The sequence below is a fragment of the Helianthus annuus genome, chromosome 17 (genome assembly GCF_002127325.2).
Source record: "Helianthus annuus cultivar XRQ/B chromosome 17, HanXRQr2.0-SUNRISE, whole genome shotgun sequence".
Taxonomy (NCBI): domain Eukaryota; kingdom Viridiplantae; phylum Streptophyta; class Magnoliopsida; order Asterales; family Asteraceae; genus Helianthus; species Helianthus annuus.
In genome coordinates, this window is record NC_035449.2 from 166,130,182 (window position 1) to 166,202,270 (window position 72,089).

Consider the following 72,089-nt stretch of genomic DNA (forward strand, 5'->3'; position numbering starts at 1 on the left):
TGCCACCCCACCTTTTTTCTTATCCGGCCAAAGCCCCCCTCATCTCCGGCATGCTCCAATCCGAAAAACTCAACGTCACCCATCCTTCACGCCCAAAGAAGCAGAGGCGTTACCCTTTGAGTCTTCTTCTCCGACCAAGCAACAACCTTTCTTCACAATTGATCACCACTGGAGCGAAACCTACATTTCCGATACCCATGTCTTGTTGTTTCTCTAAAGCGTGTCCTTTTCATTGAGAACAGTTGTCGCAGATCAAATCACCATCACAAACACCACATTATTTGAAATTACATGCAAGGCCGTCTAGAGCGTACATATTATTTGAAAATTAAACTAACCTGTGTACGAAAAATGTTGTATTATGCAAAGAATTGAGAAGACATTGATGACCTCACATTGGACCAAATCTTCATAAGTCTCCCCCTGCCCCCACATTGGACCAAAATCTTCAGGATCTAAGTAAGAAAGTACTAACTGTACTTATGCTAACTACAAAAGTTTTAAAATATCAAATGATTCATGATACTATTAACAAAGTGCATAATTAGGTAGTGTGAACAAAAGATGAACAAAGTGCAGAATTAGGTAGTGTGAACAAAAGATGAACAAAGTGCAGAATTAGGTAGTGTGAACAAAATATTGACCCATTCATTTTTGGAGCAAATCGGTGTTTTCAGTTGCTAATTCGAGTCTTGAAACATAATTAATCGTCAAATTACTGTCTTTGGATTGCCCATATAACCTTGTATAATTATAATTGCTCTGTAAGAAAGTCAAGATCAATTCTTGGTCAACGTTTCATTCGGTTAAAGCATCTAGTAATAATCTTTGGAAAGAACCAACTTGTAATCTTGAAAAAATAAACTTAATCACGAAGAACATCACCAAGAAACATGATACCCATGATTACTGCAATCACCGTTGAGATGGGCTCTTGATAAAACAGTCGATAACTTCTCAACAACACTGGAGAAAAGAGTATGAGTAAAAGACAGTTCAATATCCATAAATCTTTGACGGAAGCAAGAAAAAGGTAACCTTAGAATTTAGAAATATAGAATAAAAATCCTAATTTTAAAAGAAACCTTGATGGATTCAAAATTGGTAGTTAAATCATACTCCACATAACTTATTTTCATCTCAGCCGTTCTGTTCCATTAGAGCCCAAAAAAAAGCACCACTGGAAACAAAATGAGACATTAATACATGCATATAAATATTTTGTAACCCGGTCATAAAGAACTTATATGCCAAATTAAATGAAACTTAATTGAGCACAGTGCAAATAATACATAAATCTTTAAAAATACCAGTCAAACTCATGCAGAAGACGCATGAAGATATGGAAAGCAATTTTCATTTATTAATATATAAACTATTTCAACTGGTACCAAAGAAGAATATAGTTTTTGTAATCATGTTTATTACACTAACCATTTACCAAAAAAATACCCTTTAACCCATTACCAAACTCACCCACTTTGCTACTCCTACAAAGGTGTCATCTGCAGGATGCCTGCCTGGTGAAAGTTCATGTCCATTCCAGAAGACATAGGAGTTAATAATATGAATATATGATGCAAAAGCAACATTCCAGATTCTTAGCTGCCAAAAGGTCGTAAGGTCTACGTTAATTGATCCATAATCGATTAATATCATATCAAAAGATAAATTAGAGTTTTAACGTATATCACATGTTGATCATTTTAGCAATTTTGATATATAAACCAATGGTCTAAAAAAGAATTAAAAAAACCAATTCAAACCGCCATACCAAACCACTAAACCGTCAAACGGATAAAACCCGTCGTTGGGTGACCCACCAACCCGTCCAGTTTGGTTTGCTATTTCCCAAAACCGTAGTTAATTACGTGATATAGAACTTTTTTCAAAACCGACCAAACCAAACAATAAACATTAGTATAACTCCTAATATGTACCTCTCTGACTTCATCTTCTGTAATCCTGCCATCAGCATCTTTATCAACCCTACATATATTATATTTCAGAATTTATATTCACAACAACAGAATTAATATGAACAAAAAAATTCTAAATAAATAATTAAATAAACTAATAAATCCTTACACATCAAAGAAAATTTGTAGCCTTGAATCAAAACTTTGATCAGAAATTTGGTCCCAAAACTCCTTCAACTGTGCTTTGTTGATTGCATCTCCGGTGATATTCCGTCGACGGGAAAGTCTCAATTTCTTACCATTCGTTTTTTGGGAGTATTGCAGAATGATAAATTGCTTCAATTTCTTTGATTCTTGGTCTCGAGCCCCGATTCACAGATCCACATATCCTAAAATTGAGACTTAGTTGCGGCTAAACGGCGATTGATTCTTTGATTCGTTTTTTCCCAGCGCCTCACTCACCCGAAGGGCTTTTGACAACATAGAAAGTACCTAGCCTTTACATTATGAATTATTGAAATATAGCCTTCTCACTTAGACCTATATTGCTACAATTATGGAAAAACAATCATCTTAATACCAGGAAAGTTGAAGAAACACTAGATAAATGGTCGGAACCGAGATATCTAGGGGGTTTGAATCCGCATAAAAGGTTAGTTCTCTCTCAATTAATTCAGTTGCAGCCGAGTTCCTTCTCCGGTGATTCTGCAAAACAGAGCACCGTTAGCCTCGTCAAGGGGAGAAGAGGGTTCTCTCCTTGACCCGACTCCGGTGTGAGAATAAGTATTGGTAACGGAGAAGATAAGTATTTGAGTAGTGAAATGTGATCTGAGTTTATACCTGAAGAGTTCTCCTATTTATAACCGGGAGTTTGGGAGGGAAAATCTGTTATTGAAAAGATGACGGAAGATGCTAACACCGTAGCGGTTATTTTTCCTTCCGTTAAGTCCTTTTAATCCTCGTTAAGTTGCTTTGATCCTGATGTGAATGCACACGGATCGTGACTTGATCTATGGTTGGGGAATTGCCACGTGGAAAGTGGTTTAAATGGAGATCATTCTCCAATTACATGCTATCGTTGTGATTTCAGGATGTTTGTGATAATGACACGTGTCCAGACAGTTATAACCGTCTGGGTGGTGCACGATCATATTCTTTCTAGAAGATTACTGCTGTAATCTGGTGTGACACCTTATGGTGTGCAGACAGCTGCATAAATCCCAAGTCTGGGTAAAATGGTATCCAAGTTTAGATATTTGGGCGGAAGTATTGTTCTTAGGGTTTTTAACCCTTTGCCAATGGAAAGCGGCGCAAGGATTTTATGCTTTCCTTTAGGCGCGCGACTATCGCTTGTTGATCTCTTTCTTCCTTTTGTAAGACCAATGCGCGGCCGCGCAAGGTTGAAGGGTTGAAAGGCGAGTTGGTGGTATGGTCCCATATCCTTTTTATGAGGTTTTTGGGACCTTACCCCTTCAAAAGTATATCTCTACTTCAGCTTCTAAGCTTCAACACCTCCACTGCTATCACCATTATTGCTACAATTACCCGTACTCTTTCCGAATAAAAAACACTATACATAACCTGTTATTTCAAACCAAGATGTAATTTCAATGGGATTTGAAAAGAAATAATAAACTTAATAACTAAAAAAATGTAACATTAATGGGATTTGAAAAGAAACAATAAGTTAATAACTAAAAAAATGTAAGACTAACGGGATTTGAAAAGAAACAATAAGTTAATAACTAAAAAAGATGGAAAGTATAGGTGGCAATTTCCACCACTTGAGAACATGTCTATTCTTGCAATTTTTATTAGGGTCAAAAGTTGCCCAAGATGTACTATTAAAGCTGCCTCCCCAAGATCATTATACAGTTATGAACTTTATCAAGAAGAATACAGGGTTTATTTTGGTTCGGGTCAAAACGGGTATGGGTCAACTAAAAAAAGGGTTATTTCGGTTTGGGTAAGAACGGGTTACAGTCGGACCAGGTTTCAGATCAAAACTGAGTTGTTTTTTTTAAATAATGGCAACAACAGCAGATCCATCTTTAGATTATCATCTTTGCATCATTTGTCAGTTTCCATTATAAATACATTTTTGTTGACTATGAAGAAGATTTTAAGTTGAGCTAAAGCAACAACAATTCAAGTTATACCTTCTTTATCGAAGCGACAGAAAAGAGATCAATTTGCCTTGGCCATATTAATAACTCAAAGATGCAGCAACTTAAAGATAACTAAAATATGAATAGGATCTGAAAGTTTCAAAACTATATCATAAGCTAATGCATAGATTGGAACATCTTTCATCCTAGATACTAAATGGAAATAAACATAACTTAGGGAACACATGGGCCAACCCAAACGTCAATTTACCCTTATAATTTCTAAAAAATGCAGTAGCTTACTTTAGAGAACCCAAAAAACTCGGTCTTTTGCTGATACATGAAACCAACGCGATGGTCATACTCATGAGCTCCTATAGTTATGTATATTTGAATGCACTAAATGAAATCAAAGACAAATAATTAGTTGATTGAATTCACCAACAACATGTCATAGTCTCTAACCAGATCCCAGCGCGATAGTCATAACCCAAACGGATGAAGGCAACGTCATAGTCTCTAATCAGTACAACCCAATAATCATTGTTTCAGCAGTTTGTTGGGTATATTTGAGAGAGCATTGTAATGTACAGATGGTTTACCAAAAGGGGAAATCACGTGTTATTGAGCCAAACATTCATTACAACAATAAAATGTAGACAAAACCACATGATTAAGGTAGAACAATATAAAACAGTACATCAATTAAACCTAATTAACATTATTGTCAAGTGAAATACGTACCTGAGGAGCGTTTAAACAACTTTTTGTTGGTTTTAAAGCTGGTGTGCTCAGAGGAATAGTGGGTATTTTTGCCACCATTTTTCTTGGTTTCTGCATGGATTCAAGTAAACATGTAAGCAATCCATTTCAACAAAAACATATTTTGACTTTGTACCAAATGCCCACATTTCCAGATTAAACAAACTGAGTCCTAAGACTAACATAAAGTGCATCATCTGGAGCAAAAATTATGTTTACATATATTCCAAGATAAGCACTTGTGCAGAACAACCATCTTTGCATACTTTCCCATAAATGTGTTGAAATTAACCAACATAGATAATAGCCTACCTTCCTAAACCTTATATGGATCTAGGGCTTGTCTTCAGTTAAAGAACATGTTTAATTTTAGTTCGATATATCGGGTTTGGAGGCCAAATTAGTTATTTTATCTCTACGATCTCAAAAAACATTGATAAAGTAAATAAAAAGAGATCCATTGTTTAGTAAAATACAACACATAAACAAAAATAGATACCTTTTCGGAGTGTTCATTCAGAAGGAAAACGACACGAACAATAGCAATTGATTACCTTTTCGGAGTGTTCACCGGAGCTCTTATTCCTAACCATCAAATATAATAACTATAAATACATATCTATTAAAGTTCTCAAAAATAAAAGTTTAAATATATCTGCAACCAAACTTCACTTTTATTTCCCCTCTTGTAGCAAGATCCAGCATACCTTTCCCGGCTTGTATAGCAATCATCTTTGCCAAAGCCAATTTCCATTTTCACCAATGTTGTTTATAAAGGCCCTAGACCGAATACAGAGACATACTATATGTGTAGAAATTAGAAATTAGTGTAAATATGATGGGGAAAGAGCTAACATCAATTAAATAACAGCTACATTCAAATAAAAATCGAAACCCTAGAACGATTTTTGTTTCTAAAATCCATAATCGTAGATTTGATAACCTAAATCGTAGATCTAAAACCCTAGTATCGCCGAAACTCAAAAGAGAAACCAAAATTATCCTAACCAATAAAACATTGACAATACCAAAATGCAATGGCGTTCATAACAACATGATTCCAAATTGAATTGGCTCTAAAATCGCAATAATTAACAAAATTAAACTTAATTTAGAGAGAAGTTGACCTTAATTTTAGAGAGAAATCGACACAAAACCTGTTGTGATCAATCGCAAACCAAGAAGATAAGGAACGATGTGAACGAACAGAAATCGCATATCTGTTCCTATTCGAATAACAAATAAAACATGATTAATAGCTTTCATCGGTAACCTAACCTTGATTTGAAGATAATCAGCGACGGAACAGGCAGAGATGTATGAAATTGAAATTAGGGTTTAAGGATTGATTGAAGAGAGAGGACGTATTAACGACTTGGACTTGAACTGAACTTCAAAGAAATAGAATGTGAAAATGCATGTTGAATTTGTATAATTTTGAAATTTTTAAATCAACATCTTCAACTACTATAATTATAATATTCTTAAACTTCGAATACAAAGAGTGGCCAACACATGAAAGGCACATCTTGGTTTTTGGTAACTTAAAGATCCTAATTAGTGAATATACTAAACTTATTCCATTTTTGAGCCATGTCCCAAGAGGGTTCCGTCTGTATCCGTTAGTGTCCTCTATCAAAACTCTAATGCATGATAGGAGATCAGTTAAACTAATGATCGGTACATATAAGTTGTTTATTACACATATATTTGTATATTATGCTTCTTTTTTAGTACATAATATAAAAAAGAATTATGTTTGTTATAGATGTTGTTGGGAGAATTGTCACGGGTGAGCGCATAAAGGATTATTTTCATTTTGTTAGAGTTAATTACTGTTTTCGTCCCTGTGGTTTGTTAAAAATCACTATTTCAGTCCATTAGTTTAAAAATTGCGATTTCAGTCCCTGTGGTTTCACTTTCGTAACCATTTCAGTCCACCTCGTAACCATTTCAGTCCCTGTACTTACAGAATAAATGGATTGAAATGGTTACGAAAGTGAAACCACAGGGACTGAAATGGTTACGAAAGTGAAACCACATGGACTGAAATCGCAATTTTTAAACTAATGGACTGAAATATTGATTTTTGACAAACCACAGGGACGAAAACAGTAATTAACTCCATTTTGTTATTCTTCTTCAAGACGTGACGTACGTTTTTATCTACCAAAACTTTCAAACATGTTTTTATTGTTTTGTATTTGTAAGTGAGTTTTTTTGCTTTCTAACAAAATTATTATTTGTGACAGCATTCCCACCACATCGACTAATGAACGTGTCATAGCTGACTCCCGTGAGAGACTAATGCCTAGGAAATCACTTCGGAAGCTAAAAAAATTTACTTCGTAGAGTATATTTGTGTTTCATGAAACTTTAATATATGGTTGTTATTTAGCTTACATGATTGTTACTGACATTGTACGTTCACTTTCATGTCTATGTTTTTATGTTTTAGTTAATGGTTAATTTAAAAACTTGATGCATATTGAAATTGTTAATAACCTTGCTTTGCTATGTTTTTCAAGGCATAGCATACGAAACACTTTCTATTAAAAATCTCACACATTTTTTTTTTGTTTTAAACAAATAATGTTTTCTTTTATAATACAAACAATAAAATGCTTATTATATTATACCATTAATATGCCCGTCCACCGGACGGGTATAGAACTAGTTCTTATTGTTGTGGAGTTTGATTTTTGTCGTTTATTGTCATTGTTTAACTATAATATTTACATGGCTTACCGAAACGAAAGAAACCATCTTTATTAGATCATGTGTAGTGGTAGAGGAAGATCGTGGGCATTATAGGGCATTATGTTAAAAGGGGTGTAGTGGGGCTTGAAATCTTGTGAGGCATTATAGAATTAAATAAAAAATAAAAATAAAAACCATAAAAAAAATGCTATTGGCCAAAGATTGTGAAGGTGTGCGACATTGGCCAAAAAAAAATGAAGGCGTGGAAAAAGGAACGCTCCGGACAAAACTTTTGTAAAAAGCGCCCAGGGGGCGGTCTAGGGGCGTGGGGGCGTTTTTTTTTTTAGAAAAAACGCCAAAAACCCCCCACTACCGGGGGGGGGGGGGGTCCTGATATGAAGGGCCTTAACTTCTGATTTGCTTTATGCCTCCAAAATGGTTGAGCCGGCCCTGATCCACTTCATCACTTTCCAAGACAAAGAGTCAAACATCTATATGTGTGACATGCAGCATAGGAATGGAGCAACGTTCAATATCCACAAACCAAATTACTAATCCATAATATTAAATCCTCTCCTTTATTTTGATTTCTTTTTAATGAAACTAATAACGTTTTCAAGTACTCACGTATCTATTTGGTGTTGATAGAGAAAGAATACCAAATGGTTTTAACCGCATTTGAAATTTGGTTAGCTGATACGAAACTGAATTCAAATTGAGTTTGTCAAACAGAATCAATTACAACTCAATTATTATTATTATTATATTAATTTTCAACACTAAAACAAATAAAAACAAACCAAAAAGTTAGCAAATAACCACTACTCACTTCATAATATAATAACATTAGGGTGGAGGGTATAAGAAGTGGTGAGTGGTGCGGTGAGTTGGAGTCACCGATCGGTGACCACCCCCACCTGTTTGACTTATGCGGTGACTTAGAGAGAGAGCCCAAAATTCGGTGATTGTTCACCGATAAATTGAGAGGAGAGGAGAGAGATAGGATGGACCAATGATGTTTTTTTTTTAATTGAGAGGTGTTTGACTATACCTAGTGATTGAGTGTAAAATAGGGAGTAGAATGGGGAGTTGACATGACATAATATTATTGGGTAGAATTTCACTCAAACATCCAAAGTTGTTTTTGACTATACCCTCCACCCTTATAAATGTTACATCAATCAATACATGAACGAGTGTTTGTAGGAGTTGGCTATGTCACTTCATGTCTTGATATTGTGGTTTCCATTAAAGTGCAAAACGTGTACCACATTTGTTAATCAAATATCCAAAGAATTCTTGATCCATAAAACTCTAAATGACCCGTGTCACAACCATCAAAGATTCCCACAACAATAAAAAGCCAGCATCCGCGTCCCATTCATCCAGACGTACAAACTGCTTCGATGGAAGTTTCAGTAGCAGCAACAGCATCTGCGTCACGTTCATCTGAGAATCCAACAAAAGTTGAGGTAGCGCGTCGCGTTCTTCTACGTTCTATTTTATTTGTACGGGTTCATTGCTGAAAATTTTGTGAAAATGTAGGGCAAGTATAAAGCAATGCTGATGTGTTGGATTCTTGGAATTGGATGTTTGTTTTCTTGGAATAGTATGTTGACAATAGAAGACTACTATATTAATCTGTTTCCGGTAATTTTGTATGCATACCACTTTTTTTTATTTCTGTATTAGTTTAAGTTTTATATATCTTCATTTGAATCAGTAGGACTTTTTTACTATTTGTTGCAGAAATACCACCCCTCAAGAGTCCTCACACTCGTGTATCAACCAACGGCGTTTATAACACTCGTGATACTTACATACTATGAAGCAAAAGTCGATACTAGAAAACGAAACTTACTTGGATATGTTCTATTCTTCTTTAGTACTCTCGCAGTTCTTGTTGTAAGTTCCCATCACTCGGCCTTTAATAATCCGTATGAATGTCATCCACTACTACATGCTATATGCGGGTTAATAATTCTATTGTACAATCGAATCCATGACTAGTTAGGGCAAAGTGATGGCCACTGTGGTGGCGTGGTCATCTTGATCGCAAGTGGTGTGATAACGGTAGTGATGGTGGTCCTAGTCGTGGTTGTTGTGGGAAACAGGGTGCATTGTTGTGATAGGTTGGTTTTTTTTTTTTTTTTGTGATTGATTGGGATTGATTTAGTGATGAGTGGTTGCAAATAATTTAGTGATGAAATGACATTTTATGATTAGTTGATTTGTAAGAATAGTGTGATGTTTTCTAAGGTGTCCGGTCCCTTTACTAGGACAAAAGTGGGCACTATTATTAATGTGGGTTTGTAAGAACTACGTTCCATATGATATTTTCCTTTGTAGATTATTTTAAACGATTTTCACTTCTACAAACAAGTTTATATGTCATTTAAAAACATTTCATTATTATAAAAAAATTTTAAAAACCAGTTTCTAAATCATAAAATATAAATATTAATTAGGTTTTGTTATTTATATCTTATTCTTTAATCTTTTTACAAATTTAGTCTCTTAATATTTAACAAAAAAAATCTGACTGAGTTAGGGATAAAGGACATAACGTGAAGGATTTTGAAACGTTAAGGACAAAACTCGTCAAATTTAAAGGTAAAGGACACCTCCTGCAATTTGGTACAAACATAAAGGACAAAACTTGTAATTTACTCTTTTTTACATCAAAATAGAAGGTAAACGAATATAAACTGCGAAATAGAGTGCGTAATTTAATCTGGTTTTGTTAACAAATAGAATTGGCATGTTTACATAAAATCATGGTACCGTACTATTTAGTGAAATGTATTTTTGATGTATAAATAGAGCTATGTCCTGTTGCTACCCATAAATGAATTTTTATCATAGAAGAATGAGCTTGATTGTTAGTTTTTTTTTTGCCGGATTTTATATTAGTTATTAAAACAGAGACGATTACAAACGATTGTTATTTGTTACTACAAAACAAGATTTTATGGTTTAAAGCGCAAAAAGTTAAACATTAGCCGATGGGATATGTTATTGTTACACTCTTATGCGGTTTTCACATTTTGTAGTTGGATCTAGCCACGTCTGGTAGAGGAGGAAGAGGACCTTTCGTCGGTGTATGTGTAGTAAGTGCCGCATTTGGATTAGCCGACGGGATTGCACAAGGTGGAATGGTCGGAGACTTATCATACATGCTTCCAGAGTTCATTCAAGTTACTACCATTTTTCCATAAGTCAAGCACAACATGTGACAATAATTTACTTACATTAGCAACATTAATTTTTGTGTGTTTTTTAAGTCGTTTCTTGCAGGGCTTGCTGCATCAGGCGCTATTACCTCCTGTTTGCGCATGTTAACGAAAGGCTTGTTTGATAATTCACAAAACGGTTTACGAAAGGGAGCTAGTAAGTGCTCTACATTACATTTAATACAATCTCGTTTTGATATGTAATGTTTATATATATATTTTGTTCTTTCTGTGAATCAACCTCGGGTTTGCAGTTTTGTTCTTTGCTATATGCGCAATCTTTGAGTTGCTTTGCGTTCTTCTTTACGCATTCGTTTTCCCCAAGCTTCCGATTGTGAAATTCTTCCGCTCGAAGGCAGCTTCTGAAGGGTCTAAAACGGTTTCCGCAGATGTTGTTGCTGGTGCCATTCAATCACATTGTGAAAATGTAGGTTCTAATCAAAGTTTTCCGAAATGGATCTCATAGCGAACCGATTGTCATACCGGTTCATTGGTCTGAATTGTGAATTGGGATTTTGCAGGTGGGTACTAATCTTGAAAAGCTGGGAAGATTAAGCAACAAGCAATTGCTCATAGAAAACATAGATTATGCAATGGATATGTTTCTAACATATCTTCTAACATTGTCTATTTTCCCTGGGTTCTTATCGGAGGACACCGGCTCACATAGCTTGGGTTCATGGTAACTTCGACACTCAGCCCCATTGTACATTAATTAACTAGCAGCCTACCAATGGGGTGTTGATCCATTGGCAAAGACAAAGTCTTTAAACACTTTGGGAGGGGGAGGTATTGGGTTCAAGTCCCACAAACGACAGTAATAAAAAAAATTTGCCGTTAAAAAAAAATAACTAGCGGCCTATTGAATAAACTAGGTTTTTGCATGTTTTAGGTATGCAGTTGTTCTGATTGCTATGTTCAATGTATGGGATCTGGTGGGACGATATATTCCACTCCTCCAAGGTGCGAAATTGGAATCACGAAAAGGGATTGTCATAGCAGTTTTTGCAAGATTTTTGCTCATTCCAGCGTTCTATTTCACGGCTAAGTATGCTGATCAGGGCTGGATGATAGTTTTGACATCGTTTTTGGGGTTGTCTGGTGGTTACCTTACAGTCTGCATTCTTACTTCCGCTCCAAAAGGATATACGGTTCGTTTTCTTTGTCATACGACTCATGTTAGAGCATCCCAATTGGTTGTTTCTGGAGTTGATGTGACGTTTTTGCCCATTTTTAGACCATGCGTAGTGGAAGACACCCCACCTTGGGCGTTTTGTGTCATGTGACAGTCCAGTCAGCAATGGGGCATTATGAGGCGTTTTTCTAAAATGAGTGTAGTGGGGATGTGGGCATTATGTTAAAAGGGGTGTAATAGAATTTAAATAAAAAAACCCATCAAATTGTTATTGGCTAAACATAAAAGGGATGCATAGTCATTGGCTAACACAAAATGAACATGGCATGGAGAAAACAACGCCAAAACAAAATTTCTTGACAAAAACGCCCATGGGGTGGTTTGGGGGCGTTTTTGAAGGCAAAAAAGCCAGAAACTGCCCCACTACGGGTGGCCTTAGTTGTGGTATTTTTTACGAGGGTGATTTTTGTGAAGGAACGGAGTCGCTTGTTTACTTTGCCCGGGAAAAGAGAAAATTGAATTGGTGTTGGGTTTTTGGTTTTCTTTTTCTTGTTTTTATATCTATGTTTTTTCCAGGAAATTGTGTTTTCTAGAAAAAACAAATTCAATTTACAAAATTATAAGTTATACTAAATTTATGTATAAAACGAAATTTATAAAACAAAAGGGTTAGGTATGATAAATTATGTATAAAGTGATATGATTGTGTGTCAAGGGTTTTAAGTGTTTTAGTCCTTATAATATCGGAAAGAAAATTGGTGCTTTTGAAAAAAAAATATGCATTTCAACTTATCAACTAGTACTATTTTTATTGATTAAACATCTTTAAATAATTTAATACTTTACAGAACCATATTCTGACAATACTTCACAAAACTATATTCAGACTTATGTAAATAATTTTTTGTACATTTGTAGATGTGTATTTAACATAAAAGGGTTTTAAAAATTAAAACACTAAATAAATAAATTTGATGGTCTTAATAGATAAATAGTGCAAGTATGGTCTAGTAACAAGACAAAACCTTTAAATAAATTAAAGTTTGAGAGCTTAGGGGAAGACGTCACATCAATTAGACCCGGTACTATCATGTGACGCTTAGCAATTTTCCAGTCACAAAATGTTCTTGGTTGTTTTTGGAGTTGATACCTAAGAATACTTCACAAAGTGCAAAAATTCACCATTCAAAAAATAATAAATAAATGTTGCAAGCTAATTGGTTACTGGAAAATTGCTAAAAATATCTGAGGCATTTTTATTGATGATTACAACTAGACCCGGTACTATCATGGATCTTTTTTTAACATTTTTGTGGAAAGTGATTCTGGATTTCAACAATTCACATTTCGTTCTCTGTAATCACCATCGTCGATCTTCTCTTACAAACGTTACCTCGGTTATACAACACAACCATTTTCATATTTTTGGTCCGATATATCGGCTTGTTGGCATAATTTTTCGTTACGTTGGGCAAGGGTTTTTTCTCAAAACAATTTTATGTAAATACAAAGAGTGCCAAATACAATTGAAGTCAACTATTAAGTTAACTTAGTAATCCAACATTAATATAAGTTTCTGTGTATTTCTTTTCTAAAAGAACGATAGTTGTGAATGAAAAGTCAGAATATCATGTGGATCTTTACGCTAAACTCGTTAATTTCTTTTTTGAAAATGGATAGTAGTTAACCTCTTGATAAATTCATTCAAAAGGTTCTTAGTAATAGTGTTTTCACTTTTAATAAGACTGGGGTGTGGAGTGGCGCACCACCTCCACCCTGTGGGCGCCAAAAAGGCTCTTGTGAGTGTAATGGTGGACGCTAATGTAAGGGCTTTTGTGGACCCCATGTTGCAGATGAGGAAGCCTATCAAAACACCACATTTGGGGGGGGGGGGGGGGGATTCATTTATAGCTAAACCACACCGGGTGGCCTAAGAGCTAACAATGATTTTTTTTTCTTAGTTCTTATTTTGGTCTCTTACCTATATTTAATGTAAATTCTATGATTGGTTGTAGGGTCCGGAACAGAATGCATTAGGGAATATACTTGTGTCGTTTCTAATGGGAGGCATTTTTATCGGGGTCACCTCCGACTGGTTATGGCTAATTGGCAAAGGTTGGTGAGTGTCATGTAAGTTGGTTTGTCGGTCACATGAGACTGGTTGTATGGCAATCCGAAATTGTTAATAAATAATTAGTGTCATCACAAAACAGTTATGGTCCAATTTCTTTACACTCTTCTTCCTATCTACCTCTATTTCCTGAACTTTTTTAGATCATACTGCATGTCTCGTTTTCTTTGTTAGATATTATAAGAAGGCAGGGCACGTTTACTTGTTGTGCATTACAGAAAAAATGACACAATCTAAGAAGTATCATGGGAAAGACATAGTGCTAATCATTGATGTCTACACCGCACATAAAGGAGAGGTGAAGTGCCGTTTCAATAGAATAAAAACAAACCTGTAAGGGGGCTGCAATAGTACCAATCGAGCCAAATCTTGAAACAGCTCTCTCTTCTATAAAAGAAACAAAGACACCAAAAATCAGCAATTGATCAAATTCGCATATGCATACGTCAAAACTCGCAGATATTCTAACTCCGCATTAACTTCGACAACCCAAATTCAAAAATAATCACCTGGTCAAGTGCAATTGTACGACCTTCACCCACCCGCTCAACTGTCTTTTGCTCAAAATTGTAAAGACAAAATAGATACAGCAAGAGAGGTACCAAAGATATGTGAGATGAAATTGAAGCCTTTGATTTTGGTTCCCAGGTCAAGCTTCGTAACGTCTATCTCAGAGGAGTGGGATGTTTAAGTTGAAGTAGACATACAGATGGCGTACGGCGGATGGGGAAAGCGGGATCGGGAACCAGGGCGAGGTGATGGAATCGGAACCGATGGAAATCGTTGGTGGTAGAAACAGAGAATGTCAATTTAACAATTAAAGGGATGATGGGGATTTGAAAAGATTAAGACGAGTTCTCTTCATGATTTAGTGGGTGTTTTGGATTTCGTTTTTAAAAGTCCTTTTGGAGCTAAAAGGACTATTGAGAAGGACTTTTTCATTCAAACATTATCCAAAAGCAGGAGAAGAAGAAAAGGAATTTCAAACGCTATGAAAATAAGTTTTTTTTTGAAGCTTTTTTTGTCTTCAAAAAAGGAGAAAATGAGAAGTTACAAATTGTGACTTTTTGATTTTGAAAAGTCCTTTTGAGAAAGAGACAGAGAAAATGAATCCCAAACACCCCCTTAAATGTGAAATTCATTGTGGTACCACATTCAATTGAGCCAATGAATCGATTACACAACTCCATGAAGAAGAAACAGAAGGAATCATTGAAATCGCATTGAATTAGGGGCATATTTGGGAGTGTGGATGAAAAATTAGGGAAACAAGAACATGACCTATGACCTGGGATGAGCATCTTAAAAATTTAGTTGGAAATTACATTTCTATCGTAGGGAAATGTTTTATATAGTATTATAGATGAGAAAACCTAAAGACCCCAGTTGTCTTCTTTCCCATATCCAACCAGTGTCAAAACTCAAAGCCTAGAACAACAACACTTTTGTAAAAAGCAAAACACAATTTAGTAAAAAAAAACTAGTTAAAAATAGATAAAGATGAAAATATAAAAAAAATTTTTTTAAGGTTTTAAGAGAAATAAGGGTGAGATAGTCATTCTACAATATATTTTGAGAAACAAGTTATAATGGGTAAATTTGCAATTTTTTCTCTAAAGAAGAGGATATATGCAATTTTGTTTTCAGGTTAGGTAAACATGCAATTTTCCTTAGAAGAAAACCCACAATTAAGAAAACCCTCAAAATTTATTACAAGCGTAACAGGGCTATTGTGACAACTGTGCTCTTTAATCGATGAACAATGCGAAACAATGTTAATTATCAATAATACAATGTGTTCTGGTGTTATTATGTGTGTATTTGTGTTTGGTGATTTTACAATTCGATTCGAATCCGATTTCAAGCTTTAAATCGCATTCTAGAAAGTTATACGCAAACTGGTGCGTATATGCAGTCAGTTTAACGCGAAAAACACTCCGGGATAGTGAAATAGGCTTAACATACCTTAAATAACCTTCACATAACTTAGAAATAAGTTTTGGATGGTTTGGTGTGTTGAAAGCAAATCTATTCGATCGCAGGGACTATTTGTGTCAAACTGCGAAACTAAAACCGATTCGTATGGTGTCGAACAGTCCGGAACTTGATCATAAGCTAAACATACCATAAATAACCAAAGAATAGCTTAGAAATAAGCTTTGAGTGGTTCGGTGTGCAAAAATATGCTTATTTGATCTTACAGGGACTAAAAGTGTCAAAAACGACGTAAGTTTGCATTTTCGCGCATATCTTACGTTCTGAATATATCCGGACATCCAAAAATTTATGTAATCATTAAAATATTTTATTTTAGTGATTGGCATGATAAAATTCCATTCGTCGCTTAATTTGGATCGTTTTTGCGTTCGTTACGACTTCCGTCGTAATTAACCGGACGACGCGATCGTACGACCAAACGAACCGACATCCAAGATGTTTTTGAGCATGTTTTGAGTTCCCAATACTTTAACTTCATTTTAGAGCCTTGAAATGAGGTTAACGGGGCTTAAACGTGTCAAAAATGGGCCTAAATGCAAGTTTCTAAGCTGCAGGGACTAATTTTGACAATCCGCCAAAGTTTGCAGGCGGGGCGCGTAAGCCTTAGCCATGTCTTACGCGGGGCGCGTGGGCATGCCAGACAGAAACATTGAATTTGGTCATTTAGCTCGTTTTTGCTGGTTTTGATCTCTAGTTTTCAATGCTAGGGGCTGGTTTGTGTGGGGAACAAGTCCCCCAATCAGTCCTTAACACTTGTATGGCTTGGATCATGCCCTCCTCTCCAAGAAACGATCCTAACGGTTTGCGAAAAACTATATATAGCCCAACCATTTCATTGTTTCATTGCTCATTTCTCTCCTCTCTTCTCAACAATCTGCTTTGGGAGCATTCTCATCTGATTTGGGAGTTTGTTTTCTTGTAGAAAAGATAGCAAGGACCCTTACTGAGCGTTCTTTCATTCTTTTTATTGTTTTCTTAGTTTGAAAGTCAAATATAGTTTGACTTTCAGCTTTGACCACGAGATGGTCAACGAGAAGTTCGTTTGAACTTCGCAACGTGAGCGTAATCACGTTGGTTATAGTCCTTAGTGACTATACCCACTGATTACCACGTTGACTAGGTGTAGTGACGAGTCAAAGTTTTGGTCAAAATGCGTTTTAGCACACATTTTGCAACGGAACTACTATTAGGTATCAAAAAACTTTGTTTTGATACCAAATCAGTAGGTTAAACATGCTTTGACATGTTTAGCTCGTCACTTTTAGTTAGTGCTTGTTTAAAGTCAGTCGTAAGTCAAGCGGTCTAAACCACCGCTTATACTTTTGAACTCGACCCGTTTGGTCGATCTTTAGGATCCGACCAAGCATGGTTAGTGACCATAGTTGCATAGGGAATAACCTCCCGAGGTTATACCTTATGGTCGCCGAGTTTAAGTAGTTGTATGATAGGTAGATTATATGCCTTAGGTAAATTACCAAAATGCCATTTTCATGCATAATTGGACTTTTAGCATATGTAACCTAACTTTTGTCACCTAAACTGATTATGCAACCTATTTAAACATGTTTAGGCATATAATACTTGTCATAGGACTAGTTAGACGTCTCAAACGCGCGTTTGCGCGCACGACACGTTAAAGTAGCATAAGCTACCTTAATGGTCGCAATGGGTCGAAAGCACTTAGGTTAGGTTTCAATCTAGGATGTAGGCTTTGTTAAACCATATCACATGAGTTCCAACACTCATTTGGTTTACAAGACCTCATTCTTTCCGATCTTCCGATTTAGGCGTCTATTGTTTGACTAGTGATTCGATTATTAGGTGCTGCTTGAGTTTCCTTGGTTTGACTGAGCTTGTTGAGTTCTTTAGTACTTTGCACTTCAATGTGAGTACATAGTTCCCCTCTTTTACCGTTTTCAAATATTTTGGGGTGATTCACATGTACCTACGTGTTACTTTCGTGCATTTCATGCTTTTATGACATAAACATACTAGTTTCACCTAGTACACTTATAGTACATGCTTTCAATTGTGTTTTGCTATGTATGTCAAGCATGCTAGCGCATTGATTTATTACACATTTGCTGCATATGTTTATTTAGCATATGTACACATTGTTTTACATGACATTTCTGCTATGTATGTTACTAAGTATGCTAGCACATTGTTTTACATGGACATTTCTACTAGGCGTGTTTACTTAAGCATTCCTAGTACATGGTTTTCACATGCTACATTGGTTATGACATTTGGTATGTTAAATCGGGACAATAATACATTCATTAACATTAGCTACGCCGCTCGGACTTATGTAATGGTACCATAGGATCTGACAAATCCCGTTATCAGACTACACCCATAGTTATGTGTGGGGGTTATGTAGGTAACGACTGAATCTGATGATTGTTAACTTACCCTTTGGTAGTTCGTTAATACGAGAAACGAGGTAGACGAGTCACGAAGGTTTTAATGTTATTAACGATACGACCAAAAGTAGTTTCACGATTAAAACGAATACGATTCTGAGACGAGTTAAACGATTTGAGACGACTTCAACGAGATGAACGATTTGGATAAACGATTGGTTTTGGGCAATGATTAGATAATGGGACGGGTGTAGTATGATAGAATCATGGTAGATACGCCGCTGGTACATCTTATATATAAGTGCTTCTATCATATTACATTGCGTGTCATTATTTAGTTCACTGGGGAAAACGATTTTTAGACGAAGTCACACAACGAGGTTTTTGAAACGATATAAACCATACGAATTTTATTAACAAGTTTTTACGAGTTGTTTTACTAAAACAAATGTTGTTGGGTTAAGAATCTGTAACGCCCTAACACGTTTTAACCTCAGATTCGCAGCGGAAAATACATACCTAAAATTTCCTTCATGTTATTCTTTCTTTCATTTAAATACATTAACCTCTTTTTATAAATTAATCCAAAAACTAACATACATGTCTCAATTTAAGTGACTACGTACACACCCACATACAATCCATGTCTTGACTCGATCTTCAACCGCGTACACTTCTTGATGAAACATCCAAACATGTATAGCCTGCAGTCACCACATTCAATCACATTATTAGCAACCGATGACATAATACAAAAATCTTAACACATGCATAATAGCGCGTCAACATATCATGTTTTCTCTTATACTAGCCCCTTCATCCATCCATTCGATTCCTCGCATCGGATTGTGGAGTAAACCTTCACTTCCTTTGTTAACATGCCTATACTTCACATTAATTCTCAATAGAAAAACGATTAGTACATTAGGTTCCATTTATATGAACATGTCCTCAAATACACATAACCCATCTTATTCATTCAAGCATAATTTCATTATGTAAGTTCCCTTTCTTACCCAAACTTAATCGAATCTCTTTCTTAACCACTCCCAACCCATTCCATTAAAACGTAAATTAGTAATAGCATTGATCCATATCTTCTTACATTACATTCAAGAATTAACAAATATCATAAATACATTACCAAACAAAAGGGTAAGTTCGGAGTTCACTTACCTTACGCGTCCGTATTTGCGTTCGCTTACTTGATTGAGTCTTCTTAGCCCGTTAGCCTTCAACGCTCCCATCCATCTTGACATGACTCCTATACACTCATGTCATTACATTCACATTCTTATTAGCATATATGCTCATACATATGAACAACCATATCAAATTCACATCTAACATACAACCTACATAAAGCATACTCAACATCATTAATCCATTTAAACAAGCATAAAGCATACCCGACATCATCCCTAGATAATCTTCACATGAACTATATCTGTTCACCTATTACTTACATACAATTTCACTTATTATTATCTTTTAGACATTTCATCAAACACTTGGTGTGCGTACTACTTCCTAAGCATAATGTACAAGTATTTCATGCTTTTCTTCCTAGTTATCACTTTCATTCATCAATACAAGTAAACATCATACAAATTATATACCATACTCAACCTATATACATGTACACATCACATGCTACAGATTTTCACAATCAATTACATACCCTTTCATGAATTAGACATAAACCCACTTAGCTAGGTGTAGTAAATCATCAAAATACTCAATTTATAGTAATTTACTCAAAATCTTCACTTAGGGTTCGTTCCTAAGCAAGCATACATTGTCAATTTAGCCATAACCTAAACGATTCATACATAAATCACTACTTGTGATGTTCATCAAGATTTCTCAACTTCATTAAACATCAAAATTCAACATACCTTATGATCCCCTAGCTTGGGTGATCGTTAATTCATGTTCCTTCTTGAATTTGAGCATCGATTCATCCTTTAATTGGATGATATATAATGAATTAGGATTTGGCTCTCTAGAGCCTTCCCCTGATCACGTACAGAACACACACGAAGTGTGTGTGTGTGTGTTATTTTCATTTAACATAACAACTTTCAAGTTATCCCACTTTGGTCCCTCATGTTTCGTTTTAATTGAATAAGGCTACAACTCTTCGCTTACTACCAACGAGACCAATAATCAACTAGGTTAATTATTCCTAGTTAATCCTCATTTTTTAGGTTAACTTTTCTCATTAACGGTACCTTACCCGTTTCTTAATAGTAACCGGGTCTAAATTACCAAACCCGTTTTTGGGGTGTTACAGAATCATGGCTACGAGATTTTATTAACTATAAACAATTCGATTTGAGTTGGTTAATTATGTTGCAATACACTTTTCAAAACGAGGTTTGTACTTTTGACTTTTGTAGTCTAGTAAGGTACTACAACACATAAACGAGCCATGAATCTGACACTCTCACAAAACCTGTGTACTCGCCAGCATTTCTTTGCTGACTTTATTTTTACATATGTTTCAGGTGGTATTGCTTGATGTTGCTTGCTAGGAAGCTTGTGTCACATAGGTACTGGACGAGGCCTTAGTGACTTAAAAACAGTTATAAACAATATGTAGCATGTTTGTTTTGGTTTAAAGACAATGTACATTACATAATATTTCAATAAAACGAAACATTTGGTTACCATGGTTATGGAACAATAATTCTGTTGCAACACTCCCCGACGTTTCCGCCACGCTTTTTTGTTTTAACGTGGTCGGGGTGTGACAGCTATTTACAATCATAAGACTCTGGTTCTTTTAAACTGGTATGTTGATATATATATATATATATATATATATATATATATATATATATATATATATATATATTTGAAAGGTGTGAATAATTCGCGAATGTCGGGAGGTCTAGCATACGTTGTCTTAACCGGGTCCGCGCTAGTAGGGGTCTAAACGAACTGGGCCGAGCCCGAGCTCGGCTCGGTTTGAGCCTACTTATTTGAGCTCGAGCTCGGCTCGCGAGAAAAACTCAAAGCTCGAGCTCGGCTCGAACTATTTTGAGAACAAACTCAAATGAGCTAAAAACTCGGCTCGATCTCGCTTCAATATCGGTTGAACAAGCCAAAGTTCAGCTCGAGCTTGGCTTGCCAATGTTATCAACATTATTATTATATCATATATTAAAAATAAAATGTTGTTTGGGCTCGCGAGCCTAAACGAGCTTTGTATTTCAGGCTCGAGCTCGGACTCGATAACTAAACGAGCTCTATGTCAGGCTCGAGCTCAGGCTCGGGCTCGTTAAAGCTTGACTCGTTCGATATTTTAACCGAGCAAATAACTACTAGCTCTCGAGCCTCTTGGCTTATTTACACCCCTACGCGCTAGAGAGCCGTCTCGCGCAATAGATCCTCAATTTAAACCCCTCAATGAGAAACCCCTATCATCCAGACTCGAACTTGAGACCTGAAAGGAAAAACTCATCCGGACCCAGCATAGGTGGTACTTAAATACCCGTAACTAGGGGTGTTCAAAACTGGATATCCGAAATTTTTGGAAACCAGATTTCACTATCCGAATCCGTATCCGAAATTTCGGATATCTGAATTATAGTGAATCGGGTATCCGAAAATCCAACTTTTTATTTAATTTTTATTTTTTATTATTTTTTTCATATTCTAAAACGGATATTTTGGATGGTTTCGGATATCCGAATATAAGTTTTCGGATATTTTCGGATACTTCGGATATTTTCAGATATTCGGATATCCGAAAAAAATGAAAATTAAATTTTCGGATATTTCGGGTATCCAAAATATTCGAAGATTTTGAAAATCACTATCCAAATCCGAAAAATTCGGATATCCGAATTTCGGATATCTGAAATTTCGAATATCTGTTTTTCGAATATTTCGGATTCGAATATCGGATATTTCGGATCGGATTTTCGAATACGGATAGTTTTGAACACCCCTACCCGTAACCACACCAGAGCACTAGTGATGGTTTGATATATACAATCACAATTAAACTTAAATTAAAGTTATGGATAATACCTACTACCTCTTTATGTAGATAACGATCAAAATTAGAATTATACAAAAGCATATATTCCTTTCCGTTTTGAGAGTAGACATTAAATATTTTTAATTCTTGTAAACTATGAGAAATCCTAAAGACCCCAGCTGTCTTCTTTCCCATATCCAACTAGTGTCACAACTCAAAGCCTAGAACAACACTTTCGAAAAAAGCAAAACACAATTTAGTTAAAGAAAACTAGTTAAAAATAGATAAATATAAAAATTTAAAGGTTTTAAGAGAAATAAGGGTAAGATAGTCATTCTACGATATATTTCAAGAAAACAAGTTACAACGGGTAAATTTGCAAATTTTTTCACTAAAGAAGAGGATATATGCAATTTTGTTTTTTGGTTTGGTAAATATGCAATTCTCCCGAGAAGAATATCAAAATTAAGAAAACCCCCATAATTTATTACAAGCGTAACGGGGATATTTACAATCATAAGACTCCGGTTCTTTTAAAGTGGTATGTTGATATTTTTTTTTGTAAGGTGTGAATTACTCGCAAATGTCGGGAGGTTTAGCATACGTTGTCTTAATCGGGTCCGCGCTAGAGAGCCCCCTAGCACAATAGATCCCCAATTTAAACCCCTTAATGAGAAACCTCTATCAACCAGACTCGAACTTGAGACATGGAATGGTAAACTCACCCGAGTAACCGCTAGAGCACTAGTTTGATATATACAATCACAATTGAATTACACTTAAACTAAGGTTATGGATAATCCCTACTACCCCTTTAGGTAGGTAACAATCAAAATTAGAATTATACAAAAGCATACATTCCTTTCCGTTTTGAGAGTAGACATTAAATATTTTTAATTCTTGTAAACTATGAGAAATCCTAAAGACCCCAGCTGTCTTTTTTCCCATAAAGCCTAGAACAACAACACTTTCGTAAAAAGCAAAACAAAATTTAGTTTAAAGAAATAGTTAAAAATTGATAAATATAAAAATATAGAAAAATTTTAAAGGTTATAAGAGAAATAAGGGTAAATAGTCATTCTACAATACATTTTCAAGAAAACAAGTTATAACGGGTAAATTTGCAATTTTTTTTCACTAAAGAAGGGAATATATGCAATTTTGTTTTTCGGTTTGGTAAATATGCAATTCTCCTGAGAAGAAAACCCACAATTAAGAAAACCCCCAAAATTTATTATAAGCGTAACGGGGCTATTTACAATCATAAGACTCTAGTTCTTTTAAAGTGGTATGTTGATATATTTTTTTTGTAAGGTGTGAATTACTCGCAAATGTCGGGAGGTCCAGCGTACGTTATCTTAACCGGGTCCGCGCTAGAGATTCCCCTCGCACAATAGATCCCCAATTTAAACCCCTCAATCAGAAACCTCTATTAACCAGACTCGAACTTGAGACATGAAAAGGAAAACTCACCCGGGTCACCGCTAGAGCACTGGTTTGATATATACAATCACAATTGAATTAGACTTAAACTAAAGTTATGGATAATCCCTACTACCCCTTTAGGTAGGTAACGATCAAAATTAGAATTATACAAAAGCATATATTCCTTTCCATTTTGAGAGTAGACATTAAATATTTTTAATTCTTGTATACTATGAGAAAACCTAAAGACTCTAGCTGTCTTCTTTCCCATATCCAACTAGTGTCACAACTCAAAGCCTAGAACAACAACATTTTTGTAAAAAAGCAAAACACAATTTAGTTAAAAAAAACTAGTTAAAAATAGATAAATATAAAGATATTGAAAAATTTTAAAGGTTTTAAGAGAAATAAGGGTAAGATAGTCATTCTACAATACATTTCAAGAAAACAAGTTATAAGGGGTAAATTTGAATTTTTTTTCACTAAAAAAGGGGATATATGCAATTTTCCCGAGAAGAAAACCCACAATTAAGAAAACCCCCAAAATTTATTACAAGCGTAACGGGGCTATTTACAATCATAAGACTCCGGTTCTTTTAAAGTGGTATGTTGATATATATATTTTTTTGTAAGGTGTAAATTACTCGCAAATGTCGGGAGGTCTATCATATGTTGTCTTAAGCGGGTCAGCGCTAGAAAGCCGCCTAGCACAATAGATTCCCAATTTAAACCCATTAATGAGAAACCTCTATCAACCATACTCGAACTTGAGACATGGAAGGGAAAACTCACCCGGGTCACCACTTGAGCACTAGTTTGATATATACAATAACAATTGAATTAGACTTAAACTAAAGTTATGGATAATCCCTACTACCCCTTTAGGTAAGTAACGATCAAAATTATAATTATACAAAAGCATATATTCCTTTCCATTTTGAGAGTAGAAATTAAGGGTCGGTTTAGTATGGGGTAATGAAATAGATGAGAGAATGAAATGGACGAGATAATGGAATGGACATCATTCCGTTCCATTATGATGTTTGGTTACTCATATGTAAATAGAATGAATCATTACTTTGTACAATTTGATAAACAAAAAAAAGATGATTAAAAACGACAAAAATATAATTGCCTCAATAATAATAATAATAATAATAATAATAATAATAATAATAATATATTAATGATAAAAAATTAATAATAGATTTTTGATATATATTAATATTAGTATGAATATTAATAAATATAAATATAGATACAAATAAAAGTATAATAATAATAATAATAATAATAATAATAATAATAATAATAATAATAATAATAATAACATATTTCTTTCCATTCCTTGAAGGAATGGAAAAAAACACCTACATACCAAGGAAATGGAAATTATTATATTTGGAAGGATTTACATTCCTTTGGAACGCTCCATTCTATTACCACATTATAACAAAACATGTTTCTTTTCATTCCATCAGAATGATCCATTCCATTCCACATTCCATTCCTTCATACCAAACGCTACCTAAATATTTTTAGTTCTTGTAAACTATGAGAAAACCTAAAGACCCCAGCTGCCTTCTTTCCCATATCCAACTAGTGTCACAACTCAAAGCCTAGAACTCGTAAAAAGCAAAACATAATTTAGTTAAAAAAACTAGTTAAAAATATATAAATATAAAAATATAGAAAAATTTAAAGGTTTTAAGAGAAATAAGGGTAAGATAGTCATTCTACAATACATTTCAAGAAAACAAGTTATAACGGGTAAATTTGCAATTTTTTTCACTAAAGAAGGGGATATATGCAATTTTGTTTTTCGGTTTGGTAAATATGCAATTCTCCCGAGAAGAAAACCCACAATTAAAAAAACCCCCAAAATTTATTATAAGCGTAACACGGCTATTTACAATCATAAGATTCCGGTTCTTTTAAAGTGGTATGTTGATATATATATTTTTTTTATAAGGTGTGAATTACTCGTAAATGTCTGGAGGTATAGCATACGTTATCTTAACCGGGTCCGCGCTAGAAAGCTCACTCGAACAATAGATCCTCAATTTAAACCCTCAATGAGAAACCTCTATCAATCAGACTCAAACCTGAGACATGTAAGGAAAAACTCACCCAATTCACCGCTAGAGCACTAGTTTAATATATACATTCACAATTAGATTTAAATTAAAGTTATGGATAATCCCTACCACCCCTCTAGGTAGGTAACGATCAAAATTAGAATTGTACAAAAGCATCTAATCCTTTCCGTTTTGAGTGTAGTCTCACCGTGTAGAAAACCCTTGCTCAGTTGCACCTACCTACCATCATCTTATTTCTTCTTCACACCTTTCACCTTCATCAATCACCACAATTCATCATCCAATCGATTCCATTTCTTACTAATTTCACTTTCAATTCCTAATATTCTCATCATCTTTGCAGGTAATATGTATCCTCAATTAATAAGGTACGTAATTTGGCTTCATTAAACCCTAATTTCCGTTCCGATTGGAATATTATTTACTAACTTTCACATTTTTGCTTATTTCATCATGAATATTTGGGTATTTAGGGTTACAATGAGTTCTGCTGATAATTTGATGTTTATGTGTTTGTTAATTGTTATTAGGAAGTGAAGAATAAGTTTAGAAATGAGTTCCATAAGTGAGAATGTAGACGACCGGCTTAGCCGGTTACCGGAAGATATTCTTTCACATATACTCTCTTTAATGCCGACGAAATATGCGGTTCGAACTAGCGTTTTGTCAAAAAGATGGAGGTATAGTTGGATGTTTGTTACCGACCTCGACTTTGATGATATTCATCCCTACCATGATGAGAAAGCCTTGTCAAAGATTGTTGATCGGGTCTTAAAGTTTTGCAAAACGTCGAAACTTCGATCGGTTCGGTTACACTTGTGTGATAAAGTGGTTTCGAAGTCTAGTGTGTCAAGTTGGATTGATAAGATGGTTAGGTTAAATGTCTGTGAGCTTGACGTACAACTTGTTTTGCTCGAGTTGCCTTTTAGCTTGTTCACGTGCAAGACACTGACAAAATTAAGAATAGATGTTAGCGCGGATAAGTACGGTGTTTGGGAGTGTCGGTATCCGGTTAATCTTCCTTGCCTGAAAACGCTTGACGTTGTTGTTTACACCAATCCTTTTGACAATGCGTTTAGACTCATCCGTGGCTGCCCGATGCTTGAAAGTTTATCGTTGGAAGTTATATGGTGCACCCATAATGGAGATTACGTATTCAATATCCCTACTTTGAAACGACTGAAGCTAACAAATATAACATGTGGGTATGCTGTCAATTACGTTGTTTTACGCGTCCCTAATCTTGAATACCTATATGTTGGCGGGATGTTGGGGTCGTGGTACGTCATGGAAGATTTGCCGTCGTCGGTTGAGGCATCTGTTTCATTTGATTGTTTAGTTTCATCCGACTGTACAATACTTGATCTGTGGGGTCAGTTTCTAAAGGGAATAAATGGCGTTAAATCGCTTTCGGTTAAAAAAGTAAGTGTTTCATCTTTTAAATTGTTGTTTGTTTTTTCCTTTCATGCACCAACTGTAACTTTATTCTTTGTTGAAGTTACTATCGTCGTCACCTCTGCCCATGTTTCCGAATACAAAACGCTTGGAGTTGAAGGATCTTTGGGATTCCGGAAAAGTTCTTGAAAGTTGTCCCGCGTTGGAACATTTGTGTATTGAAAAGGTACTTGAGTTGTTTACTTGTGAAGTTCTTTTATCCTTGTATAACATTCGGTTTTGTTTTGTCTGTCTTGAAAACAAAAGGTTGTAAATTATTTGTGGATTAAACCGAAGTTGGTACCTGCATGTTTGCTAACAAACCTTACAACCATCAAGTTTTCAACCCGAAAATGGCAAAAGTGTGATATGGAGTTTCTGGAATACATGTTGAGGAATGCAGAGGTTTTGAAGACGGTAACAATCACTTTGGAAAACCTATGCATAGAAGAAGAAAGGCGGTTGTGTTTGGAGTTGATCGAGCTTCCTAGAGCTTCTAGCCGTTGTGAGATACGTTTCACAGTCATGACTGTGAAGGATGGCCGCCTGCAGCACCGATGAAGGGGGGCGCGTGGTTGAAGTGGCTACATGAGGATAACAGGGTCTTTAATGTAGATTTTTAAAGACCATTTGTTACTATATAAAAATAATTCCTTAGTTTACTGTTTCGAATAAGCATATATATACTTAATTTATATTTGAAGTATGAAATCCAGATTTATTTAATGCTGGTTCAATAAAATATGGAGACTTGTTTAATGTATTGTGTATATGAAGTAATGTGGTGAGCTTAACAGAATGAATACGTTGGGTTGTGTTTATTAAGTGTTGGAGATGGATATGATCGGGTGGTTCTACTGGTGGCACGATCATACTCCAGTGGTCCGTCAGTGATTCAAATTTGCCGTTCAAAAAAAAAAAAAAAAGCGTGGACTGAATACGTTGGCATGATGCACTAATGATATGGGCCGATCCATTGAGAAAAAAAAACTGATTTCAGAATTTTAACCGGTTTCTAACCTGGAAGTCTGGAACCGATCTGACATTGGAGTCGGTTTTTGAACCGATAAGAACCGGCGGTTTGAAAATCCAAAACCGATAAGAACCGGCGGTTTGAAAATCCCTCTTTTGAAACCATTAAAGCTTAAAACTGAACCGAACCAGTAAAAAACCAGAACCGATTCTTTTCCACTTAGAGATCCGTTTGGGCAAAAACCGGCTTTGACTTTGGTTAACCAAAACCAAACCACTTTGGAACAAGAAGCGGCTTGTGCGAAAAACCGATTTTGGGCTAGAAAACCTACGTTGAGGGGTGGCATGACCTCTTTTCCGTTGAGAAAATGTTGTATTTTAATTGAAATAATTTGATGATAAAATGAATGTAATTTCTGGTCATTTTGCAGTATATATACAAGTTTGTATTCTAAATAAACATACATATACACATGCACATATTTTAACTTATGTTTACCTACACATAACATGTGTATAACTTATATAGTTATATTTACCTAGTATGCATCCTACACATGCCCATAGTATGTTTAATGTTTTTACATCTAAAATGCAGTATATTTTAGTACATATGCAAGTAGTAAGTTTCTGTAAATCTACATGATTTATGGGTTACGAGTGAAGAGTGTGCGCATTAGCGAAGAATACCAGAAGATATGTTGAAGGTCAAGTTGGTGGTTAGAATTTATAGCGCATAATTAATAGATAGTAACTTATGAAGTTCAATTGCATTAGATATACTGGCTTACGTGTAAGATTTCAGTATTTGACGATAGATAGTTGACGTTCGAGTGCTTGATTAGCTCACATCCGTTTGACTTACTTTCGAGAGGTAAATACAAAACAAAACATGGTGATATGTGTGAAGCCGTAACATTAATAAACTTTCCGTGTTATATATAACAGTTACATTAAGAAAGTCGCTCCTAACGTCCATAACAATTGACAACAAAATTTATAAATTATCTGATAAACATAACTAGAATGAACAGAGAACAAAAAGATCACAAGTATAAAAAATAAGTGAATAACAGCAAATTTAAATATGAGAATGCAGATTGAAGATTAATCTTACATTTCCATATTAGCCCCCTTCCTAGCGGCAGAGCTGCTCAACTGCAGCCACAATCTGCGGCGGCTGAACCACAGTCCACTCCTCTAGAGTCCCTGCATACGGTGTCGGCACATCCTGTGACGACAAACACACGATCGGCGCATCCAAATAATCATGAAAGTTTTCAGTAATAGCTGCAGTTAAACTAGCGCCAATCCCACCGGTTCTCATACATTCCTCCACAATAAGCACACGATGCGTCTTTTTAATCGAGTTCCCAATCGTATACAAATCAAACGGCTTCAACGACCTTATGTCAATAACCTCCGGGTCATACCCCTTGTTGACCAACGTCTTCGCAGCTTGCATCACATGGTACCTCATACGCGAATACGTCAAAATCGTCACATGTTCGCCCGGTCTAACCATCTCCGCTTCCTCCAAATTTAAAACATACTCTTCATCCGGAATTCTTTCTTTAAGATTATAAAGCAAAACGTGCTCAAAAAGTATTACAGGATTATCGCTTCGAATAGCCGCTTTCATCAACCCCTTGGCGTTATACGGGGTTGAACACGCGACCATTTGAATCCCGGGAATGGATTGGAAATACGACTCGAGACGTTGCGAATGCTCCGCCCCAAGCTGCCGCCCGACGCCGCCAGGGCCTCGAATAACAACCGGGATTTTGAACTGACCGCCAGATGTGTAATGGAGCATGCCGCAGTTGTTGGAGATTTGATTGAAAGCAAGGAGGAGGAAACCCATGTTCATGCCTTCGATGATCGGTCGTAAACCCGTCATGGCGGCACCGATACCCATACCCGTGAATGAGTTTTCAGCGATCGGGGTGTCGAGGACGCGTAGATCACCGTATTTTTCTGCGAGTCCTTTTGTGACCTTGTATGAGCCACCGTAATGGCCTACGTCTTCTCCCATGACGCAAACGCGTGCGTCTCGTTCCATTTCTTCTTCTAAGCCTTCTCGGAGCGCTTCAAAGAGTAATAACTCGTGACTGTAGAAGAAAGATTATTTAGTCATTGACTAATTATTTAGTATAATTTTGTTTTGTATTTAAAATGAAGTTGAGGAAGAAGATATGGTTACCCAGGCTTAGATGCAGTTGCTGCTGCTGGAGTATTAGCTTTTGCCTACAATACATACGCAATACACCAGTTGATCAGATACATCACAATTAACACAGACCTGCAGAACCAGAGGCTAAGAGAGCTACTCACCGCCACCGCATTCGTAACCAACTGGTCAGCTCTGCCACCAATCCGGTTCGAACCATCGTCCATCTTCGTACCGCCACATCTCACCACAACAAAACTCGCTTTCCTCTCTGCAGATCAGAAATCAGCAATAACTATACACATGTTAGTTAATGCGGTAAAATATCGGACTTGGTTTTAAAAAGCGAGAGGCGCACAAAAGCGACGGGGTCTAAAACCGAGGCGCAAAGCGCAAAAGCGGTGGGCTTTTTGTACCCGAGGCGCAAAGTGATTATATATTTTTTTATATATATCCCATAGGTTTTTAGCATCACTTATCCAAAATATAGCTATAATATAAGGTTTATATATGATTTTACCTACAAGTACAAGCCAAAAACCCTATCGTACAACAGCTTGATGCTTAAAAACAGCATAAAAACACCTTATGTACATGAGGCGCGCGCCTCAGGCCAGAAAACCCCCAAAATTTGCGCTTTTTTGGGGCTTTTTGTAAAAAGCGCGCCTCAGGCTACCTAAGGCGCCAAGGCTTGCGCCTTGATGTGCCTCGCGCCTAGGCGCGCTTTTTAAAACCCAGATATCGGATATCGGTCAAGGATTGATATTTGAGATATCGGATATTGGTCAAGGACTGATATTTGAGATATCGGTTATCGCGTGGGATATCGGTAATTTAAATGTCATGCTAAATTTATATATATATAGCAATTTAACACTAACAATTCAGTATACTCTCCCACCATTAACAAATTACCCTTTTGCAACGTGCAAAACGCTAACAACTGTAGCAAGTAGGAATTGACTAAGACTTTAAACACTAACAACTAAGACTTAAAACACTAAAAGCAACAATAAGAAGAAAGACAAATGGTAGAACTAAGAAGAAAGGTATGATATCGGGAAAACCGATGATATATTGGTTAAATATCGGTCAAATGCTGGTCAATATCGCCGATATCTCGGCAAGGGGCCGATAACCGATATATCACTGATATATCGGGATATTAACTACATAGGCAATAATATCAACCAGATCAGAAATCAGCTATGAAACAAACCCAAACATAATTCAAAATCTCAACAACTAACACACAGCAATAGAAATACAAGAAACAGAAACATTTAAGTACAATTAAGCAACTAATAAATCATAATTTCAAACGATTAACACACAGCAAATGAATAACATGAAACAGAAACAATTAAATGTAATTAAGCAACCAATAGATCATAATTTAATCAAACCAGAATATTATAAATAGATTGTAGTGATGTAATTAGGGTTACACTTCAAGTCCCTGTGTTATCACTAAGCATAATCTTATTCTAATATTAGTATTAACTGTAATTAAGCAACGGATAGATAGTAATATTTTAGAATAAACAACAGAAAATGCAATTACCAACCTGAAAATAATAATTTAACGTACCTGAAAGTGATGTGCGAGAACATAAGTGTAACTTTTTGGTGTGAATTGAGGTGGAAGACGAGAGTGATGTTGCAGCTCCGACTGTTATCGAAGCCATTTTTATTTATTTATTTTTTGTTTGCTGATTTTGAGGGGATATTAAATCATGAAGGAGATCAAGTTTAAAACGAGCACACACTAGGCGGAGAAATCAATGAAGGTTTTGGACTTTTTGTGCGTCAATTTAATAGAGAAAAACATGTTAGGCTGGAGAGGGTGTGGGGGCTCCATCCTCGCCATGTCACCATGTATAGCACCCATATGGGCTCCATTATCACACCCTCCAAGTGAAGAGGGGGACGCCATTGATGGGGCTCCATCATAGTAACACCCGGTAACGTCATGGCTTGGAGTTTGGACCAATCAAATGTTTTTTTTTTTATTTTGTTTAATATGGGCTCCATCCACACCATGTAAATTAAAAGGGGGCTCCATAGGTGAGGTGGATCCTAGGTGGACTTGATAAAGCCCCATGGGGCTCCATCCACACCTCATAGCCTTAGTGGGCCGTGGGCGTCATCGATTTGTGGGGTGTTTGGTGTTGCGTTTTCAAAATAGATTATGCGTTTTCAAAACTGCGTTTTGAAAAAGCATGTAAGTACATGCTTCTCCAAAACTGCGTTTTGAAGGCAGATAATCACTTTTTCATTCAAACACTTTTTTTAGATTATTTATGTTTTACAAACACAATAACCAAATAATCACTTCAAAACTAATCTCAAACACCCTCTTAATAGAGAGAGAACATTTTAAACCAATAAAAACTCGCCACATGTTTGGTACCCTTTGTTGTCAGATTGTAATTGAGTTAGGGTTGGGTTTCGGGTTGAAACTAGACCAGACCAGACTAAATCTGATCTTTTTGGAAAATCTAAACCGAAGACTGAACTGATATAGGGTGGGTTGGTATCGGATTGGGCAAATAATGAATATGATCTTTTTATGTTAGAATGTTTTATATTTCGGTTTTTACCCGGACTGGTTGAACCCCGAATGCACCCATAAGATAATATCAAGAACCAAACAGAATTTGCTTGATTGGTCTGGTCTCAAGTCGATCCTGGTCGGGTATTTGAGTTACTTGGTCCAACTTGAATCCTTCTCGGCCCTCATTTTAGTTGTTGATCTTAAAGAAAGTTAGACAAGTCAGCTCAAAACATGACCCGTTTATCAAACGTATATAGTGTTGTGTCCATATGTGTTTAGGGTCGTCTCAGAAATTACCACAGCTGATTGTTATGACATAGAAGGCACAACCAGATTGTTATCACATAAGTGACTTAACATCTTGCTAATGGCTTACAGTAGAAACTCGATAAATTAATACTCGATTATTTAATAAACTCTCTAAGATAATATTTTTTGCCAGTCCCGACTCGGGGATAGGGTGCTAAATTAATAATTCGCTAAAATTATAAGATAATACATTTTTGATAATTTCTTTAGACCCCATATAAAATATAAATTAATAATTCCTTATATATAGCATATTACATGAATGATTTATGAAGGTTTTTTGAAAAATGACTCAATTGTCTTTTGTTTTTTGTTGAACTCAATTTCCCCTTGAATCTCGTCTCTAATTTTCCTTAGCATGGTAAGAACTTCTGGTGTTGTTTTCTCATAGCTCAACAAGAAATTGTTCAATGTGATTGCCGCTTTAATAGCTTCGTTTCGCGAAGGGGCTCCATTGTAGAACTTTCATCATCTTCTTCATCGATATCATCTTTATTAATTCCAATAACGCTTTCAATAATTTCTTCATCAGTCAACAACTGTGCAACTACATTTTCTTCTGGGTGAGTCAGAACATCTTCGACATCCATTGCATTGCGATAACCCAACTCTTTGATCAAATTCTGGAGTTCTTGAGTGCTTTCACCACCTTCATCTGAGTTCTCAAAAGTCATGTTATCTGTTGATCTAAGTTTACAATGACGAAAGCAGTTCGCAGTTGTATTTGCACGAACATCCATAGTCCATGCTGAAATTGCAAGATTCATTGCATCTAATACATTTATTTTTGCTGGATTTGGAACCCCTAATTCATAACCCTCCAAAAGACTTCTATAAAATCGACGACGATAATGCATCTTAAAAGCTCGTATGATCCCCACGTCACAAGGTTGAATTTTTGAAGTTGTGTTTGGTGGCAAAAAAAAATAATTCAACATTTCGTAATCCTTCAATAATTTTTGGATGAGCAGGGCAATGTCCATAAAGTGATACATTGAACACAAGAAGCATAATAAGGTGAGAGATTGAAGGTTTCTTTCAAATTGGGCCGATCATTTGATATATGTACATGCATTGTATACAATAATTAAGTGGAAGCTTGAAAGGTGTTTGTAAACTAAGTATTCTACTATAAATTAATAAAATATTAATTAATATATAAATTAATAATTATTAATTTATCGATTAATTAATAACTCTTTTAATTAATAAATTTTGATGGTCCCAAATGTATTATTTTATAGAGTTTCTACTGTATTTGTTCTTCATTTTCTTTGTATATAGGGTGAATTAAGTTTACATTGTTCCAGTTTTGTGCTTTAGCATGCCAATTAACCATAGGAGATGAAGTTGCTAAATTCGTATTGGTTCATGTTAGCTCTTTCATGGTATGTATGTATCATTTATGTACATGCAAATGTATGACTGGTTTTTTTTTTTTTTTTTTTGATAATTACATGATATGATTGGGAGCTGGAGCATAAAAACAAGTTTGTCGGATCAATGGCAGATCTAGAAGAAAAGTTTAAGGGTAGGCTAAATTTTTTTTGGACCTAGGGGTATCCTAATATTTACACTATGAGTCACAATGATTAATCAAGGGTTGTGATGGTTCTTATTTGTTCTTGTTACTATTATATTCGATTGATAGTGGGATTGTTTTTGGTATATATCGATCAAATAGAAAATCATTGCGTTCACTGTGATTTGTTTCCACAAGACAAATCATGGTCCGATTTTGGGTCTGATTCGTCCAACATTAGCAATGTCATCTCATCTTTTTATATGCGGGTCAATTCCGGTTTTGATTTATGTCTAACGTTAAAAATTTAGTTTAAAAGGGAATATGCGCAACGGGTCGAATGTTGGCTCAACTTTTTTTAATGAATAAAACTTCTTGTACCATTTTATTTATAATGAAAAGATCATTATTGAATCACAAAAAAAAAAATGATTATATAGAAAGAACACACTAATTACATATAACAAATTTAAATATAGCGTCAAAAAGGGATGCAGATCAACTTGACCCCTACCAAAATTTACCCGTTTATGCATGTTTTCAATTTTCATGATGCCGCTCTGAAGCTGCGGAGCCAGTGGTGACGAAAAGTGGTGTTTAGTCGAGATCCAAGATAGGAAAATCCATCATACAAGAGAGATGCGATGGCACACGACAGAAATCTTGCTAGGCATTTGAGAGCCGAACAATTAATCGGCAACAAGTTGAACAAGGGAGACCAAATGACGGTCGGTGTAGATTAGGCCTGTAAACGAACCGAACGTTCATGAGCTGTTCATGAACTTGTTCGGCGGGAAGTTCGTTTATTTAATTATTAACTTTGAAGACTCTTCATGTTTTGAATTTACTTGTAGTTCAGACATTTAGGAGGGGCACATGCATAATTCAAAATTGTATGGTAGCACTAGCAATACAACTTCAACCAGTCATTAACTGCATCTTTGACGCTCTTGTCTCATCATATAAAGGGGAGGTAAAAAGTACTAACGCTAGAACATTAAATCACCAAGAGAAGAAAAAAAAATCTAACAAAGAGGAAGTTGTATAGTAGTATGGACTGATGGACACATATCATAACCTCTAGAATTATCTATATGAATTTGATTTGAATTGAGGATGATTAGTGATAAGATTTTTGAAGTATTCTTTTTAATTTATCTTAATTTTTTAAGTGATCGGTTAGTTACTCATTAATTTGTTTCATTTAATAACTTGCGTACATTAACTTTTTATATAAATTTAACTCCACAACTATGCTACTTTTTTCTTTCAACACTGTGATAATTTTTTTTTTGTTGAACATGGATAGTTTGCCGCTACCGTATCAAATCGAACAGAAACCAACAATGAATAGTAATTTATTTTTATATTTAAAACTATACGAGTGCCGATAACAATATTAAAAACGTATTTTTATCGTTAACTATACGAATATTGATACGTGACGAAACGAATTGATTTCAACCGAACAACATTGGTACCGATACCGATAGTATCGGACCTGGTATTCTTTTTTATGGTTTTCAATGGATATAAAATACATGTCAATGTTCGTTTGAGCATATCACGGCTTTATTTTTTTAATTTTCTCTTTAAGTTGTTATAGCAAGTGCCTTTATTAAAACAAACCGAACCGATATCAACTGAATCCCGCCACATAGCGCGATGAAAAACCCCTATTTAGAATAATTTAAGAGCAAAGGAGGAAATCATTAGCCTCTAGAATTATCATAACCGATTAAAACAATTTTTATTGAGTGTCAAGAAAAACTCAACAATAAATAATACACAAAGTGAAAGAGAACATACGAGGGAGTAGGGAGTGGTCCCATTTTCCCCGGAATTCCTCTTGTGCTACAACAATACCACATTAGTTTTCTCTATACTTTTTTCAGTTTTCTCCAGAATGTGCGGTGTTGTTCCAGTTTTCTTCGGGTTTCCCTAAAACTAAACTATTTTAATTGGGGAAATGGATTTTATCACCCGAATTAAATGATTCTTGTCAACCCAAAAGAAGCCCCAAAAATTGAGTCAGGTCTATATGATAAGACAGAAGATTAAAAGCTCCATTCGACACAAAAAATACCACGGCTGGGGAAGGAGGAGAGTTGTAGGAGGTGTGGCAGTGGTGTCACCGAAAGGTTTCAAAGGAAAGAGAGATGGGGGAATAGATTTGTAGGTGGTGTGAGTCGCCGGCGTTGCACGGTGGTGTCGAAGGGGAAAACAGATAACCGTATTGCAGGGTGGTGGACTAGTGGCGGTGGTGATCATGTGGCAGCCGGAGTTGCTGGTGGGGGAGATGCTCTTTTGGGCGGTCATATGTATGGGTGTCATAGAGAGAGAAGAGAGAAAGAGAGGGAGAGAGGGAGGACTTGAGAGAGGGGTTTATAGAATCAGAATTTTAAAAGATATTAAAAATACACATCATCATGTCACATGGGATAATAATTGACACGTAGGATTAAAAAACAAACAGATTTAGTGTTTAGTTAACGACATGGTGACATGTACACCAAAGTGTTAAGTTAGGGATGGTGGGAGGCAAAGTGAAAGTTAGGAGTGGCAGCGGGCCAATTTTGATTAGTCTGGGTGATAAAATCCATTTCCCCATTTTAATTTAGGTAAATTGGATTTAAATAATCCAACATTTTTTGTATTTGACAATAATAATCCCAACTAGATTTATTCCCGAAAATGGTACAACATTTTTCATTTTGTTTGTATAATGGTCCGCCTTTAAAAAAAATAACGGAGTAAGTTTTTTCCCGAATTACAAACAGATGTTTTAGAGCTTTTGATCAGAACGAGAAAACGAGTCGGTTGATTTACACTTACCTTGAAATGGCGCTCCAAACGGCTTAATATTTGTTAATTGGAAGTTTAAACACCCGAATAGAAGCACCATTTTTGTCGTTTGAAGCACTGTTTCGAGGTAAGTTTTACATCAATCGACTCGTATCCTCGTTTTGATCAAAAGCCCTAAAACATGAGTTTGTAATTCAGAAAAAACTTAACTCACGGCAGACCATTTTATAAACAAAATGAAAAAGGTTGGACTACTTTCGGGAAAATCTAATTGGGATTATTATTATTCGCCAATACCAGAAAGGTGGATTATTTAAATTCAATTTGCCTTTAATTTAAATTAGTTGAAAAATATTGAATATATATAATATTATATATAACTAAATATAAACCAATGTTTATATATTTGTTATAATATAACAAGAGTTAACACAAGATTAGTGCTAAAACTTTAAGAACTTTAGAAATGTTATAAGAGAATTGTATAACTTATAAAAGTGTACATGAGGTGCATTTTCTCTTCTACCTTGAGCTAGTATTTATACTACAAAAAGATTAACTATTTGGTAGACAAGGTTAACTATTTGGTAGACAAGGTTAACTATTTGGTAGACAGAGTTACCCATAAGTTTGACAAAGAGTTTATCCACTTGCTTGGTAAATCTAGAGGTAAATCTTGATCTTCATGGTAAACTTTATGTAATATTCATAACACCCCCCCTTGGATGACACTTTGCAAACTTCGGGGTCTTTAAGTACGGCCTCATTAAAAACCTTGCTAAAGAAAAACCTAGTAGGAAAAAACCTTAGCTAAGGGAAAAAGAGTACAGTCTATAGCTCCCCTTCAAGCTGCAAACGTTATTGAACTATACTTTAAAACATGTTGCAGGATTTTGATGATGATGATGACGCACAGAACTTAGTAGGATGCCTAGAAAACGCATTTTAAACTTTAATTACTTGTCGTGTTGTAATTTATTTGTTTCAACTTGTTGTATTCCATTTCAAACAATGTAATTGATTCTTTTAGCAATGAAATGAAATTTATTATTAAATACTTGTCACAATTTAGTGTTATGAGTAATGAGTAATCTATTTTGTCTCGCTCTGATGTTTCCGCCATCAGTTGGGGTGTGACATAAGGCGTCGCCTGTGTTTTATGGCTAACGGTACTTTTTTATAAATTTGAGATGGCAAGATCTGATTGGTTGTAGCAAGCGTATCACCCTTGGGTGCCCCTTCCCACCTTATAATTTGAGAGGTTTCGGAATAGAAATTTGATATGGATGGAGCTGTCCAAAAAGCTCGCGGCTCGGAGCTCGCTCGAATTTAGCTTGAAAAAAGCTCGCTCGATGTGGCTCGGTTTGAAAATGAGTCTAGCTCGGCTCAGCTTGTAACGAGCCAGATTGGCTCGCATACCAGCTCGGCTCAACTTAGCTTGGATTATTTTGCTTTTAATATATTTTATTTTTATATATATTATAATATATCACACAAACATATTATTATTTACATGTGATTAGGAGTGTAATTTGATATCAATACCACATTTAAAGGTTGATTATCATGCTATTGAACTTATATTGTATTTCGTTGAAATTAAGAACGTATTTTGTATTGTTAAACTTGATTTTGGTTTGTAGTGTATTAGGTTGAGTTTATTTTGAATTATTGAATAATATTTTAAATTACTGAATTTTGATAGCCATTTATTAATTTTTCTTTTCAAAATCGAGCCAAACCAATCCGAGCCCGAGTTTAGATTTTCAACTCGGTTACAAATCCAAGCAGAGCCGAGCCAGCTCGGTTTATAATCGAGCCGAGCCTGAGTTTTTGTCACACCCCAACCAATGGTGGAATCATCGGAGTGGGACTTGTTCAAGATTGCAAGAGACTTCATAACACTATTTGTGACAATATTTAATTCAACCGATTTCATTTCATAAATAAATTGTCAAAACATACAAGGAAATTCAAATAACAACATTGTTCAAAACATAACATAACAAATTGATACAACGATTTAAACTTAAGACGTCTAAATGAGTATCTAGGCATCTTTGCTATCCATTTTCATAGCATCATCAATCATCAACCTGTAACATGTTTAAAATACAATTCAATGCAAAAGCAAAGGTGAATATACAAGTTTAAGCATAAGTATAAGTATAAAAGTTTAAAACGAATCCACATGGCAACTTAGTTTATACAAGATCAACCTAACATGGCATGCAATATTTCTAGCCAATCCTCTGTTTACGCAATAATGAATTAATTCAACATGACCACAAGTCTACGGGCGGTGCGTTACTCCTATAGCGCTATACATGTCAAATGGAGGCTCGTGAAAGCTAATGACTAAAAAATATCACATAAGTATGGTCCACGTAAGCATCAAGTATAACGACATAGTATTCATGTATAAGGATTGTTTTCGTGCATTGCATAAAGAATAAGTTTAAGTGTAGTTTAATAGTTAAACATGTTACACCCCAAAAGTGGTAAACATAAAAAGGGCGTTACGAGTATACTCACGGTTTTGCAAGTCTTCTACTTGGTAATCCCGCGAGTGAGTTGATTGATTAGGAAGTTGGAACACCAATTCCTTCTACACAAAGGAAACATAGGTGCGTGAGTTTGGGCATTCGGAAGATTTAGGGATTTTAGGAAGTTAAAACACAAGAATATATATATTCGAAAGTGTCACACCCCGATTTCCACGTGTATCACCGGTGGGCCCGGTGGGGGATTACCGTGACGTAGTTGGCAACAATATAGTCAAACCACACAATATATAAATGCACAGCGGAAGCATAAAGATAAATATATTTCAACCTTTGAATGTAATATCAAAGTATCACAGTTGTCAAAATATAATCCATAGAGGATCAAAATAAGATATAAGTATTGTTCAACAGACGTATGCATCTTAAGCTTGCGAGACTCTTTATTGATGCTAAGGAGAAATATCCAGCCAATTACGCTTAGAACCTGCATTTAATCTTTTTGGGGAAAATACGTCAGTTTACACTGGTAAATACATTCAACTGACACTTTTGTAAAATGTTTAATAAAACTGATTTGAATGCACAAGACACAAACTCTTTATAACTTGGGATAATTTATAATTAAATCTTGTAAAAGAATTACATGTTTACTATGCGTTAGGTCGCCCGGGTCGTGCCGGATTAAAGGTTAATAGACACGCCACAAAGCATAAAGCCGTGGCGGGAAAACCAACGGTTATACCTTTAATAATATAGACACATTACGGGTGTACGCCTACACCCGTGTGTCGGGGTCGTGGCCATTTCGTAAAATGATGCTAAGGATATCCAGGACATGGTCATTAAGCTCCCAAAGGCGTAAAGCCAACAAAACGTATTTAAACGGGCCGATTAAATTATTCAATTAACCACCATATGATGGAAGATTTAATGCCCGAACAAGCGGTAATTTATATACCGTAACCCAAGCCCGTATAGGGAAAATAAGTTAAAAGTATTTACCTGAGCAAGTAATAATCCTTAATAACAAATGCAAGTTTCTTTTACTGGTCTCCTACTCTGGAACGAAGGTTTAAAGTAACCTATTAGAATCCTAACGGGTCTTTAATTTAGCCTTAGCTTAGACCGGTCAGTTTCGAAGGATAATTACGGTTTAATCGCGTGAAAGGCGAAAACCGGGAATGGAATGTGGTTTGGACCCAACAAGTTTGAAGACTTGTTTTATATGGGTAATATAACCACCTCTGGATTTTGAGGTCAAAACAATAAGGTTTGACCCGTTTCGGCTAGTTTATGTAAACTAGTTACATAAGCCGAACCGTGCGCGCAAAAGGCGTAACGGGTAACCATAAGAGTCCTACACAAGTTTCCTAAGTCAATATGCTTTAAAGAGGTTGTGGTATCGGTAGGATACCTTCCATAATGCCCGTAACGAGTTTAAGTTCATTATATGCCCCGTAGGGGTATTTCGGTCATTTTAAAGATTTTAAAAAGAGGTTTCTGAGTTCTATAGGAAATCTGAGTTTTCCGAATAGTTTATAAAGTCCAAAATACTCTATTTATTATTTAACATCAGTAGCAACTGGAATCGGGTCAAAATACCTTGTAGAACTCAAGTTAGGCTCGAAAAGGGTATATTCGGTATTTACCGAACCGATGCCATAACCGCAGGTTATGAGCAGGTTAAAAAATAATTAAAAATCTTTGAAAATTCCAAAATATTATTTTACATCAGTGTGTAAAAGGTTTGGTGCCGAAATTTGGGTTTAGATAGGCTTTATGCTAAATGCGCCGTTTAATTACTAAAGTTTCCGTAATTGCGCTATTTAGCATAACTCCTATTCTAGACCTCGGATTGACGTGAAATTTTCGAGACATGCTTAGAAATCAGTAACTAAGGTTATTGTCCTTTCACATATTCAAAATTCTCGTTTTAAAGTAAAAAGGGCGTTACGGTCAACTTTTAAGCATTTAACGGAAATGTGTTAAAGACTTGGACAAATAACGAACCGGTCACAGCGGGTTATACCATCATGTAACCTGGTCCTAAGAGAGTCCTAAGGCATATCTAAAACATACCATAACGGGTCAGAACTGAAGTCAAAGCAAAAGTCAAAGTTTTGCGACTTTCGGTTCCGAACCGGGTCAAAACAGTAAATGGTCGGATCAAACAAGCTTAGACTAGTTAATATACTTATTATCATATTATATGAGTGTTAAAACATGTTACACGCTATCTACATTACCGATTTTGCATAAATTCGCAAAATAGCATTCTGTTGACTTTTTCTAAGCAAGTTTGACTCGACAATTGGACTAGTTAGAGTGGGAATCAGAGGGTGCCCTTTTAGGGGTTTAAAGCCCACATGATTACCAACATATAACTACCTTTGATTCGACAAACCACTGGACCATTTGTGATTTATCGTAAAGTCAATCGTTAATTACGACGGATTGACTTTTAAGCTAAAACTATGGAAAACTAAACCACAAAGGGTTATGCATACTTACAGAAGCTTGGTGCACGACCAGAGATGTTAGAAGAGTGCTCTTGAGCTCCAGAAGTGGTCAAGAAAGCAGGTTTGAGGTGTGTTTCAAATGTGTGCACTACATTGCCTTTTATAGTGAAAATTTGAGCACAAGATCATCACAACTAAGTCTATAATTGCTCATGGATGATCAGCAGCTGTCCCTGAGTGCTAGGGGACATGTAGGGGGCGCCCATGCTGCAATAATTGCATCCAAGATCGTTTAAAATAGCAAACAATGAACTATGCATGTTTTCTGCATCTGGCGCCTTGACGCGACCCGCATGAAGGATCAGGCTACCCTTACGTGGGTCGCCTGAATCCTTATGTCAGGCAACGGATCTGCACTGCCCGCGCGGCCCGCGTAAGCTTTCTTGTTTCCCTAACGCGGATCGCCTGAGACCTGATTTTCAAGATTTTCAAATCTTTTGCCATTATTGCCTTGGCCTTTCGGTTTCGAAGGGGTAACTTTGCGATTTGGGCCTCGATTATTTACGAATAAGGGCCTCGTGACTTTTACCCGCGTCGTTAAGTCCCCGGTTAGTTTAATTACTATCCGAAAAGCCTTAACTTTCATTGTTGACGTTTCTAACCCCCCGCATACGAAATTGATCATAACTTTCTCGTTTTAAAACGGAACTTCGCGAAATTTATATCGTATATTCTAGTGAGCGTAATTTACTGTTACAAAGCCTCGGGTATGTTAAAGGGTCACTCAGAGGTATAACTTAAACATGTTGACACAATTAACCCTTATAGTTTGTAATCCCTCACTTTCTTCTGTATTTCGTTCCGTACGATCCATGATTTATTCGTTTGAAGGTACGAGCATTATTTAGGGTTACTGTACAATATATTTATCCCTCGTTGACATTTTTAACCCTCGAATTTACATACTGTCAATGTTTGTCAACTTTAGTCCTTTATTTAGTGTTTAACACCACGTGTAAACTTAAGACACGTGTCAACACTTTATTGGACGCAAAATTTCGAGGTGTTACATCCTCACCCCCTTAAAAGAAATCTCGACCTCGAGATTTATTGAAATAGATGAGGGTACTTCTCCTTCATTGTGGACTCTACCTCCCACGTGTACTGGGAACCTCTACGGGCATCCCATTTCACCTTCACAATCGGTATGTACTTCCTGCGAAGTTTCTTAACCTGTCGATCCTCAATCAACACAGGTTTCTCAACGAATTTTAAGCTCTCGTCGATGTGTACATCTGTATGCGGTATAACCAGTGATTCGTTAGCGAAACACTTCTTCAGGTTACAGATGTGGAACACATTGTGGATACCACTGAGCTCCTCTGGTAAGTTTAATTTGTAGGCAACCGATCCGACACGTTCGATTACCTCGAAAGGTCCAATATATCTCGGGCTTAGTTTGCCTTTCTTACCGAATCGCATCCCCCCATTCCAGGGTGATACCTTAAGTAAAACCTTGTCGCCTACTTCAAAATTGAAAGGCTTACGCTTCAAATCTGCGTAGCTTTTCTGCCTATCTCGGGCAGCTTTCAATCGATCGCGAATTTGGACAATCTTGTCCGTGGTTTCAAATATTATATCAGGTCCTGTCATTTGGACGTCTCCAACTTCTGCCCAACAAACGGGCGTTCTACATTTTCTACCATATAAAGCTTCAAAAGGTGCAGCCTTAATGCTTGTATGGTAGTTGTTGTTATAGGAGAATTCGACCAATGGTAGGTGGTTATCCCAACTGCCACCTAGGTCGATCGCACATGCACGAAGCATGTCTTCTAACGTTTGGATCGTACACTCACTATGTCCATCTGTCTGAGGGTGGTAAGCCGTACTGAAATTCAAACGTGAACCCAAAGATTGTTGAAAGCTTCTCCAGAAGTGTGATGTGTATCTGGTATCTCTATCAGAGATGATAGACACAGGCACTCCATGAAGGGCTACAATCTTGTCTACAAACAACTGGGCTAATATATCGGAGCTATGAGTCCCCTTTATGGGTAGGAAATGTGCTGACTTAGTCAGTCTATCAACTATTACCCATATTGTATCGTTTCCCTTCTTTGTCTTTGGCAACTTGGTGATGAAATCCATCGTCACCATTTCCCATTTCCACTCGGGAAGTTCAGGCTGTTGTAGCAAGCCTGACGGCTTTTGATGCTCAGCTTTCACTTGCGCACAAGTCAAGCACTTTGCTACATAGGTGGCTATAGACTTCTTCAAGCCTATCCACCAGAAATTCGCCTTCAAGTCCTGGTACATCTTATCCGCACCAGGATGAACGGAATATCGGGAACTATGGGCTTCCTGAAGGATAACATCGCGAAGACCTCCATAAACAGGAACCCATATCCTTCCATTCAATCTCAGAATTCCGTCCTTGCCATAGGATAACTGCTCCTCAGTTACCCCTAGCTTTTCGTTTGGATAGTTAGCTTCTAACACAGCTTCTTTCTGTGCAGCTAACAATCGTTCATTCAGACTGTTCTTGATTTCAATGCTCTTGGCATTGATCCTTATTGGCTTCACTCTTTCTTTCCTGCTCAAGGCATCTGCGACTACATTGGCCTTGCCTGGATGGTATCTTATTTCACAGTCATAGTCGTTCAGAGTTTCCATCCAACGTCGCTGCCTCATATTCAGATCCTTCTGATTGAACAGATGCTGAAGGCTTTTGTGATCAGAATAGATCACAAATTTAATGCCATAAAGGTAATGCCTCCAAAGTTTTAGTGCAAATACAACGACACCCAACTCCAAGTCATGGGTGGTGTAGTTCTTTTCATGCACTTTCAATTGTCGCGAAGCATAGGCAACCACCTTGCCTCTCTGCATAAGCACACAACCCATACCGGTGTGCGATGCATCACAATATACGACGAATTCTTCCGTTCCGTCTGGCAATGTCAACACTGGAGCATTGCTCAGCTTTTGTTTGAGGATATCAAAAGCTTCTTGCTGCTTAGGGCCCCAATCGAACTCTATTTTCTTTCTAGTTAAAGAAGTTAGGGGTGCAGCAATTCTTGAAAAGTTTTCGATGAAGCGTCTGTAGTATCCTGCTAGACCTAGGAAACTGCGAATTTCCGTAGGTGTCTTCGGCTCCTGCCAGTTCATGACGGCTTCAACTTTAGCGGGATCCACCTGGATACCACGCTCGCTGACTACATGCCCAAGGAACTGGACTTCTCGTAGCCAAAAGTCACATTTAGAGAACTTGGCATAAAGCTTTTCTTGATGAAGCAGTTTGAGAATACATCGAATATGCTTTTCGTGGTCAGCTTGACTCTTCGAGTAGATAAGAATGTCATCGATGAAGACAATGACAAATTTATCCAAATAAGGCTTGCAAACGCGATTCATGAGATCCATGAATGCGGCAGGTGCATTGGTGAGCCCAAAAGGAATCACTAGGAACTCGAAATGACCACATCGAGTCCTAAATGCAGTTTTATGCACGTCTTCATCCTTGACCTTCAATTGATGGTACCTGACTTAGGTCAATCTTGGAGAAATAGCTCGCTCCTTGCAATTGATCGAACAGATCGTCGATCCTGGGAAAGGATACCTATTCTTGATCGTCACTTTGTTCAGCTCACGGTAATCGATGCATAGACGCATCGAACCATCTTTCTTCTTGACGAACAGGATTGGCGCTCCCCAAGGAGATGAACTTGGTCTAACAAAACCCTTGGCCAGCAGATCATCTAGCTGCGTCTTCAATTCTTTCATTTCCGTGGGTGCCAATCTATAAGGCGCTCTCGCGATAAGTGCGGCTCCTGGAATGATGTCGATACTGAATTCCACTTGTCTGTCTGGTGGCAAACCAGGCAGTTCTTCTGGGAAAACTTCAGGATAATCAGAGATGACTGGGATGTCTTCAATTCTGGGTTTCTCCTCACCGATGATTACCTGTGCCATATAAATGACACATCCTTTCTTCAAACATCTGGATGCCTTTAGCATAGATACATGTGCAGGCAATCCATGTCGAGTATCTCCTTGGATGGTAAGTGGTTCTCCAGACGGAGTTTTAATCACCACTTGTTTCTGGTTGCACATGACTTGGGCTTGGTTATGCGATAACCAATCCATACCCAACACTACGTCGAAACCAGCGAGTTTAAAGGGTAACAGGGATAAAGGAAATGAGTGATTCCTAATGGATATAACACATCCATCTAAAACAGTTGAAAGTGTCCCCATAGTCCCATCGGCTAGTTCTACTTCATATTTTACATTCAAGGTTTTAACAGGCAATTTTAATAACTCGCAGAACTTATCATCCACAAAGGATTTATCTGCTCCAGAATCAAATAAGACTCTTGCGAAAACATCATTGATAAGGAACGTACCAGTTATGACATTGTCGTTCTGAATAGCCTCTTTAACATCCATCTGAAAGACCCTCGCATTGGTCTTCTTCCCATCTTCAGCCCTTTTCACTATCTTCGGGCAATTCGTCTTGATATGCCCCTTCTCATTGCAACTGTAACAAGTTGCATCCTTGAGTTTCTTGCACTCAAGAGTCCTATGCTCCGAGGAATTGCATATCCCACACGGCTTCAGTGGGGATTTCTTTTCAAACCTGCACCTTCCAAAGTGGTGCTTCTGACAAACCTTGCCAAAGGGCTTGTCGCCCGAATGTCGGTCATTTTTCTTGTTCTCTGACCCCCTCTTGTGGTCACGATTGCCCCAATGCTTCTTGCTGGATTTACGTGAATCATCATCCTCACGTTTCCTCTTCTCACTATCAGCATTCCTCAACGATCTCTGCCTCACTGCATCAAGCGTGAGAGACAGAGATATATCTGCCACGGATCTGAAGGTAGCAGGCCTAGAAGCCTTTACGCTAGATTTTATTTCTGGGGCCAAGCCCCCAATGAAGCGCGCAATCCGTTTGGATTCCGGGGTTACAAGATACGGAACCAATCTCGACAGAGTGTTGAAAGTCGTGAGATATGCCTGGCAATCCAGGTTCTTCATGACCAACGATAAGAAGTCAGACTCTATCTTTTCAACCTCGTGCTGAGGGCAGTAATTTTCCTTGATGAGAGCCATAAATTCCTCCCATGTCATGCTATACAAAACAGCCTTCCCAGAGGCTTGAACCAGAGATCTCCATCACGCTAGGGCTTCAACCTTGAACGACTGTGAAACAAACTTCACCAAGTCTCTCTCAGCACAACCACTGATGTCCACAACAGTGTCCATCTCGTCTAACCAGGTCAAACAATCCACCGCGCCCTTTTCCCCTGTAAAATCTCGGGGTTTGCAGGAAACGAAATACTTATACGTGCAACCCCTGGCGCGAGGTGTATCATCAACTACTTTCTTCTTAGGGTGGACGCTATTCTCATTGGATGAGTGTCTATCGTCGTCCTTCTTAGGCTTAGACGGAGTCGAGGGTGGTTTGCTGTGAGATTTAGAGTGGGTTTTTGGCTTAGAGTGTGGCGTAGATAAGGTTCTGCTTCGGGACTCGGTGTATTCTTCATACTGCCGATCCAAGGCTGCTTTAACAGCGTTGTCTACTAGAGCCTTCAATTCAGTGCCCGTTAAATGAATCTGAGCGTTATCATTGTCATCCTCCTTCGAATGACTATTAACTCCACTTGGTTCAACCATTGTAACTCGAATCTGCTACAGAAGATAATGACAAAGTTTATTTAGGAGTTTATTATGGAATTGTCTGTTATGGCAATTCATTAACCATGGTAAACATAGACCATATTTGGTTAATTTGTTACTTACTTTTATTTAGGATTTGAATATAACTTATCCTATTTACAAACAATATAGTTAGTGGCACAAGGTCTAGTCACAAGGACGTTTTATAATATAAGCCGGGATTACAGAGAATCAAGGCAGGAAGGTTTGAACCGTAGTCCTTTTACCTTTTCTGACAGGGAGTCATAGACTACAACTGTCTTTTGTCTTATATGACAATAAGTATGGCCCGTGGGCACTACATCACCAATGGATGTTTAATAAATGGTCATCTTTATTGACGATTTAGCCCATGATTTATAAATCATTAATTTGGGTCTTGGAATCCTTTGAAGGATTCTTGTATAAGAATGACGGGTGTGATTTTAACGAATCACATCTGTCAAGGATGTTAACGTGTTTACAGAGAGAGGTTAACTGGAATCTGAATCTTTTAATTAAGTCTTACCATCTTGGCCGGGTCTTATAATGACACCAGGCTAGGTTTCACTATTAAGATTCTTTATTTAGGCAGATTAATTTAAAAAAAATGATCTTTGATTCATTTCATATAATAATGTATACAATAACAAAAATGAAATTTATAACATATATTCCATTAATCATAATAATGGTTACACACTGCCCTAAACGGGACTTTTAAATAAATAAGTACCTACGCAGAGGTTTACAGAAAACAAGCCCACGCGGGGACCAATTACATAGATAGATGTCCGCACAGGGACTAAAAGATAAGTCCACGCAGGGACTGAAATGCAATTGTCCACGCAGGGACTAAACACGATAAATGTCCACGCAGGGACTAAAATACTTAAGACAAATGTCCTCGCAGGGACTTGATTGTAATAGTAAATACAATAATACATAAAGAGACTAATGATCTCGTTTCTTCCTCCCTTTTAGTAGGTTTACTAGGCCTTTAAGGAATCCACGATTACTTTTACGTTCTTGCTCAAAGTCTCGTTCCACTCGATTTAGACGGTGGAGCATTTCTTCTTGCTCCGGTGGAGAAAAACGTGGCTGCTGCGACGGCTGCTGAACCGGAGGTCTAGGAGGTGCTGGATAACCATGAGCTGAGTAATCTGGTCTCCAAAGGTCTCCATAAGCTCTGTCGGGATGGAGGGCATTGTAATTAGCCGCTACCACGTATGGGTCGGCATCATAATTATAGTTGTAGTGCGTGTGAGTCGGCTGCTCGAACGGGTTGTACGCGGTGGAACCGCCGTACGCTGGTATCGGATTGTCATAGCCGAATGGTGGCGGAGGTGGTGCAACTGGTGCAGAATTCACCTTTGCAGAGTGGTTCGAAGGTTCACCCAATTGTGGTTCTTCAGGCACTGGCGGAAAGTGACTTGCACTCGAGTGGCGAGGGGTGCTAAAGTGGAATTCCCCTCCTCGGGTAGACATCCGTGCGCCTGATCTCCTACGCCTTGGCGGATCAGGAGGTGCTTGCTGAACTGGTGGCGGTGGAGGCGGTGGCGTAACTGCCACGAAACGCGAATCCTCGGAAGGATCCTGTTGCTGTTGCTGCTCATGAGGCGAGAAGTGATGAGAAGGTGTGAAATACCAATCACACTGGTCAAACCTCACCTGGTAACTGTCGGGACCTTGATAGGGTGTTCCATGAAAGGATGACCCATCAGAGATCTCAATAGGGTGGTTGGGAGTACCTCTTGCAGGTTCTATGGGATCTGTGTCTTCATCCATATCTACCGCATTATCTTCGGAGAAATGGTCTTCAGGTCCTAAAGGGTTATAACCTATTGGTTCTTGGACATAATCAGCCGGGTTAAATCGGCCTTGAAAGAAAGGAGTAGGATCGCCATAGGAACGGTGCGATGCAGATCGCTGGAGAGGTATAAACGAAGGTTGAGGGTTACTGGGATTGTTCTCCGAATCTGGTCCAAAAGAGTGACGGTATGAAGGTGTCGAACTGTGTGAGGTAGACCGTCTTGCTGGCTCAAAGAGGTTTCTTCTACGTCTCTGAGGTTCTTCACTCCTTGTACTCGAAGGAGCCCGCATGTTCGAAGGTCCGGCCTCGTGATCATTATGAGTAGCGATCGGCCCTTTGCCTCTTCCTTCTCTTTTAATTGCTGGTGGCATATTTCCTGCTTAACAAATCTTTAAATCATGATAAACAATAAAAGACAAACTGGAATTACAATTCGAATTTGTCCTATGTTCTTGTCTAGACTCAAGTATGTGCAATTGTGCCATTGAGATTAAACACATAAGGATAGTGTTTAATTCGCTCAACGTTGGCTCTGATACCAACCTGTCACACCCCGATTTCCACGTGTATCAGCGGTTGGCCCGGTGGGGGATTACCGTGATGTAGTTGGCAACAATATAGTCAAACCACACAATATATAAATGCACAGTGGAAGCATAAAGATAAATATATTTCAACCTTTGAATGTAATATCAAAGTATCACAGTTGTCAAAATATAATCCACAGAGGATCAAAATAAGATATAAGTATTGTTCAACAGACGTAGGCATCTTAAGCTTGCGAGACTCTTTATTGATGCTAAGGAGAAATATCCAACCAATTACGCTTAGAACCTGCATTTAATCTTTTTGGGGAAAATACGTCAGTTTACACTGGTAAATACATTCAACCGACACTTTTGTAAAATGTTTAATAAAATTGATTTGAATGCACAAGGCACAAACTCTTTATAACTTGGGATAATTTATAATTAAATCTTGTAAAAGAATTACATGTTTACTATGCGTTAGGTCGCCCGGGTCGTGCCGGGTTAAAGGTTAATAGACACGCCACAAAGCATAAAGCCGTGGCGGGAAAACCAACGGTTATACCTTTAATAATATAGACACATTACGGGTGTACGCCTACACCCGTGTGTCGGGGTCGTGGCCATTTCTAAAATGATGCCAAGGATATCCGGGACATGGTCATTAAGCTCCCAAAGGCGTAAAGCCAACAAAACGTATTTAAACGGGCCGATTAAATTATTCAATTAACCACCATATGATGGAAGATTTAATGCCCGAACAAGCGGTAATTTATATACCGTAACCCAAGCCCGTATAGGGAAAATAAGTTAAAAGTATTTACCTGAGCAAGTAATAATCCTTAATAACAAATGCAAGTTTCTTTTACTGGTCTCCTACTCTGGAACGAAGGTTTAAAGTAACCTATTAGAATCCTAACGGGTCTTTAATTTAGCCTTAGCTTAGACCGGTCAGTTTCGAAGGATAATTACGGTTTAATCGCGTGAAAGGCGAAAACCGGGAATGGAATGTGGTTTGGACCCAACAAGTTTGAAGACTTGTTTCATATGGGTAATATAACCACCTCTGGATTTTGAGGTCAAAACAATAAGGTTTGACCCGTTTCGGCTAGTTTATGTAAACTAGTTACATAAGCCGAACCGTGCGCGCAAAAGGCGTAACGGGTAACCATAAGAGTCCTACACAAGTTTCCTAAGTCAATATGCTTTAAAGAGGTTGTGGTATCGGTAGGATACCTTCCATAATGCCCGTAACGAGTTTAAGTTCATTATATGCCCTGTAGGGGTATTTCGGTCATTTTAAAGATTTTAAAAAAAGGTTTCTGAGTTCTATAGGAAATCTGAGTTTTCCGAACAGTTTATAAAGTCCAAAATACTCTATTTATTATTTAACATCAGTAGCAACTGGAATCGGGTCAAAATACCTTGTAGAACTCAAGTTAGGCTCGAAAAGGGTATATTCGGTATTTACCGAACCGATGCCATAACCGCAGGTTATGAGTAGGTTAAAAAATAATTAATAATCTTTGAAAATTCCAAAATATTTTTTTACATCAGTGTGTAAAAGGTTTGGTGCCGAATTTTGGGTTTAGATAGGCTTTATATTAAAGGATCAGGCTACCCTTACGCGGGTCGCCTGAATCCTTATGTCAGGCAACGGATCTGCACTGCCCGCGTGGCCCGCGTAAGCTTTCTTGTTTCCCTAACGCGGGTCGCCTGAGACCTGATTTTCAAGATTTTCAAATCTTTTGCCATTATCGCCTTGGCCTTTCGGTTTCGAAGGGGTAACTTTGCGATTTGGGCCTCGATTATTTACGAATAAGGGCCTCATGACTTTTACCCGCGTCGTTAAGTCCTCGGTTAGTTTAATTACTATACGAAAAGCCTTAACTTTCATTGTTGGCGCTTCTAACCCCTCGCATACAAAATTGATCATAACTTTCTCGTTTTAAAACGGAACTTCGCGAAATTTATATCGTATATTCTAGTGAGCGTAATTTACTGTTACAAAGCCTCGGGTATGTTAAAGGGTCACTCAGAGGTATAACTTAAACATGTTGACACAATTAACCCCTGTAGTTTGTAATCCCTCACTTTCTTCCGTATTTCGTTCCGTACGATCCATGATTTATTCGTTTGAAGGTACAAGCATTATTTAGGGTTACTGTACAGTATATTTATCCCTCGTTGACATTTCTAACCCTCGAATTTACATACTTTCAATGTTTGTCAAATTTAGTCCTTTATTTAGTGTTTAACACCACGTGTAAACTTAAGACACGTGTCAACACTTTATTGGACGCAAAATTTCGAGGTGTTACAGAAAGTAATCATCCTTTAACATCAAGTACTTGTTCTTGACACTATGAAACCTCAAGGGTTAATGTTTTCATGAGTAGTATACTCATTAGAATCGTAACAAGTCTTATGTCTTGGATGATGTATTCTAATACCTTGACGAATGAACACAAGTCCATCATCAAGAGTTCGAATAGTAAATATATGTATAAGTATTATATGTATCATTTAGTCCAATAATCAAGCATGAGGTAGAAGATAAATCTTCATTTAGGTACCTCTATTGTGTCATAGAATTCATGTAGGAGGTAGGAAGAACAAGCTTCCATTTAGGTACCTCTTATGGTTCACCACTACACTTGATGTAAAAACATACAAGGAAGGTCATGAACTAATATCAATACAAGAATATGAAACAACTACACTATGAGAAATCACCAAGAGATGTGGGGATTTTATGTTGGACAACCCAAGTTAGTCCACAATCACACCTTTATCAAGCTTGAAGCTTAAACACCACTTGTGGGTCAAAAACCCTAAACAAAACAGAAAGTATATGAGGATTAACCTCTGATTTTGTATGTCTCAGCACCGTTTTTAAGCTTAACTAACCATAGAAGTGGTTATAAGCATAAGGACGTGGGTTTGAGTGAGTTAAACTCAAGTTTGCACAAGTATAAACAAGGTTTGATTCAAAACAAAACGAACAGTGAACTTTGGAGCCTTTTTACCGGAGTTCCAGAGACTTATTTACTGTGAAAAAACCCATTGAATCGAAGCTAAGGTCAATCCAAGCACATAGGAAAAAGAATGAGGTAAATCGGACAAGAATTGAGTGAGTTATGCTCCCTTTAGTGAAGCTTGCTGAATCTGTCCGAACTTCTGATTATAGCTGCGAATTTTGAGTGTTTGGGAGCAATGTTTTAAAAACCGGTTTTTAAATCAAACCGGATTAGGCTGTACCGAGCGGTTCAACCGGGTTGACTACCTAACTGTATAATTTCTTAAATTACAACATCAACTCAAAAGTTAATCCAGAAATGCATGATTATATATTAAAAGATGATCCAAAAGTAAATCTATAATAAAAAATTATCCAAAAGATAATCGAAAATCATTCAATTTTCCAACATGAAAGTGTACGATATGTTTAAGCCATTTGAATGTTGAATACATCAAGTTCACGATCGCATAAATGATGAAATTCACTATTATCGTCATTCTCATCAACTAGAGGATAAATATTTTCGTTTCATACAATACTAAATAAGAACTTTTAGTTACGAATAATCATAATATATAAAAATTACATAAGATAAGTGACATATATAATAAAAATAAGTAACAACCCAAACTAAAATAACTCTGGGCCAGTACCGGTATTACGTTTCAAACCGGTATACCGGATTTTACCGCCAGTACAAACCTTATGCCGTTTCACTTATTTACCGGGGTGTTTCGTACCGGATTTACATCTGGAAACGGTAAAATCGGTATAACCGGCCGGTATTTACCGGTTTTTAAAACATTGTTTGGGAGTAGAGGTGGCAAACAAAACCCAACCATGATATTTTGGGTTATTTTGGGCCTCTTTAAAAAAGCAAATAAGTTAGATTGGGCTGGGAATTTAATCAAGATGGGTTAGAATGGGTTTTAAAATACCCATCTAAATTTTCACATGGGTCAAGATGGGTTTTTACTCCCTAAACCTAAAACACGCATCCTTCAAACGAATCTTCACAGTGAATCCTTTCTAATCATGCTCTCACCCTTGGTGCGATTCGTCTACAGACCAACTTGCAGTGATTAACCCTTGGTGTTCATCAACGTCCAATGATTAATCCTTTCAAACGAATCATTACTCCCTAAACGAATCTTCACAGTGAATCTGCAAACATTTTGAGTAAGTTACTGAAATTGTTTTATGGGTTTGATGAAATTCAATGTTTTGATTAAGAATTTAGGGTTTTAGTATTCAAATCTTGAAGGGGGTGAATCAAATTTGGAACAGTTAGACTACTGTTTCATGTTAAAGGTGAGATCATGTATGATGTATCTTTGTTTTTTTTTTTTTGGGAACTTATTTTAATATTTTATATGTTTTTTTTTTCAATACTTTTATACATTTTGTGGGGGCTTGTTTAACTTTTTATGTTACTAATTTATTTTGGAAGCTAAATGATCAGTAATTTGAACAAATTTGTTGAAACTTTAAGTAGATCTGCTATCCTGCTATAATTTTTTGTACTCCATTGTTAACATATAAGTCCAATTTTGACTTTTTTAAGTCAATTCATGTAGCTTTGTGGTTTTACCACTACAATTTTTTTTAATTTATTTATTTTACACAGCAAATTTATATAGACAAACTAGTAGTCATTTTGTGGCTTGAAATTGTTTAATCTTTGTGAACTGTAAAGGAAAAAGTCATTTGACTCTCAAAAGTCAAATCATAGACTTTTTTGTGGGACAATAGTGCATTACTTAGTGTAGAAGAATTTTTTTTTTTCTTTTGCAAAACATTTCTGCAAGATCTGGGAGCTTACAGTTCAAGATATTGAATTTTACCCGTTGATCGACGCTAAACAAAGTAATCATGTTATTTTTTTAATGTAGAACATATAATTAGAAGAATGACAAAAGTAAGCCCTGAGGTTTTTGATGATCCAGATTGCTTACATGATGGAGTTGGGTCCCCAAACACTAATTAGTTTACTCTCCTTGTGCTTGGGCTTTTTTTTTGGTTTTGCGTATGTGTACGTTGAGGACCTAATTCCTAGTGACATAGTTTGTTATAGGCATTGTGCGAGGCCGAATACAAGAAGCCACAAGTTTTCTATGATCTACTAGGTGAGTGCTAATGGAGCTCTATAGTATGGTCAAATAAATGTTATTTCACTGCATAAAAAAGTGCAAAAAATACAAACAGTTGGTTCCCACATGGTGAGAAAGTTTTAATTTTTCCAGTCTTGGTACAGTTCAGTTCAGTCTTGGAACTATTACACATTGACTTTCTTAATTTTTTTAATTTTCTGATGATGGCCTGCAATCCCAAAGTTTTTTTTTATTTTTTTTTAATTTTTAATTTCATAATTTTTTTTATTTTTTTTTGAATTTTGAAAATTTTTGAATTTTTTTTTATTTTTATTTTTTGAATTTTTTTGAATTTTTTTGACAAAAACCCATCTTGACCTAAACCCATTCTAACTCATCTCTTAATAAATCCATCTTAACCCAAACCCATTCTAACCCATGCCCATCCTAACCCATTACCCAAACCTACCCAACCCACCCATTTTGCCACCCCTATTTGGGAGTGATTTGAGAGAGTGTTTAAGGGTTGTAAAAGTGTGAAAGTGCCTAGATATAAGTGGGTATTTATAGAGAAGGATTAGGGTTTAAGTTGGTGAGCATTAAATGTAAGTAGTTGGGGTTTTACAAAAAAAAAAAAAAAAAAAAAACTCCAAATGTTGCTGTTGGCTGAACTCGGCTGTTAACAGCCCTTAAAAGTTCCTTTTTATTTGTGTGTGGTGACATATTCTAGTTATAAATTAGACAATTAGTACACCTTATTTAATTATTAAGTGTATTGAATATAGCATGCATTAAGATCTAAGTAATGGAAATTAATTTGAACAAACAAAGAATTAGATGTGATTGCTTTGGTCTGGTCGCAGCTTGCTGCTGACTTTCATTTATATATATATATATATATATATATATAAGGGAAGGTTCAAATGAAAACCACTGGTTATTGTGAAAATTCGAAAACTAATTAAAAAAAGCCAAAAAAACATACAAAATTTTTTTTTTTAATTTTTTTTTTGCAATCAAAATTTCGCAGGTTTTTAATATAAAAAAAAATTTTCAAAAAAAAAAAAAAATTTGTGTAGTGCACATGTGTAATACTGCACATATGTATGTGTACTACACATGTGTATTATTACACATGTGCACTACACAATTTTTTTTTTTTTTTTTGAAAAAAAGTTTTTTTTATATATAAAACTAGCGATTTTTATAAAAAAAAATTGAAAAAAAAAAAAATTTTTGTGTGTTTTTTAGGCTTTTTTTAGTTAGTTTTCGAGTTTTCACAATAAAAGTGGTTTTCATTTGAACCATCCCCTATATATATATATATATATATATATATATATATATTTTGTTTGAAAACAAAAATACATATTTAATATGTTACTACATCAACTTTTCGTTGATGTTAGCATATTTTGTTTTTTTAATTATAGTATTTTATTATTAGTATTATTATGATTAATATTATTATTATTATTATTATTACTATTACTATTACTAGAATTAACCACGTATTTAATAGTTAACAAGCATGTATAAGTTATGGGTACCAGTATGTCGAGTATAGGTCGCGCGTATACATTCGAGATTGGTAACGTATAACCCGAGTGTATAAAAATAGAATTTCATTACGGTCAAAGTCTCGGATTTGCAATGGTTTGAAACGAAATAGGAAATACAAAAAGGAACAAGCTTCCAAAAATAGAAATACGAACAAGACTTGCTATAAATGGAAAGTACAAATAAGCAGGGCGTTACAGTTTTGCCCTAGCTCGACTCGGTTTGACTCAGCTCGTAAACAACCCTAGATATGAAGGTTGGGGATGATGAGAAACACCACGCACCTTGAAGATAATGTAGCCTACTCCAATCTCTTATGGAGTCCATGGCTTTAAAGCAGGATAGAAGAGAAAAAAAAATGAAAAAAAGCGAAAACAAAGGAAATTAAAACTGTTTTTCTTTAGAATATCACCTTATTATTTTTATAATAGCTTTTTTATCATACTTGATATATATATTAACTTGTATCTAAAATTAACAAAAAAATGTTGGGTCCCAAAAAGGAAAGTTTACCCAACTCATTGTAATCACCTAAATCAATTTGGATACCAAATGATTGTTCTCAAATAACTATTATTATGAAAGTATAATTACTTGAATGACAAATAAAAAGTTATATCATCTGAAGCATATTATTAGCAAGTGTATCTACTATGGCCAAGAAAAGAATGATTACATTACATGGTACAACCAGATTGACCAAAACTTGGGACTAAAAAGTACAAACTCTACAATAACAAAAACATCATCACCAAAAACATTTGTTCCAACCATAACCTAAATTCATATCCATAATAATGATTCTTAGAACTCCAACTGCTTTGATATAAATCTGAGTTCATGTGTCCACACTCATCTTCTTCTTCTTGATCACCCAATGAACTCTTGTTCCAACTAGTTCTATTTCTTGAAGATACACAAGAAATAGGGCTTTTAACTTCACTTGAAGTATTGTTCTTGATGCAAAGCCCATTGTTTCCTCTAATATCAAGCCTCATTCCAATCCTGTTTATGAACTCTTGTGAGACTAACATCTCTCCACTCAGATTATTTTGGCTCAAATTTAACTGTTCAAGATTTGGAAGTGAGCCTATTAATGAAGGGACAGTCCCATTGAGACTGTTATTGTCAAGAGACAAAGCAGTCAGGTTCTTCAACATTGACAAAGAAGTGAGTATTGGTCCCATCAGCCCACACCTTGAAAAGCTCAAAACTTTAAGCCTACCCAATGACCCAATAAACAAAGGCATTCCTGTATTTATAGGGTTGTCTTGTATGACCAAGTATTCTAACTGCTTCAAACCAGATAAAGATTCAGGCAATGGTCCATTTATAAAGTTATGACTCAAGTCAAACAGCACCAACCTGCTCAGATTGCCAAGTTCTTGAGGTACCCTACCAGTAAGGTCATTAAACCCTAGATCAATCTTTTGAAGAGACTTAAGTTGACCAAAAGATGAAGGCAGTTGACCTCCAAGCATGTTGTAGCTAAGGTCAAAGATGGTCAAACTTTGCAGTTTTCCAATATCTTGTGGAACTGAGCCAGTGAGATGATTGTAGCTTAGGTCAAGTTGTTGTAGGTTAACCAACCCACAAATCTCTTGTGGGATTTCACCACTTAACATGTTTTGTGAAAGTGAAAGTACCCTTAAGCTTTGAATGTTACCTAAACTTGAAGGGATACTTCCATGGAGACTAGGGTTTGCTACAAGTGCTAAGTGTTCTAAAGATGATAAAGAATTGTTTTCAAAGAGAGATGAAGAGAGAGAAAATGGTGTGACATTAAAACAGTTGAATAGAGAGAGAGTTTTGAGATATGGAAGCTTCATCAAACCTCTTGAAGACAAAGTGGCAGTGGGTTTGCAAGGTGGTGTGAGGATATCAGTCCCAATGTGAATCTTGGTGACATGAAAGATTGTAGGGTTGTAATCTTGTTGACCATTTGCACCATCTTCTTGAGCCATGAGCTCACACTGAACACCAGGCCATGGGGTATCAGTGCATGGTTGTGGGTGCACTTGAGCCCATGTAGGGTCATCTAAGAGTGAACCCATAACTTCAAACAGCCCTAAAAGCTCACCATCTTCCATGCTTTCCATCTCACCACCATAACCAACATTGAAGAGTGTAAGAACATAGAGCAAAACAAGGAGAATAGAAGAAAAAGAAGCCATTTTTTTAAGTGTGGAGATAAGATGGATGCAAACAAAATTGAGAAGATCTAGTAACTTTTATAAAGATGATGTTATTACCAATGGATAGGAGTTTGGTTTTTGGACATTTGCAATCAAACCCTTAATATTTTAAATTTTTTACATTACATTCAAAAATATTCATTGTTGTACTTGTTATCTCCTTATACTTGGTTTGTTTGCCAGTAAAGCAAATGACAACTGACAAGTGTCTCTTTCCACAATTGACAGTGATTAGCCATTAAATTTGTAAGATGGATTGAAAAAAGTTTAAATCAATTGATTATATCTTTTATTTTACACAACCAAGATTTTATGTTTAATCTAAAAGAGTTAGAAAATATGTCATTTATTATTTTGGGCATATATAGCTTAACCAGATAATCTTATTAAATAAAAACTAAACAGAAAGAAAAAATGTAGACCAAATCACAAATTTTGGAATGAAAATGGTGATTGCTAAGGCTGGAAGGTGTGGGATGGAGCTTCTAGGGGCTTTATCAAGACACATCAGCACCACCTAGGATCCATGTCAGCCAGGGGGCTTTATCACGCCCCACTTTAACTTCCATGGTGTGGGATGGAGCCTCCTATTAAACAAAATAAAAAAAAAATTATTGGGTGATATCATGTGGGCCCCACCTGAACATCTCCTTCTTGGTGTTACCATGGTGGCAGACAACTCCATGGCGCCCCGGTTTAACAGCCACAGTATGGGTGGTGGCGCCGGTGGGGCACTATCGATGATGAGGTGGCTGGATGGCGCCCCCCAAACCCTCCAGCCTAATAGGAAATGAAGTTTGGACACAAATTTTACATATGCATGTAAAGAAGTAAAGGATTAAAGTGGAGGACAAAACTCGTTTACATTTGAGGTCATTTTGTTTTGATTTAAGAGAGCCTGATGTGAGCTCGTTTGAAGCTCTATTTAAAACTCAACTTTGACTTGTTAATAATTTTCAATTGTCCTGACTCAATCATTTGTTCTAAGTTATTTTGCTAATATATATATATATATATATATATATATATATATATATATATATAAAACTATCTTCGTTATTTTATGTATACATATTATAACATAATAAATATCATTTAGTTAATTTTATCATTGATTATATATGTGTTAATTTTATTAGGTAGCTATATATTTACTTCTTACATTAAATTAAAGTTACATATTTATATATAAATGATAAACTTGTTTACATTTGCGAACCTAATTAAGTTTTGTATATGTAATACGAAACTTAGGCTCGAACTAGTACGTAGGGTACCAAGTGAGCTTTAGTTAAGGCTCAAACTCGTTTAACTTTGTAACGACAATCTCAAATAGCTCACGAGGGGGTCAACTTATATACATATGGTTGGGTATACAATTTGGTGTGGAATTTGGAATTTTTGAAAGATAGTTGAGGGAGATATTATGAAAATATGAATACGAATATTGATGTCAGTGGAAAAGGCTGCTTGGTCTTGAAAGCCTCTCTAGCCCAAAATGGAAACCAGACGCACCTTTTCCATGGCAAATCAGGATAGATTTAGCCCAATATTTCTATTGTTCACTCGATAACTGTGAAATTTGCCCAGCTAACACCTGCCTCTTATACAAATGCCTGTATGCTTTACTTTTAGAGATGTTAATATTTACACACTCTTCCCTTCTATCTCTCTATATACATAGATATATATAGACTTCCTATCTATCTCTCTATATATATACATAGATATATATAGAGAAACGATAGTGAGAAAGATGTGAGAATAAGAATTTAGGGGTATAAAAAAACAATATGTTTGATTAGTCGATGAAATGGAATCACTTATTATCTTGTCCGTTCCATTCCCTTTAATATACCCCAAATTCATTCCATTGGCATTCACCCCTCTTGTTTTACTTTCTATTTCATTCCCTCTTTCACCATACATCACCTCCACCACTGACCACCATCGTTGCCACCCACCCATCGTTGCCACCACCCACCGTCGGCCACCACCGACTAACGCCCCACGCTAACGCCAAACACCACCACCACCCTTCGCCCACCACCACTACCTGCTGCCACCCACCACCGCCACCGCCACCACAACCAACCACTATCACCGCCCACGTTTGCCGCCCGCCACCGCCACCCACCACCAACTCTTCCACTCACCACATATTAAGTTTTTTTCTTTGTCTTTTCCTGTTTCCCAAACAACACAATGTAATGATTCGTTTCATTCTCAAATGATAACCAAACAAGCCAATGAAATGGATAATTTCCATTTCCTTTGTCCATTCCATTACCTCATCTATTTTATTCACTCGTTCATGTCACACCCCCAAAATCCACCCGCGGAGTACCACCGCTTGGAGGCGTGACATGACCAGGATCAAGCCACCAATCATATAGAACAATGTAAATAGTAAAAGTAAATGTAATTTAACCAAACCAATCCATATGAAAGGTGTTCAAAACATAAGTATAAATTCGACGTTTAGCAGAAGCATATGAGTAAAAGCCCAACATAGATAAAGTATGTAATGTCAAAATGTTTAATCAAAGCGTTACCGATCCTTGTCCACAACGACCGCGCCTCCCAGTGCAAGCTCCATGTATACCTAACGACCTGCAAGGCATGTAACAGAGAGTCAACAACTAGTTGAGCGAGTTCACAGTAAGTAGGTTTGTAATAGTAAGTTTGTTTCGTAACATGTGGCTGTACTAGGCCGATAGTATGTTCTATTAGTGGGGGCTTCCCATGTTTGCATATACACTAGACTATTTGTAACCATAAGTGTTCTTAACCCGAGAACAGTAGTACGTACAAGGTTTACGTAGGCTTTACGTAAGTGTCCTTCACAACCGAGGACAGTGGTGTGCGGGGGTTTACGTAGGTTTTACGTAAGTGCCTGACACAGCCCGAGGCAGTAGTGAGTATAAGTTTACGTAGGTTTTACGTAAGTGTCCTTCGCAACCTGAGGACAGTGTTGAGTACAAGTATACGTAGGTTTTACGTATGTATCCTTCGCATCCAAGGACGATGGTAGATAGTCTAGTAATAGTGTAAGTACAATCCCATTCTTTCAATCCCATTCCCTACCCACCGGGAATCCCATGCCTTGGTAAGAGTGAGAACTCACCTTGGTTTGCTCGGTATGTTATTGCTTCTTGTGACAACCCTCACTAAATCAGGTATCCGTACGGTTTAATTAATAATTAATTGCTGCTTAATTACTGTGCTTGCTTGAAATTACTGATGAACTGCTACTTGATTTCTGATACTTGTATTTACCTGCATCATACTTTAACTACCGTCACTACATTATTTACATACTGAACTCTAGTGACAAACATGATGCACAAAAGCACAGTAGCACTATGAACGGATAACCTATTGAACATGCTGATAAAGCCAGCATCAGGCAGACACTGCCTCTAAGGCCTGTATGAGCCAGAAATATTTTACTACACCCATAGTGAGTGTAGGGATACAAGGGTTGTAGAACTGCGTCTCTAGGGATAAGTTACAATGACTGGATGTGCCTAGGACATACACTAAGCACAAAACTCAGCACTTTAATTAACAATTCAGCTTTTAGCTAACTAATAAAGTGCCAAAACATGAGAAAAATATTACTAGACACTTTCCAAAGTGTCGGGAATAAGTTGTGTCACTAAAAAGGGTATTAATGACACTTAAAAGCTTTGTTAAGCGCTTTAACGGATTACTATCCAACCGAACAACCAGACTATACCGGGAACATGAAAATATTGCCATTAACATTATTGGTCTTTTTCTGAGCCAGTTAGGGTCCCTGAACACCCTAACACCCGCCATAAGGCACTACACACAACTAACCGGGTTAATTACTTAACCAACCTATTTAACCTAACTAATAACCTAACTAGTAGTTACAAATGGACTAGAACCCCCCCCCCCTCCTAACCGTCCCCAACTAGAGGGGGACACACCTTGTACAATTTTGATTATAAAATTCTTGGATGTCTAATATCTTTGTGACATTGAAACCATTGGTCCATAATCTCTAATTTGCCTATAAGTAACTTGTAATTGCACATCATGAACATTCACATTCCAACACACAAAAATTACTCTCTCTTGCCCTCTAAAGCTTCGGCCGAGATCCCCCTTATACACCCATCCATTTTCGAGTTTTCATCTTCACATTCCAACAACATACAAGTGTCAAGGGTCACGTACAAGGAGTCTTGGTGCACTCGGAGCTCGAAGGACCTCATTCTCTAGCTTTTATCCACCCTATTTGCGCTTAGATTCTTCCCTAGCCTCGAGCTAGTGGTATGTTGCTTAAATCCCTTTCTTGAACTAATTTAGAGTGGTTAATATGATGAGTAACGGTTAAAACTCGAAATCATACAAGATGGTGCTTTAAAGTCTACTAAAAACACAAGTAATGATGGTTAAAAGCTCATATGATGTGTAAATGTTGTAGTAATTGAATTGTGTGGTTATTTGGACCCGATCTATGTTGTGGTAGCTCGGATCATCATTTAACCCGGTTTGGTTATGATCATGGATCATGACATAAGGTTGTTTTGAATGAAACAAAGGTTAAAAGGTGAAACTCTACCACACGCAAATCATGAACTTGTGTAAAAGCGTTTTACTTGTGAAATAGTATTTAAAACTAGCAGATCTACGTATCTGCAAGTGGTATTTTCAAAGAACCACGTATCAAAGAAATCATGTTTTCTAAAAACGGATCTTACACTTACAAATATGATTTTTAGAACACACAAGTGTGTAAGCACTTGTGTAGCACAAAAGTTTCGACAAAATAACAATTTTTGTAAAAGATGACGAGAAGTTGTGAAGACGGAATTTCTTTAAAAGTAAGGTTTTTACGAAATCGGATTGCTTTATATAAAGATCCGCTAAAAGTGATGAGATTCACACTATAATTTTTGAAAACTACAAGTTCATGAAACTTTTGTGAATTATATGCTTCTTAACTAGTTTTGATATATTGAAAATTGTTTTGACCGAATAAAGAAGTTGTTGAATTGATTTGTAAAAGAAAATGATACACTTGAAAGCGTGGCCACCTCCAGTTATAGAGGAAACCCTGGCGAAATTTTTCTAAAAACCTAACACTTAGAAATATTTTCACTATAAGTGTTAGAAATACTTTTTGACATGTTTTCGAAATATAAGTTTCGCCACGACTTTATTTACAAAATATCGGAGGTGGGACTTTCACAAAATTAAACGTGATAAATATATATATTTAGTAAATGTATTTTCACAACATTATTTGTGATTATTTTGTGAAGTATATAATATTATTTTTAGGGTAAAAATAATATTATCGAATGTTAACGAATCCAAAATAATACGAACGCTTTCACCATAAACATATAAGTGACACCGGTATTTATTATTACCACACGATTGTTAAAACATAACTTACGCAATTTAAAGAAATAATTATGGACGCGTATATTTGACAAAGTATTATTTTGGGAGAATTTTGCGAAGTAAAAATATAATATTTTTGAGAAAAATATTTATATTTTGAGATTGGAAATAAATATATATTAAGTGAGACTTAATGATATAATTCGAACGCACATGTATTAAATTCCCCATCCTTGGGAAGGAAAATAATTACCAAGTATATACGGAATGTAAACACGAAATAGTTGTCTAACTATTTCCCAAAAACCTAAACCATAAAGCTAAGGCACGGCCGACCGTCTAATAGAGTTAGTACATGTAGGTCGTTGCACAGCTGCTTGACTTGGAGTATACTTGGTAGAGACGCACCGACTGTGAGTTCATGTCCCCCTTTTCTCTTAACTGTTTTCAGTTTTCTAAACTGCGGGGGTGAAATACATGTTACAATGCTTATGAATACTTTATACATGGTATGGTTAGCGTAAGGAGGGTTACTATTTAGATCATGTGAATGGGTAGGCGGAAACTTGAGGTCATTAATCCTCAGGGTAGGACCGAGGGGCTGGAGCGATAGATCTATTTGGGTGTAGCGAGCCCAGTCCCAGGCCCAGCATAACGGACCTCGGGATGACTTTGTACCCGACGCATAAATCTGCTAGGTTTGAGCCTTCCTACTTGCATTTCACACATATCAATGGCCTTGCAAACCATTGGTGATCTCTTTTTCCTTATTTGCTACATACCAGGATTTTGATAAATACAAAGGTTTATTTGCTCACTTACACATGAACTCGCTCAACATTATTGTTGATTTTTCAACTTACATGTATTTCAGGGAATTAAAGGATCTGGCACGGTATGTCACGTTTTCCCGTTGCACTAGTACGAGGTCATCCGGGTTTAGGGAATGTGACTCTTTCCTGGACAAGTCACAGTCCTTAAACTGTGTTTATGTTATGATATGGTTGTGTTTGTGAACAATGTTTATGTCGTTAGGTTGTGTTACCGTTAAAACAATGTTGTTGTTTTTGGATTTTAAAACTTAATTGAATGGATGATCTTGCATGTTTTTAATTCATATAGCTTTGTTATGATTAAGCTATGGTATTAAGAAGTCACACCAAATTAACCACGCTTCCGCAAAGCCAGGGTGTGACATTTCTAGTGTTAATTAATGGTTAGGTCTGTTACACACGACCTAAGGTACATTGCACATAAACTCAATGTAAGTGTTTACGTTCAATTAGGGTTTACAATTCCTTGATGTCCAAACAACTGTGTTCCGTGTGATAATCGTGTACAGAATGACATGACATAGATTGTTCATACATACAGTATCATCCCGTAACATACAGTATCATACAGCAACATACATTAACATACAGTAACATACATACAGTGGTGGCAGGAGGATAAGTGTTTTTCATTCAACATTTAACCTGATTCTGTTAACAAACTCGGACCTTATAAACATTAACAAAACTCAGACTATACATTACTTGTAAAGCTCAGACCATGCATCTCTTATAAAGTTCGGACATACATCCCCTAATAAAAACTCGGACCAAAACCCCCCACAAAAAAACTCGGATCATTCACTGTTCATGAAACTCGGACCCAAGGGGCCTTCACAATTTCGGACCATGTTAAGCATTAAAAAGTCGGACCTTATGCATAACTAAAACTCGGACCAACCAAATCAATTAAAAATCGAACCATTACAATTTAAATGAAATTCGGACCAAGCAATTTAAATGAAATTCGGGCCTTCACAACCCTCACAAAATTCGGACCCTTACAATCCTCATAAAATTCGGACCTATCATCTTCACAAAGTTCAGACCATGCATTCCTTACTTAAAAATTCGGACCACAAGTCTATTAGAAATTCGGACCACACATCAAGTGTAAAACTCAGACCATACAATCAAATAAAACTCAGAGTTTTCAACATGCGTGAATTCCAAAACCATTTTACAGAATCAATGGAACAGTTACATTTGCAGACTACGATCAAAACCCTAATCTTCATACTTTGGCAATGCTGTAATCTAATCAACAATCAAACATCTCTATCATATCAAGCATCTTGGTGTCAGGCAAGTGATTACACAACTAATCATAAACCATTTCACAATAATCAGAATTGATCAATAAACACAGAACCATTATTTGGAGAACTAGGGTTTGCAAGAAATCAAATAACCAATGATTAACAACAAAAAATCATTAAACATTTACCTTGGATTGATTCTAGATGGATTGGAAGATCAAGATTGATGCAAGAGAACTTGTGTAGTCAAGAATGATGAGAGAAATGATTGTAGAGAGAATGATTTGAAGTGACGTATGATTGAAATTGGTGAGAATGATTAGGGTTAAGGGGTTTTATTTTATTTTCATTACTATCACTAAACACCCCTAAGTATTATCCTTTACACAAAACACACACATCACATATAATTTACAGTTTCACCACCAAGTTCATGTATTTGTCAAATCATTCGTAACATAACACATAACCACGCAACAATCACAACGCACTTTATCAAATCACAACGTATACAGTTACAAAGCAAACCAATTGTGTAAGTAAGCAACTAAACAAACAGTGAACGTGCAATAAATGCGAATGTGGAATCTCGGAAACTCGAGTTGTCACATTATCCCCAACTTGAAAGAAATTTCGTCCCGAAATTTAGCATGCGGTTACTGAGGAAGCTAGTTAAGTTGTATCGTTTACTGGTTTTCCTAGGGTGTCACATCATCCCCCCGTTGATTTGGAATTTCTTCCCGAAATTCTGTAGTAGCTTCGGCCTCAGTAGTAGTTGCATTGTTCTGAAATAACTGGGGATATTTGAGTTCCATTTGGTCTTCTCGTTCCCAGGTATACTCTGGGCCACGACGGGAGTTCCAACGAACTCGTACAAGAGGTATTCTAGTGTACTTGAGGACCTTAACATCCCGGTCCGTGATTTCTACTGGTTCCTCGACGAATCGCAACTGCTCGTCGATAGTGAGCTCCTTCAAAGGAACTATGAGGGTCTCATCTGACAGACACTTCTTCAGATTCGACACGTGGAAAACATTGTGAACTGCACCGAGTTCAGCTGGTAGGTTCAGTTTGTAGGCCACTTTGCCTATTCTTTCTATGATTTCGAACGGTCCAACATACCGCGGATTGAGCTTGCCCCGTTTACCAAAACGGACCACACCCTTCCAGGGTAAGACTTTGAGTAGCACTCGATCCCCAACTTGGAACTCGAGCGGTTTCCTGCGCTTATCAGCGTAACTTTTCTGACGATCGCGAGCTGCCGCCATGTGTTGTCGTATCTGTGCAATCCGTTCAGTAGCATCAACTACCATTTCTGGACCTGTGATCTGACTATCCCCCACCTCTGCCCAACAGAGAGGTGACCGGAATTTACGTCCGTACAATGCCTCGAATGGAGCGGCTTGTATGCTGGTGTGGTAACTGTTATTGTACGAGAACTCTACTAACGGAAGATGTTTTTCCCAGCTATTGCCGAAATCGATAACACACACCCGAAGCATGTCTTCTAGAGTCTGGATAGTGCGCTCAGACTGCCCATCTGTCTGAGGGTGGTAAGCTGTGCTCATGTCTAATCGAGAGCCAAAAGATTTGTGCATTGCTTGCCATAGTTCTGAAGTGAATCGTGCATCCCGATCCGAAATAATAGAGGTTGGCACTCCGTGCCTCGAAACAACTTCTTTCAAGTAGACGTCTGCTAAGGTAGAGAACTTATCCATTTCTTTAATAGCCAAGAAATGAGCAGACTTAGTGAGTCGATCCACGATCACCCAAATAGTATCATTCCCACGCTGGGATCTAGGCAGGCCAGTAACAAAATCCATAGAAATTTCTTCCCATTTCCACTGTGGTATCTTGTGTTGCTGAAGTAGGCCTGAGGGTTTCTGGTACTCCGTCTTGACCCTCGCACAGGTCAAACACTTGCCGACGTAAGTTGCTATGTGGGCCTTCATGCTAGGCCACCAGTATGTAGTTCTAAGATCGTGGTACATTTTGTCCGAACCTGGATGTACCGAGTAGCGAGACTTGTGAGCTTTATCCATTACCAGCTCGCGTAAATTGCCATAACGTGGAACCCAAATGCGTCCTGTTACATAGTAGGCGTCGTCTTCCCTTTGTTCTAATCGTTGCCTTGAGCCGCATAGGGCTTCAGCCCTGACGTTTTCTGGTTTCAATGCTTCTACCAGAGCATCTCGTATCTGTGCAGGGAGACTAGACTGAATTGTGAGTTGCAAGGCTCGTACACGCCTAGGTGTAGTATCTTTTCGACTGAGGGCATCAGCCACAACATTGGCTTTGCCTGGATGGTACTTGATGGCACATTCATAATCGTTGAGTAACTCGACCCATCGACGTTGCCGCATGTTCAATTCCTTCTGCTTGAAGATATGCGCGAGACTCCTGTGATCGGTGTAGATAATGCACTTGGTACCGTACAGGTAATGTCGCCATATCTTAAGCGCGAAACAACAGCTCCCAGCTCTAAATCGTGTGTAGTGTAGTTCCGTTCATGAACTTTAAGTTGCCGCGAAGCATAGGCAATGACTTTATCCCTTTGCATCAATACGCAACCAAGACCCTGAATCGACGCGTCGCAATAGACCACAAAATCATTCGTGCCCTCTGGCAATGAGAGAATAGGTGCGCTGCATAGCCTATCCTTTAGGTACTAAAAAGTTATTTCTTGTGTATTACCCCAACGATAGGTAACACTTTTCCGTGTCAGTAATGTAAGCGGCTGTGCGATCTTTGAGAAGTCTTTGATGAATCGTCTGTAATAACCCGCCAAACCCAAGAATTGGCGTATTTCCGTTGGTGTACGCGGTGCAGGCCAGTTCCTGATCGAATCTACCTTGGATGGATCAACATGAATCCCATCCTTATTTACCACATGGCCTAGAAAGTGGACTTCACGAAGCCAGAAGTCGCATTTTGAAAACTTGGCGTACAGTTGTTCCTTTCGAAGAAGTTCCAAGATAAGTCTTAGATGCTGCTCGTGTTCCTCCTGACTCTTGGAGTAGATCAGGATGTCGTCGATGAAGACAATCATAAACTTGTCTAAGTAAGGCTTGCACACTCTGTTCATAATATCCATGAAGACTGCCGGTGCGTTCGTTAGCCCGAATGGCATGACTAGAAACTCGTAGTGGCCGTAGCGAGTTCTGAATGCTGTCTTAGAGACGTCCTCATCCCGGACTCTCAGCTGATGGTAACCTGACCTCAGGTCAATCTTGGAGTAGTAGCTCGACCCTTGCAACTGGTCGAATAAGTCGTCAATACGCGGTAGAGAGTAGCGGTTCTTCACGGTGACCTTGTTTAGCTCGCGATAGTCTATGCACATGCGGAAGGTACCGTCCTTCTTTTTCACGAATAACACTGGAGCTCCCCAAGGCGAAGAGCTAGGTCGAATATAGCCCTTATCCAAGAGCTCTTGCAACTGCTTTGACAGTTCTTCCAGTTCAGTTGGAGCTAATCGATACGGTGCGCGGGCTATTGGTGCTGCTCCTGGAGCTAGCTCGACTTGAAACTCAACCTGGGGATGAGGCAGTAGCCCAGATAAATCTTCAGGAAACACTTGAGGAAAATCGCGTACAACTGGGATATCCTCTATTCTTTTCTCTTTCGTTGATGCATCAGTAACTAGTGCCAAAATGGTAGTGTGACCCTTTCGCAAACATTTCTGAGCCTTCAGGAAGGAGATGATGCCAACCACAGCACCACTCTTGTCGCCTTGAACTTCGAGAGGTTCTTTACCAGAACGGGGAATACGAATGATCTTCTCCTTACATAGGATCTCTGCTTGCTGTTTGGATAACCAGTCCATACCAATGACGATGTCGAAACTACCCAGAACTATAGGAATGAGGTCGATGGAGAAAGTCTGACCAGCGAGGATAAGATTACAACCCTGAACTATGTGTGTGGCCTCTAGACTTTTACCATTAGCTAACTCTACGACATGTTTGGTGTTTAGGGGAGTTGGTGCACGTTTTAACATTTGGCTAACTTTCAAAGACACGTAACTTGTATCCGCACCCGAATCAAACAATACAGTAACATAAAAGTCGTCAAGAAGAAACTTACCCATAACTACGTTGAGATCATTCCTGGCATCACCCTGCCCCAGCACAAATGCACGACCCCTTGCTTCGTTGCCGTTGTTGTTCCCACCGTTGTTGTTTCCATTGCCTTGGTTATTGTTGTTGTTGTTGTTCTGGTTTCGGTTTAACTGAGGGCAGTGTCTTTTGAAGTGACCTTCAGCGCCACAATGAAAACATCCCTTGTTGCCCTGTTGCTGATTCTGCGGTGTTTGCTGCTGCCGCTGATTCTGATTCGCAGGTCGCGGGCTCCTACAATCCTTGGCCTCATGACCCATCTTGAGACACCTCTGGCAACGACCCTTGTTGCACTGGCCACTGTGGTGTCTGTTACAATTGTTACATCTTGGGAGGTTCCCTCGATATCCACCCTGCCTGTGACTGCCCGAAGATTGTTGACTAGGGCTCTGATAGTTGTCAGTCTTTCGTTGCTGAACCTGAGACTGAACTGAAGCTGATCCCTTGCTGGAATCCCCCTCCCATTTTCTCTTGTTGTCAATGGGAGTAGCAGGAGTAGCTGAAGTGGTAGCGGTATCAGTAGCGCCGATACGTTTAGGCAGCTTGTTCTGTTCCACTGCCTGATCCATGAGGCGATGAGCAAGACGCTGGATATCTTGGATATTATCAAGGTTGGCCGATGTCACGTGGCTCTGAATTTCTGGCGCGAGCCCCTTGAGATACAACTCAATGCGTTTGATAGGAGGGTCCACCATAGTTGGACACAAGATGGCCAGCTCGTTTGACCGTTTCGTATAAGCTTCAATTTCCGACCTTGTCATTTTCAGATGGTAGAGCTCCACTTCCAACTTGTGGATGTCATCACGTGTGCAGTATTCCCGTTTGATAAGTTCCTTGAAATCGTTCCAAGGGGTGGCGTTAGCAGCTGCCAACCCTAAGATCTGAACTTGCGCGTTCCACCAAGTCAGCGCAATTCCTTCTAAAGTACCAGTGGCGTATTTCACCCTGCGAGCCTCAGGGCATTCACACATCTCGAACACAGACTCGAGCT

At 37.2% G+C, this 72,089-nt stretch overlaps 4 protein-coding genes, 4 long non-coding RNA genes and 1 pseudogene across 10 annotated transcripts; 3 read left to right on the forward strand and 6 right to left on the reverse strand.

Annotated features, from left to right (window-relative positions):
- Window positions 1-3,399: 3,399 nt before the first annotated feature.
- On the reverse strand, window positions 3,400-6,215 carry LOC110922349. Of its 3 annotated transcripts, none has more exons than XR_004886816.1 (7): window positions 6,068-6,215; window positions 5,917-5,946; window positions 5,497-5,591; window positions 5,344-5,374; window positions 4,772-4,861; window positions 4,331-4,426; window positions 3,400-3,500 (listed from the first exon to the last, which is right to left on the reverse strand). It is a non-coding gene; the product is annotated as an uncharacterized LOC110922349 (long non-coding RNA). The 3 variants fall into 3 exon arrangements; XR_004886817.1 differs by having other exon boundaries at window positions 5,289-5,374; XR_002583087.2 differs by having other exon boundaries at window positions 4,772-5,374; window positions 6,068-6,214.
- A 2,403-nt stretch (window positions 6,216-8,618) lies between these two features.
- LOC118489226 lies at window positions 8,619-9,490 on the reverse strand. Its single transcript, XR_004886818.1, has 2 exons — window positions 9,351-9,490; window positions 8,619-8,938 (listed from the first exon to the last, which is right to left on the reverse strand). It is a non-coding gene; the product is annotated as an uncharacterized LOC118489226 (long non-coding RNA).
- LOC110922837 (equilibrative nucleotide transporter 3) lies at window positions 8,752-14,194 on the forward strand. The gene is made up of 9 exons (XM_022167037.2): window positions 8,752-8,961; window positions 9,035-9,139; window positions 9,239-9,394; window positions 10,543-10,686; window positions 10,774-10,879; window positions 10,977-11,149; window positions 11,244-11,404; window positions 11,615-11,873; window positions 13,873-14,194. The coding sequence occupies exons 1-9, from the start codon at window positions 8,896-8,898 to the stop codon at window positions 13,978-13,980; spliced, it is 1,278 nt and encodes a 425-aa protein (XP_022022729.1). The 5' UTR covers window positions 8,752-8,895; the 3' UTR covers window positions 13,981-14,194.
- Window positions 14,195-18,864: 4,670 nt separating this feature from the next.
- Window positions 18,865-20,387, reverse strand: LOC110922822. Its single transcript, XR_002583500.2, has 3 exons — window positions 20,251-20,387; window positions 19,529-19,616; window positions 18,865-19,056 (listed from the first exon to the last, which is right to left on the reverse strand). It is a non-coding gene; the product is annotated as an uncharacterized LOC110922822 (long non-coding RNA).
- A 5,590-nt stretch (window positions 20,388-25,977) lies between these two features.
- LOC110926433 (putative F-box/FBD/LRR-repeat protein At4g13965) lies at window positions 25,978-28,064 on the forward strand. Its single transcript, XM_022170198.2, has 4 exons — window positions 25,978-26,235; window positions 26,398-27,289; window positions 27,366-27,488; window positions 27,569-28,064. Exons 2-4 carry the CDS (start codon window positions 26,420-26,422, stop codon window positions 27,860-27,862), a joined length of 1,287 nt encoding a protein of 428 aa, XP_022025890.1. The 5' UTR covers window positions 25,978-26,235; window positions 26,398-26,419; the 3' UTR covers window positions 27,863-28,064.
- Window positions 28,065-29,174: 1,110 nt separating this feature from the next.
- On the reverse strand, window positions 29,175-32,255 carry LOC110920987 (pyruvate dehydrogenase E1 component subunit beta-3, chloroplastic). The gene is made up of 4 exons (XM_022165240.2): window positions 32,035-32,255; window positions 30,608-30,714; window positions 30,477-30,520; window positions 29,175-30,384 (listed from the first exon to the last, which is right to left on the reverse strand). The coding sequence occupies exons 1-4, from the start codon at window positions 32,129-32,131 to the stop codon at window positions 29,412-29,414; spliced, it is 1,221 nt and encodes a 406-aa protein (XP_022020932.1). The 5' UTR covers window positions 32,132-32,255; the 3' UTR covers window positions 29,175-29,411.
- A 1,250-nt stretch (window positions 32,256-33,505) lies between these two features.
- LOC110922781 lies at window positions 33,506-34,320 on the reverse strand (annotated as a pseudogene).
- A 20,160-nt stretch (window positions 34,321-54,480) lies between these two features.
- On the forward strand, window positions 54,481-55,943 carry LOC110923118. The gene is made up of 2 exons (XR_002583754.2): window positions 54,481-54,840; window positions 55,554-55,943. It is a non-coding gene; the product is annotated as an uncharacterized LOC110923118 (long non-coding RNA).
- A 2,020-nt stretch (window positions 55,944-57,963) lies between these two features.
- Window positions 57,964-59,732, reverse strand: LOC110923117 (receptor like protein 29). The gene has a single exon (XM_022167298.2). The coding sequence runs from the start codon at window positions 59,483-59,485 to the stop codon at window positions 58,040-58,042; it is 1,446 nt and encodes a 481-aa protein (XP_022022990.1). The 5' UTR covers window positions 59,486-59,732; the 3' UTR covers window positions 57,964-58,039.
- Window positions 59,733-72,089: the final 12,357 nt, after the last annotated feature.

Coding starts and splice junctions, on each gene's coding strand:
- LOC110922837 (XM_022167037.2), top strand. CDS start 8,896: ATGGAAGTTTCAGTAGCAGCAACAGCATCTGCGTCACGTTCATCTGAG. Junction 11,405..11,614: donor TCACATAGCTTGGGTTCATG/GTAACTTCGACA, acceptor TGCATGTTTTAG/GTATGCAGTTGTTCTGATTG. Junction 11,874..13,872: donor CCGCTCCAAAAGGATATACG/GTTCGTTTTCTT, acceptor GATTGGTTGTAG/GGTCCGGAACAGAATGCATT.
- LOC110926433 (XM_022170198.2), top strand. CDS start 26,420: ATGAGTTCCATAAGTGAGAATGTAGACGACCGGCTTAGCCGGTTACCG. Junction 27,290..27,365: donor AATCGCTTTCGGTTAAAAAA/GTAAGTGTTTCA, acceptor TCTTTGTTGAAG/TTACTATCGTCGTCACCTCT. Junction 27,489..27,568: donor AACATTTGTGTATTGAAAAG/GTACTTGAGTTG, acceptor TGAAAACAAAAG/GTTGTAAATTATTTGTGGAT.
- LOC110920987 (XM_022165240.2), bottom strand. CDS start 32,131: ATGGCTTCGATAACAGTCGGAGCTGCAACATCACTCTCGTCTTCCACC. Junction 30,715..32,034: donor TTCTCGCACATCACTTTCAG/GTACGTTAAATT, acceptor TCTGATCTGCAG/AGAGGAAAGCGAGTTTTGTT. Junction 30,521..30,607: donor TGGTTACGAATGCGGTGGCG/GTGAGTAGCTCT, acceptor TATGTATTGTAG/GCAAAAGCTAATACTCCAGC.
- LOC110923117 (XM_022167298.2), bottom strand. CDS start 59,485: ATGGCTTCTTTTTCTTCTATTCTCCTTGTTTTGCTCTATGTTCTTACA.